At 43.7% G+C, this 72,089-nt stretch overlaps 1 long non-coding RNA gene across 1 annotated transcript; it reads right to left on the bottom strand.

Moving 5' to 3' along the window:
- Positions 1–31,291: 31,291 nt before the first annotated feature.
- Positions 31,292–40,729, bottom strand: LOC309541189. The gene is made up of 3 exons (XR_014223664.1): positions 40,506–40,729; positions 37,573–37,723; positions 31,292–31,703 (listed from the first exon to the last, which is right to left on the bottom strand). It is a non-coding gene; the product is annotated as an uncharacterized lncRNA (long non-coding RNA).
- Between the last annotated feature and the right edge of the window lie 31,360 nt (positions 40,730–72,089).

The raw sequence follows: 72,089 nt of genomic DNA on the forward strand, positions 1-72,089 counted from the left end.
ATGCTCTGGCAGCGCAGCGGCAGTGGGAGGCCCCATTAGCTAAAGTGGTGCTTCAGGTTAAGAACAGTTTCAGGTTAAGAATGGACCTCCGGAACGAATTAAGTACTTAACCCAAGGTACCACTGTGTTGTTGTTGTTTAGTCGTTTAGTCGTGTCCGACTCTTCATGACCCCATGGACCAGAGCACGCCAGGCACTTCTGTCCTCCACTGCCTCCTGCATTTTAGTCAAACTCATGATGGTAGCTTCGAGAACACCATCCAACCATCTCGTCCTCTGTCGTCCCCTTCTCCTTGTGCCCTCCATCTTTCCCAGCATCAGGGTCTTTTCCAGGGAGTCCTCTCTTCTCATGAGGTGGCCAAAGTACTGGAGCCTCAGCTTCATGATCTGTCCATCCAGTGAGCACTCAGGGCTGATTTCCTTAAGAATGGATAGGTTTGATCTTCTTGCAGTCCATGGGACTCTCAAGAGTCTCCTCCAGCACCAGAATTCAAAAGCATCAATTCTTCGGCGGTCAGCCTTCTTTATGGTCCAGCTCTCACTGGTACCACTGTATCTTGTAACAAAGTACCCCATACATGCACAATGGAAATACAGTGAAAGCACAGCTAGAGGGCTTGGCTTTCTGTGACTTTGATAATTGTATGTTTATCTCACTTACAGTACATATCCAAAGATAAGAGGAACTCACTTAATGTGCCTTTCAGGACAGCGAGCAGCAAGAATTCAGATTCCTCTAACTTCTTTAACTTTGCAATAAAGGAGAGCAAAATGGGACCTGCAGTATTTAAACCCTGTTGAAATTGGATTGGAAGCTGGCATGCAGAAGAGCTTAATGGATTACACATTCCTAGCTATTGCCAATTCTTGGGAGACAGAATGGAGCATGACTAAGCAAGAAACCAACACACTGCATAAATATGGTAGAAAAACAAAATTGTTATGGTTACATGACAGGTAGGATATTACCAGGCCTTCAAACTAACTGGAACGGGCAATGCAAGTCATCGTCAATTCGAGCTACAATATTTCAAAGATCTTAGCATTATTGGAAAATACTAAGCCAGAAAAATATGTAGTGCTTGAATATCACATACACATATGGCTTTTAATGTGGGTAATAACATGGTTTTATCTAAGCGGATGGTGTTCAAAATAAGGTGGCAATCATTTTTTTGCACCGTGGAGAAATGGGCACATCCCATGTGCTTCTACCACATGCCTAACATAACGTGTGAAGCAGGCAGACCACCCAGAGGTCTCTATATGTGTTGCAATCTTCAGTATGGTTTTCCTCTCCATTTTAAGGCAGCTTGAGGAAGGGTAAGAATAATGGGAAATGAGTCTCAGCATACTGTACATGGATGTTGCTCCTGTTGTTTCACTGGCTGCATTCCAACAGCACTTTATTTCATTTTCCTGACATTTCCTTACCTGATCATTTTTGTGTTTTATGTGATCTTTCACATGATACAAAAGCAACTCCTGGAAATTTGGCATAATCTAGTGGCAGTTTAGGGCTCATTTTGGTGGTGATAATAGATTCTGGGGAAAAAAATATATGTCTGCAACTCCTTTAGCTGGGAACATCACAGGAGTTTTGCATTGTAATTTTGCCACTGTTTTCATGGACCATGCCATTTGATGACATTTGGGGCAGTATCCCAGCATACTGTTCCTTTGTTTTCATGGGTTAATCATGGGGAAACAGAAGCACACATGTGCATAAAGGGTGGCGACATGTCTGGTGATGTTTGCTGTTGTGTTACACCTTGTGAAATTTAGCCTGGCATGGTGGTATTGTGACCCCAAAGCCACAGACCCAAAATGCAACAAGTACTGCAGTGTAAACAAGACTGAAGCACTAGCCATGCAACCAGGAAAACTAACACAGCAATCCCTATGTCTGAATGATGAATGTGTGCTGTCTTTGGCTGTTTAACAGAAAGACAGCACACTATTTGACTCCTGGAGGCTATTAGCTCACAGGACATTGCAGCAGGGTGCACAGTTCTTGCAAACATTCCTTACCTGGCTTTTGTGATGCCCCTAACTTGAGTAACAAGACATTTTGTTTACAGCCAGCAATGGCCACCGACAGTGGCGTAGCGTGGGTTGTCAGCACCCGGGGCAAGGCAAGTAATTTGTGCCCCCTAACCTGTGGATTTGCGCCCCCTAACCCTAACCCCAGATGTTGCGCCCGGTGTGGCCGGCCCCCCCTGCACCCCCCACGCTACGCCACTGGCCACCGATGCAGTTTGCAAGATAAAACCACCAGCAGCTTTGGCATGGGAAGAAGGGCAGGGAAGGACTTTCCACTCTTACCTTTCTGTGCCAGGAAATATCAGTGGAGGTAGATAAACAAGCACATAGTTGCTGATTGGATGGACATTAGTAGTCTGCACCAGGGTAACCAACAAAAAACTGGATGAAAGTAATTTCCTGGCACCTAAGGGGCCACTTCTAAATTTCTATCCTCCCTGGGCAGAGGAATATTACCCAATTCCCTATAGTCCCCAAATACACTGTGAACCGCCCTGATATCCTGTGAACCACCCTGAGACCTGTGGGTATGGTGCAGTATACAATTATTATTATAATTCTTATTATAATCATCATCATCATTAAAATAATACTCCCCGCAATATGCCACAGTGGAAAACAGATTTTGCATATAGTTAACATGTCTAAACCTAGCTAGTCTTAGCATAAAAACAGGCTGAAAAAACCACATTTGATTCTTCCAGCAAAAAACAAAAAACAAAAAACAAAACTCCCAACATCTGAGCTTTTGAAAGAGATAGTATGATCAGGATGAAAGCTTTACCTTCTAGTCTTTAAACTTTCAGGAGCAATTTCGGAATCTTTTCCTCCCCCCACCCCTTTTGGTAAAGCATTAACAAATATATGCCTGGTCATATTAGAGGTTTGTTGGCAGAGAAGACTCCCACAAGATTGACATTATATTAATTATGAGGCCTGTGGGCACTGGAAATTGAACCATCAACGCTGAAACTGGCAAACTATCTAAGGAAAGCTGCCATCATCTTACTATCTAAGACCTGGAGGCAAGTCGTCACCTGAATTACGTACAAAGTAAAGTAAAACATTACATTAAGCAAGCAGAATGCACATTTCTCTTGACATTCAAACCATCTGGGATAATTATTCTATGTATTACAGATCTAATTACATACGTCTCATTTCAAAACACAACAGCAATGAAAAGGATAGAATTTGCAATGTGGCTTCTGTTATCTGAACGATAATCACAATGTTCTTCTTGGAAAAGAGCTTTGTGAAATTAAAAAGTTGTCACCGAGCTTAACCAAGATCCAAAGAACTACTGAAACAGTGCCATGGGCCTCTGTGCCTTATGGCAAACTGCTTTTGAAAATGAAAGTAATTTCAAAAGCGGTTTGGAAGAATCCTTAAGAGGTCTGCTGTTACAAAAGTAGATGATCTCATGAGGCACATCTGAATTATCAGCCTAAAATAGATCTTTGGATCTTCCTGGCCTTTGAAAGATACAACTTTGCGGATTTTGAGTGTGTCATACTTCAGCATGGATTTGACAACAATAGCAAGTCGCAGAGCCTTCCTGGATCAGACCAAAGAATTCTGTTCTCAGAGTGGCCAACCAGATGCCCAAGGGAAGCCCACCAGCAGGAGAGAAGCAGAAGGGCACTCTCCCACTCATGGTCCTCAACAACTGGCATTGAGAGGCACACTACCGCTGATACTGGACAGAAACATAGCCATCATGACAGGTAGCCAGTGTGGTGTAGTGGTTAGGAGCAGTAGACTCGTAATCTGGTGAACCGGGTTCGCGTCTCCGCTCCTCCACATGCAGCTGCTGGGTGACCTTGGGCCAGTCACACTTCTCTGAAGTCTCTCAGCCTCACTCACCTCACAGAGTGTTTGTTGTGGGGGAGGAAGGGAAAGGAGACTGTTAGCTGCTTTGAGACTCCTTTGGGTAGTGATAAGGCAGGATATCAAATCCAAACTCCTTCTTCTATTGGTCTAAAGCAGAGCTTTCCAAACTTTTCAAGTTGGTGACGCACTTTTCGGACATGCATCATTTTGTGACACAGCAATTCAGTTTTGCATCGTTTCACGACAGAGCAATTCAGTTATACTAGCAAACCGGAGGTTAAACTAACCCTTTCCAGCCCCGGGAGGAGAGTGGAGGGTGTTTGTGTGACACACCTACACACGGCGGCCGACACACTAACATGTCGTGACACACAGTTTGGAAAGCTCTGGTCTTAAGCTTGGTTGCAATATTTTAAGAAGTGAAATACTTTGACAAGTGCCTCCCCACAATGCAAAATGCACTATGAATCAAACCTGGCTTATACACATATGAATTGGCCTACAACGTATGGAGAATCTGGAATCCAAGTTTAGTTTTAAAAGCCCAGCTTCAGTTACTTTGAGCTTCAATCACTTATTTAAAATAAATTAATGTTGAAACTTCCAGCTTTCTAGCCATCTCTTCTGGCAGCTTGCTAGAGGGAGGAAAAATTGGCTTGGCCAGTTTTTTTAAAAATAAAAAGGCCAATGGCTCTCTTAATTGCAGCAATTTTTCTCATTCTAAAGCTAATACTAATGGGTATGTTAACTCTGAAACATTCATGTGAAGGGTTTGTAACGTCAGCAGAATGGTACAATGGAACAGAACAGCATATATTAACAGAAAGATGTAAAGTGGTCTTTATTTATATAGAAAGATGACCTGGGTCCCCCCCCTCTAAATAATGGTAGGTTACATACTAAGTAACATTTACTTTTTGGGTAGAAAATTATGCAGTTCTTAATGGATTTAAATCACACACATCAGTGAGTGCTACAGATGTAATTATAAAGTCAAGGGCTGGATCTAAAGATTTCATGTAATAGCCTTTAAAAAGTTGAAATGTCACCAACCAGCTATTCTCCAGAGAGGGTGGTGTGTACATGTACATACATGGATATGTGTGTGTGTACTCAGTTTCTACCCCTGCCCCAATCAAATTACTGATTGGTGGGATTTGGGTTATGTTGTGTTCTGTTTTAGTTTGAGACCCAAGATAATACACATACTGTATTTTTCGCTCCATAAGACACACTTTTTTCTTTCTAAAAAGAAAGGGAAAATGCCTGTGCGTCTTATGGAGCGAGTGCACTGGACCGGAGCCATGGCTCCCGTAAGTCAAGCAAAGCGAGAGCCGCTCACAGGGCTTCTGTTCCGCTTTGCGTGGCTCTAGCTTTGCTTGCTTTACAGCCAGGAGGAGGGGCGGACGGGAGCCATGGCACCTGTCTGTCGCTCTATGAAAGAAAGCAAAGTGAGAGCTGCTTACACGCTCTACGAGGCTCTCACTTTGCTTGCTTTAAAGCGACCCACGGAGGAGCCGAGAGGAGGGAGGGAAGGAGAGCCATGGCAGCAAAGCGGGCAGTAGCCGCTTACATGGGAGCCATTCATCCGTCACTCACTGTAAAGCAAGCAAAGCGGGAGCTGCTTACAGGTCTTCTGTCCCACTTTGCGCGGCTCTCCCTTTGCTTGCTTTACAGTGAGCTGGGAGGAGGCAGGCGATTCAAAGCCAGCAGGCGCTTTAAAAAGCAGTGTGTAGCCAGCAACAGCTGCAGCAGCCTCAGCTAGCAAAGGTCCGCGCGCTCCCTAAACGGAGCAATGAGGTTGCAGAGGGACGGCAGGGCACAGGAGGGGCTGGATCGCTCCCCATCAAGCAGCTTCCCTTTCAACAGCTGGGAGGGTTCAAGGAGAATAAAATTGTCTTGCTTTGAGAACTGCACCATGCAGGGTTCATGAGTTCTTAAAAAAAGAAAAAAGCTTGCCTGCATTCAGTTCTTAGTTTGCAGGGGACAAAAACAACCCTCTTCAGCTTGTTGTCATCGAGTTAAGGCAGAACCCCCAACTGTAAATTCATGAGTGGATTAGATAGGCATGGTATCTAATCCATTCACTTTATTCCTGGATCACCATGAGTCCCTGAGGAAGAGTTTCCATACAAGCCTTCTTCTTTGCAAGAGATAAACATTTGTGTTTCAAACTCTCTCTCTCTCTTTTTCATTTTCTTGGCTTCATTCTCTGGCTCTGTCCTTCCCTCATGTCACCCAAACCCTGGGCTATGTATATACAAAAGTTACACTTCAGAGTCAGGTAATCTCCCCTTGAAGTTCCTCAGAATGCCAGGCCACTCTTGCTTCAGACTAGACCTGGTGAGCCTGGCTCATCATCTGACCCTGCTACAGGCTTCTTCTACCTTTTTTGTGCTTAGGTTTCTCTCCACAGAATTAATACAGACTGCTGACCAACATATTCAAATAAACAATCTGCTGGTTATTTCATTGGCTATGTTTCTAGTCAAGGCCGTCTTTACCTGGGGCCGCAAGGGGTGCGGTACACCTGGGCGCCGAATTCGATGGGGCGGCAAATGCATTGGCAGCAGTGAAAAGCAAAGGAGCGAAAGTCCCTCCCATCACTCTGTTACTCCGTGGTGTCAAATATTCCCGACGAGTCAGGATACAAAAGCAGCTATTTCCTCCCCATTGTTGCTACAGGTGAGCAACTTCCCTCCTCAAAAAAATGTCAACAACTTTGGCTTTCCCCCTCCCAAGCTCAACAACTTTGGCTTTCCTCCTCCCAAAATAAGCCCAACAACTTTGAGTCCCCCCCCTAAAAAATTGGGGGCAGCTAAACTAAATTTGGGGGCGCTGGGCGGATCTTTGCACCCCGGCGGTGCATATGCTAAAGATGGCCCTGTTTCTAGTCAATCAAAAGCAATAGAAATTCAAAAGGATTTCTACTTTTCTCTATTCTTCTAGTTGACAAGTGCCCTTCTCATTGGGTCCATGAGAAACATGGACAATTTTCATTTGAAGCTGGACTGTGCTTTCAAATTCTAGTTTTATGTGTTTGAATAAATATTTAGCCTAGCACTATATAGACTTTAAATATACTGTCCTTTTTTCTGGCAAGCTGTTCCCATGCCTAAGGAATCCACTGGCCACCTGTTCTTATTACATGGTGCCTCTTACAACATTACATCTGGCTACAGTTAATAAGTCACATTATTAAATCACAAACTTTTGGTCCATTGATAACTTTCACCAGGCTCACATAAGGAAACTGAGATTTCTGAAATCTTTGCCACTGCCCTTTTTCTATAACATTCTGGTAACATCATCCTGTTACTTTTCAGTGAGTTGAGGCTTTTCACCAATCACTAATAAAGGTGCTTAAAGTATAAGCCTCTGCATCATGGACACATCATGGACACATAAATAAGTCAGCTGAAAAAGACTAGCACAAGTAGTAAGAGGAAAATGAGACAAGAACCATGTGGAATGTACAAATGCTTCAGCCTTAGCTTGTTTTTGTTGGAAATGCCACAGGAGGGATCATTCAGTTTGTTACTTAAGGGTTAATTATGTTTGTGTTAAAGTCCATTAGCCAAGAGTGGGATGCATGGGGGTGCTGCTTAGCAACCAAGCAGAGATGCATGATCTCTAGTAAGGTAGCACATGTTCTGACTGTAGTTCTGAGGAAGTTCTTTCTCTGAATCTATATTTACTATGTACCAGGTGTAAAGTAAGAAATTAAAAACCTCTCTGTTCCTTTCTCCTGAAGTTATGCACTATTTTGTTAAGCTTCCTCAATTAAATTTTATCATAATTTCTTTTCCCTCTGGAGTCCATCTGCATTATTTAAGTGACTTTGGTCACAGTTTCTCGTCTAGGTCAGTTCTCAATCTTAATGAACCAGAAACGAACCTTTTCCTCAAGGTTCCCTGAGAAAGTTAGAAACCCTTAATATTCATGTTGACTTTTAAAGTGTACATTTCTAGTCCTCACAGCTGAATTCATAAATCTGGCTATAAGTCCCCATCTCTTTTAACAAACTGACCAAAGAAAATGCAGAACTGAGCCCTACATAAGCTTGACTATGCAAACTTAGTCTGCCTTGAGCAGTATAACAAATGTGCACAGCCAAACCCAGAATCAAAATCTATTTTGAGACATTTCCCAAAGACTAACTCACCCTATAAATCCTTTTGGGAGGGGTGTTATTGGGTTATTGTTTTTATTTTGGTATATATGTGTGTTGTGATTTTTTCTGTGAATTGCCCTGAGACCTCCAGGTATAGGGCTGTATAAAAATTCTAACAACAACAACAACAATTCACATGTACATGGGGTATGCCCTCTCAAATTGTAAAGTTTATCATTTCAGTTCTGCAGTCTGAAGTGGTATAACTCAGATGCACGTTTACCATCTCAGTGAGAAGTTGCATTATATCTCAGAGTCCTACAGAATCCAAAAGGCACGACATAGACATATTGCTTTCAATAGGCTTAAGCCTGATCTACACATGAAGCAGATAATAAAATGTTTAGGCCTGGGATGCCGCTGGATAACAATTCCCATCATACTTTGCCACTAGCCGTGGTGCCTGGGGCTAAGGGGAGCTGGAATCCAAAACAGAATCTGTAGGGCCAGAGGTTCTCCGCTCCTTAGGTGGTAGGAACTGCACCACTTCAGACTGTAGGTGGGAGATTCCATTTTTATGGACTGCTCTTCCATGTAAGAAATCCTTTCAGGAGGAGAACGAAGACATCACGGAGAAAGATTCCAGGCAGCTCTACTTGCTGTGCTACTTTTCTACATACAGCAATCCTCTTTGACGTTGAGGAGCATTTCGAAACATGATTCCCTCCCCACAGACGAAGCTGTCGCAGGTGAATCCCCAGCCCTTTTCACAATTCACATCAGCACTTATGTCGGAGTTGCCTGGTCTTCCTTGGAGATGGCGTTTTTACTTTCAAAAGCTCCAAGGCAATAATAGAGAATGCAGCTGCTCTACCTTCTGCTCAGACACGCATTCTGTGGGTGGAACAGCATAAAGGGACAGGTGGCAAGAGGCACACCTGACTTCATCCGCTAAAGGCCTCAGAGCATTTAAATCAACCACTGCCAGGTGGGGCCTGGACAACCATAGGCGTGTCCACGACTCATTTTTGTAACCTGATATTTTTAGATACAGGTGGGCAGATTTCCAGTAAATGACTAGACAGGCATTTTTTTAATTATTTGCTAAATATTTGTTTGACCTTGGTGAAAGCTGTAGGAAAGGAAATAACGTTCAAGGAAGCAGAAGTTAAAATGAAAAACACATTGAAATAGAATCTCCCCATGGAATGAAAGAATGAGACACCGGTTGTGAACAGCGGGGTTTACTATTCCACAGCTCTCCCAATGCATTTGAGTAATATTTGAACCTTAAATTATCCATATGGGTAAAAGAAAAAGGAACATAAGCAAAGAGGTTGCATGGAAACTTTATGAGACATAAATCTGTTGGAATACAGTCGTATGTGTGAATTGTGTTATGAACATACTAATGAAGTTCACATATGTCTTTCATTTCAGCCAGAACATTAAATTATGTGTGTGTGTGTGTGTGTGTGTGTGAGAGAGAGAGAGAGAGAGAGAGAGAGAGAGAGAGAGAGAGAGAGAGAATGGAGCAGGAGAAAGAGAGAAAACAGAAAGTGTGTCTGCTTAATAAAAACCATGTATTTATTTACAATTCAAAGTAGAAGAGATTTGTTGCAGGTGTTTGAGACTGCCTAGTGGCAAGCATTAATTCACATGTGCTGACTTGCCATGGCCACTTCTAATGGTTTAAGATTACAGGTTTCTTTATTTCTTTGCAAAGTCAAAAAGGGAAAAAAAATTCAACCCTCCTTCCTCTCACTCCCATCGAGCAGAGCACTTTTGCTCCTCAACAGGTTTCCAGTTGGAAGGTCTTCTTCCAACACATTAAACTAATTTTCTAATTGTGAGGCTGGAAAACTCTAGTACGTTCTTCTGGGGAGTGGCTACCTCTGATGGAAACATGACCCAGTTTGGAATGCTAAGGTCAACCTTACACTACGGCTCCGACAACTGCTCTACTTCCCTTTTCTCTTGAGTGCTCACCTGAAAGTGCAGGTTATGACCAAAGAGACTAAACAAAGGGAGCATAACTTAACTCAAATGCTGCTCTGCCAAACTTTCTATTTTGAACCCTAAAATCAACAGAGTAACCTCTTGAGATTTTACTATCTGTGCTCCATGGACCACAGTTGTCTTCACTGAAGTTGTTGTGTTCCATCCCAGAACATGAAAAGAGCAAAGAGTGTCTCTGATAGGGAAGAGTGTCAGTTCATAATGTAACCACAGAAAATCTATACAAGAATGAATCTAGCACTTAGTTTAGTCCATTTTTCCTAAGCTGTTATCTACTGGGACCATAATTTGTTCACTATCTTCTCTTGAAAGGTCTCCCCCCCACCTCGAACACCCTCGTCACTGACTTTGCACCACAAGTGTGAATATGTGTGTACAACTGTGAAAATTCAGCATTAAGAAAACAAACCTCGGACCTCTGCGTCTGGGAGAAGAAAAGTACACAAATAATGGGAAATGCATAAATAACGTATATATTTATACGCTTTAAAATATTTATAAGCTGCCTTTTGATTTCAAGTCTCTAAGGCGGCTACTGGGACAGCATTAGTATGAGCAAAGCTGTAATAAAATAAAATGTGACAAAAGTGCTGATCTGTGTCTGCATTTGCCTTCTTCAGAGATGCAAGCTATAATCTAAGTGTTAGTAATATTTTGCTGATAGGCACATTCTGAGGACTTTTAACAAACTCTTGCTTTATTCATGAAACGTGGAATATGGCAGCTATAAATTCTTGGCTTGGAGAAAAAAGTGTGAACATTTCAATTCCTCCCTCCTCAGACTGTGATTTCCTGTTTTAAAAGTTGCCACTTTGGTTCAGCGCGAATAAATTATCAGTTGGCAGGCCTGTACATTTCCCAACTGACTGTAACTACCTCAGAGGAAGAGTCTGATTGATGACCAGAGAAACTCTGGCTTATAAAAAGGCACACAATTTGTCTTTGCTGCTTGTCCAATCTTTCTGCCTCTTGCTTTTCTTTGCTCTGTAGTCTCTGCTTGAAGTCACATGCCCCTTTATTTAGAGATTTCTACTATCTCCTGTGTCATAAGGGAGACATTGGTGAGGGTCAACTATGCAGTATAAGCTCATTTTGAGAGAAGTCATAAGCCAAGTGGTAACCATTATGCCATGCAGATAATTGCCTGTACATCAGTTGCAGACTTTGACTTGGTGGGGGACATGCAGTGCTTCAACCATTACCACATGTTATCTGATATATACACAGTGTGATGTAATATAATTCACATAGCCAGCGAAAGCATATCGCACATGCCTTCAGATTTGCAGAGAATTGTCTTTCTTAAGGGGGCTTGTCCCTGGAGCCTTGTGCTAACTGGACTGCGTAAGGCTCTAAAATCTATATAAATGGAGTGTAACTTTCAAGGTAAATAAAGCAACTGTGAAGAATCACAAGGGACAAAAAATAAACCCTCTGTAAAATCTTAAATGGAAGAAGAATGACCCTGCTTTTGCTCTTATCAAAATGACGACAACAAAAATCATGATTCCTAAAGACAGGAGTGCCTAAAAGGTTTGCTGAAAACTTCTATATGCCTCCAGGCTTAAGCAGGCATTAAAAAAAAATCTTCTGTAATAGTTAGCTGAAGCTCTTTGATTTTAAATTCTTATGTGCTGTGCTCTGTGTGTGTTGTTGTTGTAAACTGCTTTTTTAAAGAATAAAAAGAGAGAATCTTAATTGAGTATTTCCAATACAAAGAAGAAATACATGGCTGCATGCCATCAGTGGTAAGGATAAATAACTCTTAACTGAAATAAAACCATATATAAAGTAAAAAAAAAGTACATAACATTTGCTTCGATTTTAAATAAAATGGCAGTATGCAAGTATGTTTTTAAAATAAATAAATAAATAAATAAATAGCCACAAGACTCACAGTTCCAAGTGCTGTACTTCCTCTGAAGAATAATGGTGAAAAGTCAAAGCCAAATGGCTAAGGAAAACCAGCTATGTGTTGTTTCCACATGGGTATTATGTCTGAGGACTACTGTTATAAACTTTGAATTCATTGATGCTGAAGAGTTGTTACATCAGCATTTGATAGTTTGGATTGGGAGCTCAGATGCCTTGAAACTGAAAATTGACTAATATTTATTTTGATATTCTGTTCTTCTGTGTCCCTTGGGGGGGGGGGATGTAATGAGTGATTATTGACAAGTATTCTACATCTGCCTCTGTTTCTGAACCCATGCATATTTCCTGCTTAGAAACAGATGGCAAAGGATAAATGGTCCAGAATAAAATCTGGATGACATAACAAGGCATGAGTGAGAAACAGAAATAATTAATGCAAAGTTAATACACCAGAACCACATTTAGTGTTAAATTGAGAATTCTTTTTTTGTCTTTGTGTAGACCACTATAAATGCCTTGGCTTTGAAATGTTATATTCAGCATTTGGTGTCATTTCCACCCAAAGGCTGGAATTTTTATATAAATTTCTGATTGCATAGTCAAGGAGCACACATGTAAACCTTTTCAGATGTGGCTTCAGAATCCACTACTTTTTGCATTGTTGTGTTTCCTACCGCTAACAGTGAGGTGTTAAGAGTAGTGGCTCAGAGGCAATAGAATTCAGCAGCAGCCCCACCACACCAATGGAATTGCAGATATGGCACCACAATAGGGTAGCCATATTTCAAGCAGTGATAGTCAGGACAGAAAAGATGTTTTGCCCAGCCCAAACTTGTTGAGCTTTTTGGGCAAATTCACTGTGGCAATGGGAGCCCCAACAGCCTCCAAACCCCAGGTTAGATATTGGCATTCTGCCGTTGTCATTACCAAGCACGTTCTAGAGCCATTCGGTGCAACAGCATCTTGGGGATGTGATTATGTTTCTGTGTTCCATTCATGCCTCCATAAGCTACCCTGAAGGTGGGTGGTGGCCAAAGCTGCCTCTGGGATGACTTAGGAATGCATCCCTGATGACTTGAACATCACTGAGCAGTAGGTGTCACTGGGTTGCTGTTTTTGCTAAGCTCTCACAGTACGAATTCACCTGGTGATAGTATGGACACAATTCTGGATAGCCCCATCTCCTCCAGCTCTGCTATCATGCCCATCACTAGGGTAGCTGGAGCCCCTGTGCCCCCTTGCTGCCCATGCTACCAGGCACCCTTGCACTCATAAAACTCTACAGAAACCTTTATTGTTTCAGGATATTTTTCTGAGAAAGAAAATCTTGTTGCCCCATAAGGATTACTCTTTGTGAGAATTATAAGACTTGCTTTGCTGAGATCAGACCAAAAGTCCATCAAGTCCAACAAGGGTTTGGCTCCTAAGTATCTCCTCCCTATCCCAAACCATTCTCAACAGCAGCATCCTCTAACACCTTGGATCAGATTTTCAGAGGGTACAGGAGAAACTTGGATACATGGAAGATCCATTCTTTGAACTATGTTTCATTTATGAAAGAAATGTTGGGCTCTAGGCTAGGTACTTATGGGAAGGGCACAATCATTGCATGAATGAAAAGGACACTCTTGTTTGTCTCAAGAGATGGGAATTCAGTTACATACTTCCTTGATTCTCATCCTAATAACCCATGTTTATTTCTGGGTGGGAAACCTATGATAAATGATAATATATTACAGATCACTAAAACATTCTGAAGGCTGCTGAGCCTTTACACGAATAATATATTGATAGTCTTTCAAGCAACATTGAGAAAGTGCTGTTAGATCAATGACAGAACACATTATTTGAGTCCAAATTTCAGTCCTTGGCATCTCCACCAACAGGATCTTGAGTAGCAAGGCTGGCCAAGATTCCTCCCTAAGACCTTGAAAAGCCACTGCTAGCCAGAATACATGATCTAAGGGTAGATGGGCTGCTGGACCCGTGATGTATAACATGTTGTTGTTTAGTCGTGTCCGACTCTTCATGACTCCTTGGACCAGAGCACGCCAGGCACTCCTGTCTTCCACTGCCTCCTGCAGTTTGGTCAAACTCATGCTGGTAGCTTTGAGAACACTGTCCAACCATCTCATCCTTTATCATCCCCTTCTCCTTGTACCCTCAAGGTTGATATAATTATTTGCCTTGAAACAGTGCTTCAGTTGATATATGATTGGCTCCCGATTGGCTGACTTTCAAACCAGTGGGTAGCGGGATAACCTAGCCACCTTTGCAGCTCTCCGGGAAATCCCCCCTGCAGCTGACCTCGTGATAGGTAGGCCTTTATTCTGTGAGGCCAGAGGCCTGACATGACAGGCCACAACCACAGCCCACCTGGATGCTGGGTAAGCAGCCATTTCTGTTATAGTTTTTCACAATCGGGAGTGGGCTGGCAGCAGTGCAGACTTTTGACCCCATGACAGAATTTGTAGTTCTGGCACTGCTTAGTCAATAAATTTATTTAGTATGCAGTCATGGATTTCGGTTTTCTGTTTTTGTCGTTTGTTATGGCATTGTTACATTGCATTAACAAAGCTGAATTCAGGAGATCAACCCACTAAGCAAGTCAGAAGTTATGCTGCTTATTATCCAAATGACAGTCCTGCTTGTTCCAGGAAGCATCCTGCTGAGATTTTTTTTTAACTGTTATTAAAAGTATTTTCATTGACATACCAGGCAATGAAAGCCGTAATTAACTCAGAAAGAATGGCTAAAACAACCACAACACACCACCAAGAGGTAAAAACCTTCCAAAGGCCACTGTACCTTGAAAGAGAGGGGGGGAAAGTCACAGTAGGAATGAAAACATGCAGTTGTTTCCTGCAGGAAGGAATCTGCCCACTAGAACTAGTTTCCTGGCCAGCTGGGGGGGGGGAATTGGCATGGTGATGTGCCCATTGCTATGCACAAGGATCTGTTTAATATTATGTGCATTCCAACTTGCCAACGATTCATGAATCCTTTACTGTGATTCACATTCTGTATGAACTTAGTGTAGAAAAATAAAAAAGTAAAAACATTTGTCCATCCAGAGTTGGCAATTTATTTTCATATTCATTTTAACCTCACATCACAATCTCCAGCTATTATGAAACTAATGTATAAGGTACTTTCCCCCAACATTTTTTATTTTCCTATACAATCATACCTCGGGTTCAGGGGCGCCGACTTATAAAAAATATTGGGGGAGCCCGCGAAAGCTCATGAATAATAAATAAGCTCATGAATATGCAGATAAAGTGGCTCCGCCTCCTCGGGAGCGAATAGGGGAGAGCGTGCTGCGCCTATTAATCAGCTCCGAAGGAAATTGGGTGGAGCTTTTGCTCGGGAGGGAGGGCAGGAGGCATGCAGCCCGACCCTGTGCATTTTGGGCTGGGGGAGCGGCGGCGGTGGCGCTCTGCTGGAGGGGCGCCCGAGATTATTGGGGGGGCAGAGCCCCCCCAAACGAATTTTTGAGGGGGCTCGGGCCCCCTCAGGCCCCATGGAGTCGGCGCCTATGCTCGGGTTACAGACGCTTCAGGTTGCGTGTTTTTGGGTTACAGGTGCGCCGAAACCCATTAGAAGGGGCTACTTTTGGGTTTTGGCGCTCGCGCATGCAGAGAAAGGCTAAATTGTGTTTTGTGCATGTGCAGAAGCACCGAATTGCAACCTGCGCAGACGCAGCACTGCGGGTTGCGGATGCTGCGGGTTGCGAACGTGCCTCCCACACGGATCATGTTCGCAACCCGAGCGTCCACTGTATGTGTGTGTACGTACATGTACACACACACACACACACACACACACACACACACACACACTGTATTCACTCTCTCTCTCTCTCTCCATTAATTTTGAATCCAATGCTGCTGTTCTGCTAACAGAACAGACTTCTGCCTATGCAATGGTACTTTCCCTTCCTCTGCTCCCTCCTGCAGCCCGCAGAGCACACCTGAAAAGGGAGGTCCTATGAGTCAGCATTTTATCATTTATTAAAATAGCTTGCTCACTTTCCACAATCTGACCTTCAAAACACACTGACTAGCTACGGCTTTCCAGGGTTTCAGGCAGAGAATCTACCTGGAGATGCTGGGGACTGAACCTGGAATCTTATGGATGCAAAGCAGCTGCTCTACAACTGAGCTACGGCCCTTCCCTAGTGACCTCACTGTATGCCACAGCTTATGCAAAAAAGAGACAATTAATAGATAGCAGCAGGCTAAGAAAATGAATTTCATCACAACCTCCTACGGACTCTGTAAGCAGTAATCTCCCAGCCTTCGGGTTAAAAGTTACCTTCGAAATTTCCAGAGGTGTTTTGTTGTTGTTGCAGCTGCTAGGACACATCTAAAGGTAAAGGTAAAGGGACCCCTGACCATTAGGTCCAGTCGTGGCCGACTCTGGGGTTGTGGTGCTCATCTCGCTTTATTGGCCGAGGGAGCCGGCGTACATCTTCCGGGTCATGTGGCCAGCATGACTAAGCCACTTCTGGTGAACCAGAGCAGCACACAGAAACGCCGTTTACCTTCCCGCTGGAGCGGTACCTATTTATCTACTTGCACTTTGACGTGCTTTTGAACTGCTAGGTTGGCAGGAGCAGGGACCGAGCAACGGGAGCTCACTCCGTCACAGGGATTCGAAGCGCCAACCTTCTGATCGCCAAGTCTTAGGCTTTGTGGTTTAACCCACAGAGCCTTCATCACAACCTCCTAGGGACTCTGTAAGCAGTAATCTCCCAGCCTTCAGGTTAAAAGTTACCTTCAAAATTTCCAGAGGTGTTTTGTTGTTGTTGCAGCTGCTAGGACACATCTAGAGCAGTCTTAAAAACTGAATTTGCATCTGGTTGGTGTAAGACAAGTATCCAACATTCTACCTTCCAAAAGTTGATGGAATACAATTCCTGTCATCCCTGTCCATTGACTGTGCTGACTGGGGCTAATGGGAGCTGGAGACCAAAAGCCATCTGGAGGCCCCTGCCTTGGCTATCCATTATAACCTATTTTGAGTCTAAAACATCCACTTTTTTGCACCATGTGGGCTCCAGAGTGCTCAAAATGACTGGAAAAGATCCACGATGTATTGAAATAATGCATGGGAACTTCCTGAAAAAGATGGAGAAACAATGTGTGGGAACTTCCTGAAAAAGATGGAGAATAGATTGGGCAATAGATGCGCGCAGCAATCTGTTTTTCAGATTTCGGTTAGGCATTTTTTCTCTCCATATTTGGCAGCACCGAAGAAAATTTGCCTGGCATTTAGAAGACAAAATGCTTTGTGTGTACAAATTTTATCCAACGCTGCCAAATAAGGAAAACATGATGATTTTCGCATGAAAGGGTGGGCAGTTGTCATTAAAGAAATTATTCTGAAGTCTGCATGCATTGGCTGTTCAACTTCTTCACGTGGAATGAAAATGGAGCACACATACAGATGGAAGATAGTATGAGACTTGCTGCTCATAGATCAGGTGAGAGGCAGGTGATTTTTGACTTAGCAATTACATCCCAACAGTGCACTGATTGCTGCAGAGGACGACATCAAATGATGCCATGCTGCTCACAAACCAAATGTCCACTGGTGCAAATAGGACTTGCCCATGCTGTACCCTCCAGAGCAGGTGGGGGGCGTGGGTGTTACAGGGTGAAGGAGAGGAAAGGGGAGTTCCATTGCATCACAGTGGTTCTCAATCTGTGGGTCCCCAGATGTTGTTGGACTACAACTCCCATCATCTCTGAGCTCTGGCCTTGCTAGCTAGGGGTGATGGGAGTTGTAGTTCAACAACATATGGGGACCCACAGGTTGAGAAAGGCTGCTCCAGCACAATGTAGGATATCACTTGCAGATTCTGATACCAGGCTAAATGACATCTGTATTAGACTGTTTACTTCTAATAATGTACACACAACTTGCAACTTATGTGTGTTTAACTTGTGCATATTCAGTATTACGTGCTTGGCTAATGTTATAAAAAATTGAGGGGGTGGGCATCTGGGAGAAAAAACTTTGGAAATTCCATCTGCGATTGAACCAGATATGTTTTGTCTATACATGATGTTGGCTTTTAGCAATATCCTCATAACATAACCCCAGAATTAATTGTAAGGTTATCCTGGGTTATTCCTATTATCACCCACTAATGGTGAGTCAAGCAGTCCATAAGTGCTATATTCCACACATTATTATTATGCTTTATTAAATTTGTATACCACCCTTCATCCGCAGATCACAGGACAGTTGGCAACATAAAAGTACAAAATGAGAGCACAAAATATTGGGCCCAAGTTTCTGCAGTGGAAGGAGGTTTTTTTCCCCAGTTGGAAGCAACTACATATATCTCTGAAATCTGAAAACCAACTTTATGCTTCATGTTTGGATTTATGTCATTTTCCATTGACAACAGAGCTAACATAGGATCAGCGACAATATATTGCTCTGTAATGGCAGATGAAGGTGAAAAATTCAGGTACAGAATTCTTTAAACAATGGACAGTCCCACCACATATGGAGGTACATCCATTTAAGCCTACGACTTTCCAGCATAAGGGTGAGTGTGTATGGTCAACTCTTGAAAGGTGTAAGGGTGTCCAGTGTCATCTATTGATGACCTTTAAAGAGGCTTCCTGCAGTTTAGCTGAAATATTATGCAGTGGAAGTTTAGACCATATAGAGCTCCATTTGTGTTCATTGATTTGTTGGCCTAAGCAGTCTTGAAGTCTCTTTTCATAACTGTTTTTTAATGATCACTTTATACTAATTTGTAAACTACTTAGAGATTGATTGATAAAGCAGTATATAAAACTTGCTAAAAGAAAAAGAAAAGCTGGGTTATGGTATCCAGGTCTCCTCAATGTAAACTTACAGTGTTTTATACCACTGCTAATTCAGTAGTTTGAATCTCTCCACAGGAAACTTCCATTGACGGCATTGCATGTTTTGCCTGAAATTTATGCACAGTTCTGCCTTTGCAGCTAGGATCTGGACCATGGCAGAATAACAGTTCATTAACTCCATTTCTGCAATGCATTTTCTAGTCATCTTGTACTTGACTGCTATCTTGTTTATTCAGCTCCTTCTTCTTTAGAGCACCCATGCAAGAGATTACCAGCCCTTCTTTAAAAACAACAACTTGCTTTATTGCTCACGCCTTCCTGTTAGAAGGCTTAATGTAATATTTAACCTAAATTTAGTATCCCGCAATTAAACCCCATTGTTTCTTATCTTGGCTTCACTGGTCACCAGTAGCTATTGTTTTCATCAACTTTATGGCAGTCTTATGCACACTTGAAGAATTATCATGACCTCTCCTTGAATCTGTTTTCTGAACAATGCTCTGACACCTTTGGCAGAAGCCTTGACCCACATTTGCCGGATGACATGTTTAGTTTTAGGACAGACGCTTGCCTAACCTTCTTCCAGAGCATCAGAATATTGTTCTGAACTTCTGTGTTTTATTAAAAAGGCCCCACCACTAATCTATGTCCTGCATCCCATCCCTTTATCAAATTTCTCATTCTGCACAAAATTGAAAAAACATGGCATGCAATTATATCCACATTATGACTGCATTCTATTCTATTTTGATATAGGTTATATAAGACAAACCAGTGTGGTGCAGTGGTTAGAGTATTGGACTAAGGCCTGGGAGACCAGGGTTCAAATCCACACTTAGCTATGCAACTCATAGCTGACCTTGAAGCCAGTCACACACTCTCAGCCTAACCCACCTCATAGAGTTGTTTTGCAGATAACATTGGGAGGCAGGGAACTATGTGGGCCACCTTGAACTCCCTGGAGAAAAGAGTGGGATATAAATGTAAAAATAAATAAATAAAATAACACAGAACTAAAGCAGGACAAAACACACCCAAGTAAGAGTTGCTTCAGAAATTACCAATTGTTTATAAGAGGAGCATCACTGCTTCTACTAGAGCTTCCTGCCAGATACCATTTATGTATCACCAGGAAATGAAAAAAATATATAACAAAGAACAACGACATACTGATTTGCATAAAAGTTATGCTAATATAAATTATAAAAAATTATAAAAAATGTGTGCTAATTTAAATTCGTGAGTCACTTCATGAATTGGTTGGCCACAGAAAGATTTGGAGAGAGAAAGGAAGGGGGACAAAAAGAAGAGAGAAGAGGCTGCCCTGTCTACTTTGGGTTCTGGTGCTGCCCACCATTGGCTGCCAGCACAGATCCCCCAACAGATTATCTCCGAGAAAATGTGTTCCTCAACAGAAAAAAGGTTGCCCACCACTGTAGACAAAAACTTAGGGATTCTTTGCCTCTCAAGAGCCCAGTTTTGAGTCTGCGCAACCTATTAAAGCTGTAGTGTCCTGAACACCCTCATGTAGCAGTAGTTGGGGATAGAGTCAGTACTATTTTTCTAGAAAAAGAGGTACCAAAACTCAGCATGAACACCTCTCTTGTTCTCTTATCATGGCAATGGCACCTACCTGAGAGGTGCTGGAACAGATCTAGGGAGTTCTGGCTGAAAAAAAGCCCTGCATAGAGTTGTAAAGATGGCAGCCACATTTGCAGAGATAAGTTTGTATCCAAACTTATCCATCAAACCAATGGAACAAAGCACCGCTAGTATGAAGAACCTACAAATTCAAAATACCAAGGGGATGACTCCCTATGTGGTGGGTAGATGATCTAAAGCTAACAACAAGTCTTATTATGTGGATACAAGAAGCAAACAACAGAAAATGATGGAGAGAACCTGAAGAAGCCTGTACTATTTCCAAACATGGATGTGAGCTGCTGCAAAAGAAAAAGTTAGTTGTGGCTATTAATTTCAACGGGTCCATTCTGAGTATGGAGAGCACTGGATACAACCCATAATTGTCTAGTTAGTAACTTCAGAAGTAGTGACAATGAACAGTGGTGGTATATCTTCTTTAAGCCAGCTTAGCGTTTAACCAGCCAATTCCTAATGAATGCAGCTTTCATGGATCACACTTGGTGTTGGTTGTGGGGCAAACATAAGAATATAAGAAGAGTCCCTGCTGGATTAGGTCAGTGGCCATTTTACCAGTTTCTGTTCTCATAGTGGCCAACCGGATGGCCATGTGAAGCCTGCAAACAGAACCTGAACCCAAGAGCTCTCTCCCCTCCCATGGTTTCCAGCCACTGGTATTCAGAAACATGCTGCCTTCAACAATGGTGTCAGAACATAGCCATCAGGCTTAGTAGCTGTCACGGTCCGGTTTATGGGCGGGCGGTCAAAGTTCTGATGGAGGACATTGGGACCAGGGGCAAGTTGGCGGGGTGGGAGCAGGAACGAGAGTCCGGAAGACAGGAGTCAGGAAGTCAAGAGTCAGAGAGCTGGGAGTCAAGAAACCAAGGGTCCGAGGATCAGGAAGCAAGGAGTCAAGAAACCAAATGCAGCAAGGCAGGAAGCGTGTTGCTGTGGCAAAGAGCCAAAGGGAAATGCTGACCTTCTATCCCTTCCTGGCTCTTGCCACCAGGTGTTGTGAGTTACCAATCGGCCTCACCTGTGCGGTCGCGCCTTGGCTCTTGAGAACAAATTTAGGAAAGCCCCAGTCCTGTGAAGCCCTACCAGTCGCAGGGCCTGGCTCCTGCACACACTCCTGACAGTAGCCATGAGGAAAGACTCACTGCAGCTTGCTTTTCCAATCTTTCCATCACTGGCTGTCTTCAAACGTGTGAAATATTTCAAGCCCGTCGTCCCTGCACATTACCTTGTACTTTCGCTTGCTTTCAAACTGAATGCGGAGAGCAGATGACATTTGCATGGGTGTTTCATAGCTGTTCTTTCTCTTGACATAAAGAATGAAAGATCCCTTCCTGGCCTCCATCAGGGGCCATATCATTGAGCTAAAGGCTGTTAGAATATTTTCTATGTTTTTAGAGCTGTACAGGATCTCAGCGTGCCATACGTGCTATGCTTGGTGTTAAATTAAAGTGGAAACGTTTTCAAGGACGTTGTAGCTCTTAGCAGCCACTCAACTGCTAAATCTGCTTGAGGGCTTTTATTCCCAAGGCCCAGAGAAATTCCGAGAAGCGAGCCCGTCGCATGCGGCTTTTCTCCTTCTGTCATCTCACTTAATACATTGTTGAAAAATCATCCTCAACCTTTGTGGAAGTCACTGTAATATTTAATCCACTTTAGGCCAGAAAATAAATAATGTACTGTTTTTAATTATAAGTACAGTGAATATAAGCTGACTTCACAGAGTGGCTCAAATCCATCTGTCTTCATTGGAGAATGGCATGCTGATTGATATACATTAAAGCGCTCTTGTTATAAGTCTTTTAGTTGAGATGGTGGAACTAGCTACTGCCAAGAACGCAAAATTCTGGTTTGAGTTCAAGCATCCCAGCACGCAGCACTGCTAGAGGCACATCCAGGTGATGGTAAGTGTGCCCCAAACACATTTTAGCCCTATAAGGAGCTACAGCAGGGGTGGAGAACAGCCTCTCTAGATCTCAGGACTCTCCTCAGGCCACAGACCTTATCTCTCCTGCTCCCAGTGGCGTAGCGTGGGGGTGCAGGGGGGGCCGGCCGCACCGGGCGCAACATTTGGGGTGGGTGCGCTCGCACTCGCAGCTCTCTGCCCCTACCTGGCTCACTCAGGGTTAGGGAGCGCAAATTACTTGCCTTGCCCCGGGTGCTGACAACCCACGCTACGCCACTGCCTGCTCCACACCTTTCTAGAGTGTTGTTTGTCTGGTAATGCCTCTTGCTTGCTTGGATGTAGGTATGTGTATTAGATAGACAGAAAGACCTCTGACTTTGTGTGGCTCAAATGTAGACAATTGTACAAAAGAAAGAGTCACATCCAGGGATTTTATTTTTCCCCAGCCTGAACTGCTCAGGTGGGCACCATTGCCATTATTAGAGAACAAGAGTTCTGGCACCTCTTGTTCTATAGAAAATAGCTCTGGTCACATTGATTGCCCACTTTTGTCTGGGGTGATCTTCTGAAAGTTGGCCATGGGGTAATGCAGGCCTCAGGCTGAGAAAGGTTCTCTGCCTCTGTTAGGTCGTGGGTTGACATAGCAGCCGGCACAGCGATTTCTTCAAGTAGCTCTTTTATTCTGGTAAGCTGGAATAGAACTGACTGCGAACAGCTCAGCCGGCCTGTATTTATAGGCAGCCGGCTGACAACATTGTAACCACAACAGCCCAGAGTTCCCGCCAAAAATAACTGCCGCGGACCTGAGTGAAAACTATCTACAGACCTGAGTGAAAACTATATACAGTATCCCCCTGTTGGCCCAGGGTGAAACTACACTACATAACACCCCTCCCCACCGAGATAAGGTGTTAGTTACAATCATAATGGTTTCCTTATATACAGCACTACGCGTAATGGTTCAATTAGGCACAAAAGCATATCGGTTACATTTCCCATACTTAGACCAACAGTGATACCTGTCCAACAACATAGTCCTTTAAATAAGTTGGGCGCTTGGAAACTCTGCCAGACCGCCGGGGGCTGGTAGCCAAGTCCGGAGGGCCACACAGTTCTCGCTGAGGCTGTGGTGCGACCCTAGGTGGCGTTGGAACCAACTCCCCTGGATCCTCTGCTGTGGGTGGAGCCTCCGCAAGTGGAGTGGTCTGAGTCTGTTCTGAAACGGCTTGGTTCGGCTCCACGCTGGCAGTTTGCGAGGGAGGTGTAAGTGGGGCCTCGCCATCTGTACGTGTCTCTTCTGGAGCCGCAAGCGCAGTTGGGGGCACCTCGGTAGTGTCCAAGTCCCCAACCCTGCACCTAAGCTGGTCTATGTGCCATCGCCACAAGCGTCCGTCTTCGAGTGCCACCTGGTACGAGCGAGGTCCAGTGACTCCCACTACTGTGGCTGGCACCCAAGGGATGTCCCCCACATAGTTCCGGGCGAAGACCTGGTTTCCTGGGACAAATGACCGTGGTGCATTGGCACAGCCTGGGGGTTCAGCCACGGCAAAGTCTGGGTGTAGCCGGTCGAGCGGTGACCTGAGGCGGCGGCCCATAAGCAGTTCAGCAGGACTCCTCCCTGTGGCCGCATGAGGGGTGATGTGTTGCACGAACAAGTATTCGGCGACCCGCTCATGCCAGTCTCCCCGGTCCAGGCGCGCCAGTGCCTCTTTTGTCGAGCGCACCATTCTTTCCGCTTGCCCGTTGCTGGATGGATGAAAGGGTGCCGTTAGGGCATGGCGGATGCCCAGTCCCAAAAGATACCGCTCAAACGTGCCTGACATGAACTGCGGTCCGTTGTCAGAGACAAGGACATCAGGACACCCATGCGTTGCAAACAGGCCTCGCAGCACCCGGATGACAGCTTCGGTGGTGGTGGAGGGCATCAGGGCGACCTCCAGCCATTTGGAATAGGCGTCCACCACTACCATAAAGGTCCGGCCGTGAAAGGGGCCAGCCAGATCGATGTGCACCCTCGACCAGGGTGTCTTTGGCGTCTCCCAGGTGTGTCCCTTAGCTGCCAGTGGTGCAGGCCTCGACTCTTGGCACGCTTGACAGGCGGACACCCAGGCAGTGATGGCATCGTCCATATTAGGCCACCAGACGTAACACCGAGCCAACGCCTTCATTTTGACAATTCCCGGGTGGCCAACGTGCAGAGCCTCCAGGACGCGCTGACGGAGTCCCTGGGGAATCACGACGCAGTCTCCCCACAGCAGACAGCCACAATGAGCTGAGAGTTCATGTTGTCTGGTTGCGAAGGGCTGGAACTCTGATGCAAAAGGCCCTTGTGGCCACCCCCTCCACACCCAGTTGAGCACCCGGCTGATGGTGCGATCCCGGGCAGACGCGGAGGCCACAGTGGCAGCCGATACAGGCGCTGCCGGAAGATCCTCAATCAGAAGGAGCGATGAAGCTGGAGCTGGGTCTTCCACAAATGCTGGAAGAGGGCAACGGCTGAGGGCGTCGGCATGGCCCATTGATTTTCCCGGGCGATGGATGATCCGGTAGTGGTAGGCAGCCAGGAAAACAGTCCATCGCAGCATACGTGGTGAGAGGACCGGTGGAGTTGGACGATCACCGGCGAGGAGGCCCAGGAGTGGCTTGTGGTCAGTGATGAGGTCAAAAGTCCTGCCATAGAGGTATTCATGGAACCTCTTCACTCCAGCCACAAGTGCCAATGCCTCCTTGTCGAGCTGGCTGTAGTTCTGTTCCGTCGGAGATAGTGTCCTGGAAAAGTAAGCGAGCGGTGCTTCTCTTCCATCTGGAAAACGGTGACTAAGGACAGCACCTATGCCAAAAGGTGAGGCGTCGCAGGCACGGACCAGCGGCCTGGATTCACTGTACTGTACCAGCACACTGTTTGAAGAAAGGAGAGCCTTGACCGCGTTGAAGGCCGCCGTCTCCCGATGACCCCAGGCCCAAGGCGTCTTAGTGCTAAGGAGTCGGTGAAGAGGCTCAGCCACTGTGGCTTTGTGGGGCAGGAACATGTTATAAAAGTTCAGCAGCCCCAGGAATGCCTGCAACTCCGTTTTGTTCTTTGGGGTGGGGGCCTGCTGGATAGCGCGGATCTTGGATGTGGTTGGATGAAGGCCGGAGGCATCGATAAGATAGCCCAGGAACTCCACCTGTGGAACGGCAATCTGGCACTTCTCCCTCTTTACCTTGAGCCCGGCCTCCTGGAACCTGGTCAGCACGGCACGGAGGTGCTCGAACAGCTGCTGGTGTGAATCTGCAGACACCAAGACATCATCAAAATATGGTACCACGCCCGGAAGCCCTTGCAGGAGACGCTCCATAAGGCTTTGGAAGATGCCAGGAGCCACACTCACCCCGAACTGCAACCGGTGGCAACGGAATGCCCCCCGGTGGGTGACGATCGTCTGGGCTTCAGCAGTGGCATCATCGACTGGCAGTTGTTGATAGGCTTGGGCAAGGTCCAGCTTAGCGAAGACCTTACCCTCACCCAGGGAATGCAGCAGGTGTTGGACAACAGGAACCGGATAAGCGTGCTGCTGAAGTGCCTTGTTGATCGTGCACTTGTAGTCAGCGCAGATTCTCACCGATCCATCTGGCTTGACAGGCGTGACGATGGGGGTTTCCCACTTTGCGTGGTCAACCGGCTCCAAAACTCCTTGAGCGATCAGTTTGTCCAGTTGTTCGTCCACCTTAGCCTTGAGAGCAAAGGGAACCTGGCGTGGCTTTAGCTTGATGGGGGCGACTTGTGGATCAAGGCTAAAGGAGATGGGCGTACCTGTATATTGCCCCAAGGTGCCGTCAAAAACCTCGGCAAAGTCTTTGACCAGACCCTCAGTCTCTGCGTTCGAGATGCAGTTGATGCCGGTGACTTCCAGGCCGAGGGCATCAAACCAGTCTAGCCCTAGGAGGCTTGGCCGCTGACCTTCGACCACCACCAACCGGAGCAGGCCTGAAAAATCCTTGAAGTCGATCCGGAACCGGCCAACGCCTACCACGGGAATGTCGTTTCCCTGGTAGTCTCTCAGGTGTACGCGGTGAGAGTCGAGTTGCCTTTTGGACACTCTGGGTACCAGTCTTTTGATGGTGCTCCATGACACGATGGACAGGGCAGACCCGGTGTCGATCTCCATGTCACATGGAGCTCCTTCAACGAGCACCGTGACGTTCAGCTTGCGTCGCGTAGGCGAGTCGGTTTGGCCAATCGTGGTTCCAGACGGGCAGCGGCAGTTGGTGAGAGCGAAACAACTTTCCTTGGCAGACTGGAGTGAAGACTTGGACTTGCGAGTCGATGAAGGGGGGGTGTCAGACGGAGCCGATCGGCAGACCTTAGCGATGTGGCCCCTTCTGGAACACTTCCTACAGATGGCGTCTCTGAATCGACACTTGGCACGGGAATGGTTGCCTCCGCAGCCAGCACATTCCGGTTGGCCCTTGGACTTCTGTTGGAACTTCCTGCGCTCCCGCTTTGTCTGGTGCACGTCATCGTCTTCACTGGAGGATGCCTCATCACTGCTGGCCTCTTCATGATGCACCGGAACTGGCTCCCTAGCAAGACGCGGGCTGCTGGACTTGCGGATCTCCTGGGCAGAGCGTTCAACAGCTTCTGAGGCCACAGCCTCCTCAATGGCTTTCTGTAGCGTGAGGTCTGGCTTGGCTAGGAGACGCCGTTGCAGATGGATGTCCCGGACTCCGCAGACGATTCGATCCATCAGGGCATCGTCTAAGTCTCGGAACTCACAGTGCATTGCAGCCTGTCGCAGGGCGGTGGTGTAGTTGCTGATTGACTCCCCTTCTGCCTGGTTCCGGTGGTAGAACGCATGGCGGGCAGCAATCTTGGACGGCTTCGGTGCATAGTGGTTGCGGAGCTTCTCTTGGATCATGTCCCATGGTGTTGCCTGGACTGCTTCAGGCGCAACCAATGCTCGGGCCGTCTCAAACACCTCAGGCCCACAGAGGCTGAGGAATAGGCCCCGCTTCCGATCCGTTGATACTGCTGTCAGCTCGTTGGCTTGGAGGTAGCAGTCGAACCGAGCGAGGTAGGAGTCCCATGATTCAGAGGCTGGCGCAAACGGCGGTAGAGGCACAAGTGAAGCCATGATTCTGATGCCGGCGTGAAGGGCGATGGATGGAACACAGTGCTCCAGCCAGAACAGTCAGCTCTGAATTGGTTCTGCCCAGTGATTTCGCTCAGTGATTTCGCTCTGTGATTCAGCTCAGTTCAGAGGCTGGCCGCATCTGGCTGTGCTCTGATGTCCATCCATCCCACCTTCGTCGCCAGTGTTAGGTCGTGGGTTGACATAGCAGCCGGCACAGCGATTTCTTCAAGTAGCTCTTTTATTCTGGTAAGCTGGAATAGAACTGACTGCGAACAGCTCAGCCGGCCTGTATTTATAGGCAGCCGGCTGACAACATTGTAACCACAACAGCCCAGAGTTCCCGCCAAAAATAACTGCCACGGACCTGAGTGAAAACTATCTACAGACCTGAGTGAAAACTATATACAGTATCCCCCTGTTGGCCCAGGGTGAAACTACACTACATAACAGCCTCTGTAATATGTAATGTGAGATCATGATGATATTCAATGGAGGAGAGAGGTTTGTGTAAGAGGAGGCCAGGTTTACTTCTTTTTCAAAATAATAAATAAATGACTAATTAAAGGAGATGTGACTTTTGCCTGTTCTTTTGGAAATGTCTGTACAGGGGGAGAGAAAGAATTAATAGGCAGACCAATAGAAAAGCCAGAGGCTGAGACTACCTGTGTATAAAAAGGGCTTAGCCTGAGGTTTAGTTAGTTGTTTGTTGTTGTTGTTGTTGTTGTTGGTTGGTTGGGAAAAGGCAGTTGGGAAAGCAGTTGGCAGACAGATGGAAATAGACAGTTAGTGCAGTTGGTTCTTGTATGAGGGAAGGTAGAAGAGATAGAGACAAGATAAAATAAGACTAAGAGGGTAAAGGGTAACAGTGTTTCGAATGCATTTAAAGTTTACAGTGGTACCTCGGGTTACATACGCTTCAGGTCACATACGCTTCAGGTTACAGACTCCGCTAACCCAGAAATAGTACCTCGGGTTAACAACTTTGCTTCAGATGAGTACAGAAATTGTGCTCCGGCGGCATGGCAGCAGCAGGAGGCCCCATTAGCTAAAGTGGTCCTTCAGGTTAAGAACAGTTTCAAGTTAAGAACGGACCTCCGGAACGAATTAAGTACTTAACCCGAGGTACCACTGTATTTGTGTTTGCAATAAACTACACTCTTCATTCTTAACTTGAGATCCTGACTGAGACTGGGGTGATTTTACCAGGGAGGACCTGGTTGGTGGCAGTGGATTAGTGGTGTACGGGTCAATAGTCTGTGAGACAACCGGGGGCTCCGTACGAACGCCACAAAAGATTACAAAGAAGAAGAGCAAGGAGAACATCTTCAAATGACTGGACATTACTGTGAGGGGAGGGAGCAGAGGGTAATCGGCACTGTGCATTTAAAGCTCTGCCCCCAAAGAATCCTGGGAACTGTGATTTGTTAAGGGTACTGAAAGTTGCTGAGAGACCTCTATCCCTCCCCCCCCCCGAGCTGCAGTCCACCCCCCCCTGTGATGCAGGAATCTCAGTATAGACTCACAGCACTCTCAGCAAACTACAATTCTCAGGATTCTTGGGGTGAATGTATAGTACGGATGGGGGCTTGGTTTGTTAGTGTTAGAATTCCAATATTCGACTGTCCCCAGCCCAGAAATGTAGTGTGTTTGCTACATGGATGAATTAGGATGGTGTTTCTGCACAAACCTCCAAGAGAGAAAGGTAACTGCATTTCCCATGCACTTCAAGGCAAACAGCGGCTTCTTAAAAATATGGTTATTGGAATATGGCACTCCCTCTGTCTTTGTTCATCTAGGCTAGGGGTTATTCTACTCCTAGTCCACATTGGTTTCACATCTGTTCATTCGTAAGCTGGGTCTGTCGTGTTTAGGCAATATTTTAAATTCCACTTGAAATTTCATATTTAAATATGTTTTTAAATGGTATTCTAGCTCAATGCAAGAATTTCTAAATGCATTTTACTCTGAAATAGGCACTTTTAAAGGTTTGGGTAAGTTTCCTGAGTCGAGAACAGCACTGCCTAATCCAGAGAAGTGCAAAATCTGAAATATAATTACCTTTTTATTTGCACATTAGTTTAGGAGGTGTGGAACATGTCAGCTGACAGAAATCCAATTCCTCGCGCATCTCTAGACTAGACATTTTTTGGCCATAAAGCTAACACACGCTGAATTATTCTGGGAACTGAGTACATTTGGACAGAGAACAGACATCTTTGAAGACCCGACTCCATTTCTACTCTCATATCTCTTTTTGCTAAAAGCCTACTATATATCTGCATCACATTAGTGCTCTATAGGAGCGCTGCTATAGCAATGCTACAGAAACATGATATAAAAGAAAACTGGCAAGGCCTCTAAGACCTCATATGGCTCTGGTCTAGGAAAGCCATTAGTGTCAACTTGAGCATAAGATACTAGTGCAAAGGACTGGCAGATAGACAATGTGCTTGGTTCTTTGGAGTACTATGAACTGCTACTTTATCAGCTGTGGCCCCACTTTCCAAAGATAAAGCAAACAGACAACGAGAAATCAGGAAACAATGCAATCCAGAAACCCTCCATGCTCAAGACTTCATTAATTTTTGTTTAGTTCTAGTGGGGTGTTATGGATATATCACTGGTATTCCTTCCGATGAGACAGAAATGTCTTTGGCCAGTGACTTTCCATGTAGAATTTTTTTGGGGGGGCGGTGGCCCTTAAACCTAAAAAAAAAGAATAAATGGTAAGATTTTGATTATTTGGGATGTGAAGGGAGAAATACAAGCTGTGGAGGAATTCCTAGGCTAGCCTATACAAAACAACCTAGCCAAGCTCGGACCATTAAAAGCAATACTGGGGGCCATTGGCAAGGCGAGAGAACTATCTTTCCCACCACTGGAGGTGTGAACAGAGATGGGGGATTTGGGGAGGTTCCCAGGGTGACTGGTTTTGAGATGACAGGAAAGGGGAGTCTTGAGCAAGAGCTGCTGGGAAGAAAAAGGGGAAGAAGAAACAGGTTCCATCTTGGGCAGGCTGGCTGAAGGCTGGCTAGGAGAGATGCCTTGGACTCCATGGGTTGCCCTGCTTGTGGGGGACAAGCTTCTATTGAAATGACTGTGCTCTAAGATCTGGACTCTCTCCATGCAGACTAAATGTGCAAATAGGTGATTAAACCATATTTATTAAAGTTACAACAGTCTCAGTCATGCCTCAATTCTCCAAAGGAACACAGACCCTGGGTGACTGCCTGGAACCCCATGGGCTTTTGCCACCGCTTGGCAGAGAGGGGGGGGGGGAGGCACACAACTTTTGTAACAATAGAAACATAGGAAGCTGCCTTATACTGAGTCAGACCAATGGGTCATTTAGCTCAGTACTGCCTACATTGACTTGCAGAGGCTCTCTGAAGGTAGGACCAGAGCTACCAGTTCTGTGCCACAAGAGCCAGAGCCACAAGTTGCAGCACACACACAGCTCTGGACTCTAGTTAGGAATCCAAGGCAGAAGCTGGAGACCATCATGTAGCAGAGATTCTTGTCAAATAATATCCACTTTGCAGCAGAATGGTATCGGTTTTGCTCAAATATTTTCCTTGCATGGTGTAAGCAAATCAGGATGAACACTAAATAAAGAGGTTTTCCGGAGGAGCCCAGTAAGAGTTTTGGGCTATTTCATTGTCCTGAGGAAAAATGCTGTATTTTTTGCACCATAACACTCACTTTTTTCCTCTTAGAAAGTAAGGGGAAATGTCTGTGCGTGTTATGGTGGAAATGCCTACGGGTGGCATGCCTACGGATTTACCTCCTCTAAAAACTACGTGTGTGTTATGGTCAGGTGCGTGTTATAGAGCGAAAAATACGGTATATGAATGAAAGCAACACCACCAACTTCTCTCTGGTGACCAAAGGCACACTGGCAGTCTATGCTTCAGTTTAATGCGAAAGACAGCTGCATGATGGATTCACAAAAGCATTCTCATTTTACAATAATAAGGCATTGTCATTATTTGTCTGATCAGAGTCCATAGAAGTTGTCCTTCTAATTTCTGGCATGAAAAGGGAGAGCCTCAAAGAAGTTATGTGGGGATGGATTACACTGAGTTATGAATGTTTAAACACACTTGTGAGGATCCAATGGGTTTTGAATCAATAAATACAAATTATTTTTGAGAATTTCTTTTCACAATGTATCTTCAATAAACAGTCAAGAGATTAGGGACAAAAGAAAGTTTTTCTGCACTTACAATTCTTCTCGTAACACTTTGTCTTGTCATTCTGCTGACCGGAACTCTCTCAAGCTCCTGTAGGTAGCTGTATATAAAAAAGTAATATTAATTAAAGGCATTTTGGTATAGTCTGTGATTAACAATATCTACGATCTCATCAAATTCACAGGGTGATCCTATGCGTATTTACTTGCAACAAGTTGGAGGTGAGACAAAATGAATTGAACTTATTGCCAGGTGAATGCATCTAGGTCACATGCATTGTACAGGAACTAGTGGTTTTGATGAGAAAGATAATCAGGTGTTTAATGTCAGCTGGAGACAGAAGTAATATTAAAAGAGGACCCACAAAGCAAGCTCTTTTAACTGTGAACCTGGCTTCAGCATGTCTTAGCATTCCAGCCCTTCCATATTTACACATTAGTCTACATCAGATATAGGGAACCTGATCAGGCTAGTGGGCCAAATCCTTATCTTCCCTACTCCTCACAGGCCAAATTTAGCAAGCAGTTGGACTCACCTGTCAATCACATGACGTCACAACGTCATCGGGTGATCAAAGCATCACATGAGGCTGGCAAGGAGGGCTGTACAGTGCTCTGAAGCACCACAGATTGGCCTCCTTGAAGCCCACTATCTGCAGGGATTGACTAATGGATCAGACTCCCCATGGGAACTCATTGCACAGCTGATGTAGCTGCATCTCTAACTGCTCCACACCTGATGTCACATAACACACCTGGTGAGGGCCAGGTGGGCATTGTGTTGGGCCTTGCGGGAGAACTTAGGAAGCAGGCTGGTCCAAATTTTGCCTGCAGGCTAGAGGTTCTCCACCACTGCTCTACACACTGTCTCACAGTTGCTCTGGTTGCCAACTATTTCCTCCTTCACCCCCAAAAGTGAGTTAATAAAATCAGGATTCAATCTTAAAGTCTGCTGGCGTTTTAAAAGAAGTCTTCAGTAACTGTGGGAACTTCACTGCAGAGGGAGCTGATTAATTGCTGAAAGAAGGTTGAAATGAAAATGGTGTGTGTGTGTGTGTGATAAATGGAGCATCATGGAAAACAGCATGGCTGGCTGGCCGGCCAGCTGGAACCCTGAATTGGAGCAGTCTATATTGCAAGTCTATATTGCAACATTCTGTTGCAGATACCTGACTCGCATTACAATTTCACAAGGCAGACCGGTGTGACACGGCCCTTCCCTTCAGCACCTCCTCCAGACTGTCACAACATCACAACACAACTCATTCCTCAAGATTCCTAAGTAGCCTAGACCTGAACTCTATCGCATGAGAAAGCAAGCCTGTTTTTGTCTTCTTTTCAGCACTGAGCATGCCGCACATTCTTTCCCTGAGATATAAGGTTTGCAGTGTGTTATAATCACCAAGGAGAACTCATGTCTAAACCACAAAGGTTACCGGGTAGAACAAAATGTAAGGTAAACGATGCACTTAGATCTTCTATATTTGCTGAGAAAACTATGTGCTGGATGGATCCGAAGGCTCCCTAAAGGAGCTTCCTCCAACATAAATCCTTCTGTTCCATAGAAAGAGATGAAGTTCCATTAGAAAGGGGTTCCATAGTATCAGTGCTACAAAGGAGGGGACGGGACAGAAATGTACAATATGAGTTTGCTTGTCCTCAAAACTTAATTGAGAGCTTATTATTCTCCCCATGTTTTGGATAAGGAACTAATACTGCAAGAACGTGACTTGGCCAAGGTGAGTTAGCAATTTACTCAGCTGCCTATCATGTTCAGATCCAATTCTCCAAGGTTGCATTCAGATGAGCAGTTCATTGCATTAGTTTCACTACTTAAAATGTCCTGATTTTTAGCACTCCTCTTACATTGGAATAACTGTTGCATTATAGAACTATGGCTTTTTCAATTGACATACTACTATGCCATGCTAAATTTTAAATGGTGGTCACATGATTGTGAAAACCATGGGGAAATGACAATGTAAAACTCGCTATTTTCTGAGTTAACGAGGTTGCACTTTTCCTGGGGAAAAATTATCCTGGGAAATGAATGCTAAGCTTCCACCAGATTCCATTAGATTTCCAGAATTGGCCCTTACATTGTATGAAAGATTACATAAAGCATGAAAGTGAACTGTTAGTGAAATGCTAGGAACTTTGCCATGTAAAAATCTTGTCACAAGCCCATTTGTTCAGAGCACATATCTTTTCCCAGGGCTTTCTTCTAATATATTGAACTAGTAATTGCCAACTTTCTAGATATAACGTAACCTCCTGTGTCTTGTTGTGATCTTCCTACAGTTTCTACAATTGTTGATCACTTCCATCCTATACATCAGAACTAAGTCCCGCTCAGATTAATTGAGTTTGCTCCCGAGTGTGCATGATCGCAGACCTCATTGTATTTCCTCCCCTATATATTCTGCACATTTATTGAAAAAAGAGAGAGATGCCAACAAAAAATGTTAACACTTCATTCAGAATGTGTTATGTTAGTATGATTACCACGAGTTTATAAGACAAGAGGCCAGATTTTGAATTCTCCCACAATGAACAATGAAGTGTACTTAGCACTTCATATAACTCTTTGTAGTTCCAAGCACTTACAAATGTGAATGGCTTATGGCTTACAACACCTATGTACTTGGAAGGGTGCTCATCTTGCAGTTCTTATTTTGGAATGGGAAAAGGTCATGCATGCTTGTTTATTAGACATTTGTCCTAAATGCATGCAGTTTTTGTTGTTGTTTAGTCATTTAGTCGTGTCCGACTCTTCATGACCCCATGGACCAGAGCACGCCAGGCCCTCCTGTCTTCCACTGCCTCCCGCAGTTTGGTCAAACTCATGCTGGTAGCTTCAAGAACACTGTCCAACCATCTCGTGCTCTGTTGTCCCCTTCTCCTTGTGCCCTCCATCTTTCCCAACATCAGGGTCTTTTCCAGGGAGTCTTCTCTTCTCATGAGGTGGCCAAAGTATTGGAGCCTCAGCTTGACGATCTGTCCTTCCAGTGAGCACTCCGGGCTGATTTCCTTCAGAATGGATAGGTTTGATCTTCTTGCAGTCCATGGGACTCTCAAGAGTCTCCTCCAGCACCATAATTCAAAAGTATCAATTCTTCGGCGATCAGCCTTCTTTATGGTCCAGCTCTCACTTCCATACATCACTACTGGGAAAATGCAGTTTTTAGTGTGTACCAACACACGGTGTATTAGCTGGAGTACTTGGCATGACTCAGCTAATGTAGCAGGGTTATACTGGAGGCAGTCTGTATCCAGGAACCACAGACAGTGCCAAAGTGGGGGCATCACCATAAACACCCACACCCAACAAATAATGCACCCTCCCTCGTTGCTGGACTCATGTGATTGCTTGAAGAAAAGGCCCTTTTCACATAACAGCAACAACAAAACCATAAGCTAAAAATTAAAATGACGCCGCAATCCTAAGCATGCTTACTTGAAGTTTAACTCAAAACCAATAGACCTTATTTCAGAGAAGATATGTTTGGTATCAGAGCATTAAAGTGAAATATGTCAATACACAAATCTAATGTGATACAAAACTCCTCATGGCAGCTGGTGCCCAATGGGATTGGTAGGGTGGAGGGCAGGGAGACCAAGGTGACACCTACATCATACACCACAGAGCAACAGTCCCCAGCACCCTTAACAAACTACACTTTGGGGGAAGCCATGGGCTTAGATGAATGGGGTGGGTGTGGCCTAGCAGTAGGTGGAGGCAGAGCCAATGACAGGCAGAGCAAACTAATTGCAGTTTTGTTGCCATTCTCTTCTCTTCTGTCCCCCCCCCAAAGGCAACAATGAAATGAAGCTGACCATCAATCTCCTAATTGTTCATACCAGAAATAAAGCCTGACTTGAAGTCTGTATAGGGGTCAGAGAAGTGCCACCTGATGGATTCTGGTCTACTGGTTTCATTTCTGGTTTCCTCTGAGCTTCTTGTATTGGCCAGAGCTAAGCAATGGTGCCTGTGTGAGATGTTCCAGTTTGGGGGTCTTCTGAAGGTTTGAATTTGATTTGATGCTGTGTTGGCACAGATCACTTTGTTCAGAAGATAGATTGATAGATAGAAACTATTTGCCTTAGCCACCAGCCATAGCAATAAGATAAAATATACTGGGGTTAGAGCTAAATAGTTAGCTGTACAAAATACATTCTGGAGGTTTACATCAGTAAAAATGAGACAGTTGGTACATGGCTCTTTAGCTACAGATAAAACATGTGAGCCAATAATCTTTCTTTTGTTTTAAAAGAAAAAAGCAGAGGAATGTTCGAAAGTTAATCAAATAATAGATCTTATTCTACTTGCCCCTGCTAAATCTTTTACAGTTTTTGCTGTCACCTGGTTATCTTGATCTGCCAGAAGAAAAGACACCGTAGCAATGCTTGAGTGACCTGGTATGGATAGTAGTAGAGGGGTAATAGCCGCACACCTCAAATCTTTATAAAGAGTACAATCTAGCAGTACATGAGCTACTGATTCAGTACTGCCATCACCACACGGAAATAAGTGATTTTCCATGCTCATGATTATTCAGAAGCCCCACCCCCACCCCAATTGAATCAAATAAGTAAAATCAGATAAGAATGTTAAAGTCATGTGTGCCGCACAGGATTTTACACAACAATCAGTCCACCTATCAAAATAATATATCCTCTGTACCTGATGGACATTGGGATGGGGTGATACAAGATCTCTTAAGGAAGGGAGCCCACTTCCAACAAAACATATGGATGGAATGTTGAAGGCTGTGCAAACACGAACACGTGAGGTCATTTTCATTCCTCCTGTCCTTTTGGCTTTAAAAAGCTATGATTGTATCACTGTAAGTTCAGTCCTACAAGGGGTTAAGTGTTCCCTAGGCCATCCAGTCAACTGCATAAGCATGTGTTAAGCATCTGGGTTCAATACTGAGTGAAACACCTGAAGTCAATTTGGGAAGCTCTTCCAAAGGCAAATGTTTCATGTAGACCATGATCCTGGAACCAGATTGAAATGGAAATGAACAGCGAGATTGGGGAGTAAGTGGGCTTTCGGACTGTAGTAGTTGGCATCCAGCTTGGCTTTAGGCATCTGCATATCAATTATACCTTTCGGCATTTAGCCCACTATACACAATTAGCCTTAAACTGAAGCACATGCTTATGTGCCTCATTTGCCGGACAGGTTGAGAGCTCTTATTATTTTCCATTTGGAAGTCCCCTGTGACTGATGAGATTGTGGGCTTCTGGCCAAGTGACCACATCAACCTCCCCTCTCCAGAAACTCATGCCAATGGACTGTATGTCATACTTAATCAGGCTGGCTGGGTCTCATTTTAGCTACATTAACTGTCATCCTGTTATAGGATTATTGATCCGGATGACTATTTCCCCATTATTTCGATGAATGAAATAAAGGGAAAGGTGTTAGGCAGCATGATTAATTGCAGGTTAGGGGGTTTATCCTTTGTGTGTGCAATCAGGATTAAACAAATCCTGCCCTTTGAAACAAAAAGCAGTATTGTGATTTCACTCCAGGCTTTCCCCACCCAGCCCCCATGCAATTATTTCCATCTGTCCCTTCAGCACAATTAATCTCATATTTAGTGTATTCAGTAACAGGATCTTTGATTTTAGTTTAAAGCTGGCCACCCCATGGTAATTACTCTGCAAAGCACATTTTCACCTGATTACGAATGATTGATGACTTACTGTACCTTCAAACAGAAGATTATGACACGTTTGCAAGAAATAAGTACCAATTGTGCTCGTGGTTGGCTTATCCTATGCATGGAAGAGAACAAATCCCATTTTTCTTGAGGCTGTGCAGCAGTTCACCGAAAGTGCAGTTCACCAAACTGTGCTGCTGTATAGCTTTGACTCATTTCAGTGGGGATTGAGCTGGAATACCTTATAAGCAGTTCATTTGGAAGGGAACAGAGTCGTGTGCTGGTTGGTGACTGTTACCTGGAAGCATACCAGATGGATTCATGCCATGTGGAGGATGTGATCGTAAGTGCAGCATGTGTTGCACGATCCACTGGGAATTTCTCATGACCATAGGCCAGGCTGGGGGTTCGAGTCCAGCAATATCCGGAGGGCACCTGGTTGACTATCCCTGCCATAGAAATGGGGAAAAAATATTGATTGGTGTGTATTTGATTTAGTGAGGATATAAGATGCTTAGGAAATGAAACTGACAAGTACCTAGACAGTTCATGTTCTGAGTTTTGTATCCATCCTTTCTTTTTAATCTAGTATGCTTTTCAAATTATCTTCCAAAGAAACACTGAAATTCCTCAGCTGCTTATTAGGGGATATGTGTCACAAATAATGTTGGAGACATTTCCATGAAAGACAGTTGGTCCACAACAATGGTCATTTACCTTTTTACAGTCAATGAACAGGGGAGCATTGGGTGGTATATTTTAGAGTGGGGATCAATAGTCCTATCTAGCTTCAAAACATGTCGTGGGGAGTCCACCATAACAATGTGGGAGGTCCTCAGTAAACAAATGAGATGGAAAAGGTTCCTTCAAGGTGCAAAGTCTAAAAACAATACAGTTTTGTGATGTTTGCCTTCCATACCTGACGGTTTGCCATTTCCATCAGCAACTCGGTATCCAATAAAAGCACATAGCTCATTCTCTGAGACAGTGTGCCTCTGAGAACTGTATGTTACAATCTGGTCCTGTTTGTAGGTTTCCCACAGGTCTGCTCACCTTCAAAGGTGGCTGGTGTTGTGACAAGACTGCCTGCTTGGCCACTGTAAAGACAGGATGCTCTCTGATTAGATGGGCCTCTGGCCTGATCCAGCAGGCTCTTTTTAATGTTCCTATTTCTTCTGCTTATTTGCTCTGCATCTTCTGAATTTAAGATTCAAAAACCTGTTTAATTAAAGACAAACTTTAAACAGCAAACTTTAAAGTTCCATTAATAAATGACCACAAGCCTCCAACACCAACTCTCACGGAACTTTTCCAATACGCTCTCCAGTAATTATTATTCCTGCTGCTGTTAGGGTGTAAAATAAAGTCTATATGCAAAATTGCAAGCACCATATGTTTGGCGTATTTTGTGATTAGGCGTATAAGACAACCCCCCCAACTTTTGGTGTTAAATTATAGAGTTTGGCCGCCCACCAAGCGCCACCAGGGGCAGAGCGCGCACCCCTCCCACTGCCTCTGCTGTCGCAGCAGCAGCACCCCGAGGCAAGGCGTTTGGTGGGTGGAACGAAACCAGAACCCGCCACCCGGAGGGAGGGAGGCCCACCTCCCTCTCTCCCTCTGGAAAAAGGCCAAGAGTGGCCGCCTCGGCCTCTGCTGCCCTCACCAGTGGGGATGCCCAGCTCCTTGGAGCCCCAGCCAAAGCCGCACACCACCTTGCCGAGGCAGGCTCTTCATGGCTGAGCGAAGCCCCGTGCGGCCACGACGGAGGCCGGATCCGGCTCCCACAAGGGCAGCAGCAGGCAGGCGGGCGGGTGGGTGAGCACTGTGCTTGGAAGGACTTTCTGCAGTGAAGAGAGAGCGGCGGCCAACGAACACGCGCTATCCCTGTATGGAAGAGGCAGGCCTCACGCTGCGTCACAGGAGGCTGTGTCCCCTTCTGTGGGGAGGGAGGAGGAGTGATGACAGAAGGAGCGCCTCTGCTCACCAGCTCCCTGTCCTTCTTCCCAACAGGTGGCTCCATGTATAACCAGCATATAAGATGACCCCGACTTTTGGGGTGATTTTCCTGGGTTAAAAAGTTGTCTTATACGCTGGAACATACGGTACTGGAACATGAGCAATAGTTTGTTGGGTCGTACTGTTAGTTTCTGTGAAGACCTTTCCCCAAAATGTCTCTACCAGAGTATGTGACCACCCCAGGTGGTCACACTCTCGTGCTATTGTGCTGGAAAAAGCTGTACAAAAAATGACAATCAATAAGCAGCTAATTCCATAAATGTTGTGGCCAACACAAACCGAGCTATGCCAAACCAAGTAGAGAATATGTTTTATATTCTCCTCTTGCTCCCTGTTTCAGCAGAAGGCAATGAAGTAATGCATGACCAACCCATCACCTTTCTGTGACCCAATTGCTTCTATAAAGAGCATGACTTGCTAAAGACAGATGACACCACGTCACCCAGCCTTGTCTCATTAGCATGCATATGAAATTTGACAGCTTTTCTTTCCCAGGCAAAACTGAATTTGGGGTTGAGAGTACGCAGGCAAGAGTTTGTACGGTTTAGTCATCAAATCTGAGTCATATAATACATTCATTTGTTAGAGTATTCCTTACAGTTAAATATGTGAAAGCCAAAAAGGATCGCATTAGAGAATTCTGTTGATTTCCTGGACAATACGAGTGATTACATTTTTTTTTTTTGTACTTAACGAAACCACAATATTCAAGCATATCTTTTTCCTTCAGGGTTGCCAGACATCTGAACTGCAGTTCTTACTGATGGGAGTTGGCATCTTGCAACATCTGGAGGACCACAGATTCCCTACCCCATTTTAGAATACGATTGTATCAGTGGTTGGAATATAAAGTAAAATTAACTTTTGTCTTGATACAACAGGCGCCCGGTGTCTGCACTTTCCGGAAACAATTGAAGATTTCTTTTTTTTCCAGCTGGATAAATGGGCCTTAGACACTCATGGCAATTTTGTGCGGCTTTAGTTTTGTTTTAAATGTATTTGCTGTTTCGTGTTTCTAACATAGCTGTCAACGTTTCCCTTTTTAAAAGGGAAATTCCCTTATTCCGAATAGGATTCCTCGCAAGAAAAGGGAAAAGTTGACAGCTATGGTTTTTAACGTTTTAAAATTGTCTTTATTGTACCTTGCCAGGAAATGGTTGTCTACAAGGTGATTAATATACCGGTAGTTATAATGATGAGGATAATCACCATCACATTTAGGAAAGCAGAACTTCCTGAAGAGGATATTCAGGTGAGAAAGATGTATCAATGAGGGCCCCAAACCAATCTGAGTTTGGCCCTGATCTGGCACTTTGGAGAAACCCTGATGGGACACAGAGTGATCCAGGGGTGACTCAATCTAGGTCCCAAATGGACTCAAGGTTTTTGCATAGCTCCTCACAGGGTAGTCTCCAGAAAGCAGTCTCCTTCTTCAAGTTCTGGCCAGATGATGTAAGGAACTGCAGAAAGGGAAAGTATACACACCCACCCACCAGGTAAAGACATACAAATTCACAGTGCTTTTTTTCTAGAAAAATAACTCACCATGAATGCCTTCCTCATTCTTTTAGAATGGCAATAGTGCCCACCTGAGAGGTGCCAGAACTGAGTTCTGGTGAGCTTCAACTGAAAAAAAAAAAGCCCTGCAAGTACAGCATTGAGCAGTCCTTTGCACAACAAGCTTTTGATGGCCATCTTTTGACTGTGCCATTTTTCTATTCTAATCCCCCCTCATCGCATCCACCCACCTGTTTTTCCATCCAGTGGGGTAAAGATTCCATATTCCATGATTCTGTGAGTGGAAAAAACAATTGGAAGGAGTGTTTTTGAGTGGGGAAATGGTTGGCAAAGGAAGGATAATGCAACTGTTTCCATTCCTCCACTGAAGCTCATAGCACCTGTTTTTGTTTCCTTCTTTTTTTGATGGGAGATTGTTGAATACACCTGCTCTGTGACATCTAATTTGGCCATCGTACAAGCATGTATTTTATGACTGAGTTTCCAGTGAAAATATTTCCATAGTTGCATGTATTGTTTCATAGCATTTGGGACAGAGGGGGAAGGGTGGTAATAAAGCTAGCAAGGGAGGAAAAAGGTGAATGAATTTCTTTTCATACTGATATTTCCCTGTTTAAAAACCATGCCAATCTTGTATTTGATATCGATTCATTTGGAAGCAGAAATCCTCCTCACTTGGTCTTCAGACAGGATGGGCTGAATATGAAAACAGATAAATAAGTAATATTTATTTAGGAATGGTCATCATGAGTTGGGTCGCTGGAGTTAAACTATGCAGAATGTAGCAGGGATGTGGCCACTGAAATGGATGAGATTAACATTTGTGTAAACATGTTTGGGATTAGGATCCTTCCCATTGAATTCATGGGGAATTAATGAATCCACCAGTCTTTTGCCCCAGTTTCACCAGTTGTATTGGTTCTATGGTGACTCACAAGGTGTTCTTGTATGTATGGTTGCATCATACACGTTGTATCATTTAACTATTTTGACAATGAGCTTCAGATAAACTCGGGTTAACTACAAAGGGCAGATCAGCTTGTGCTTCCATGTTGTTGAAGCCTTTCATCTCTTTGCTTGCCTGCAGCTGGAGAGCCTTTTGTAAATGACTGATAAAAAGCAGAGATAAAATAGAGGACTCTGGACAGACAGGGAATTCTCAGAACACTCATCTGTGTTCCAGGAATGCTCATTTGTTGGCAACAAAGAAGTCACAGAAACCACAAGAGGTGATCTCTTGAGTCATATTGTTACTGGGCACTTACAATCAGAGAGTTTGTTATTTATAAGCCGTCGTGGTTGTTTTTAATAGACCTTTCCCCTCCCATTACACTCTACTTTTTTATTCATAAAGGGACTCTGTTGTGTATCGACTGCCTTGTCCCTTTCTCATACACACTGCAGCATTGGAAATGTTTCAGCATGGCACCTTCCCATGTTGCAAAGATAATGTGAGATGCCCCGAGGTCATGTGTGAGAGGACCCATGAGACAGCTTCTCCTCATGCCAACATCTCCACAACTTCTGAGGAAAGCATCACTGGTGATCAAAAGAACTGTAGCAGGGGTCTTCTAAGATGGCACCAGGAAATGTCTGTGCCATAGTGGTTCTTCATAAATATGAAGAGATTTAAACTCTCTTTTATGTTTAAATATATGTTGTAAGCTGCCCAGAGTGGCTAGGGAAACCCAGCCAGATGGGCGGAGTATACATATTGTATATTATTATTATTATTATTATTATTATTATTGGAGCATTTGTGTAACTCACATTTTTTATGCACACAGGTTGCTTCAGTTGGGCTAAATGGTCTGTCTCAGGGCTCCTTCGCACGACCTCTTAATTGAGCATTCATCCATATTTGCTTGCACAAAGCTTATATCCAGACTTTGACGAGAATTGTTCTGACTTGTTTACAGGTCAGTTATATGACAGTGCCTTGTGCTGCTGCAAAGACTTCCAAGGTCTGTAAAAAGTCATTGAAAAACTAAGAGCTGGGCATAAATATGTTGGAGGTGTTGTATAGCCATTTCTCCATGTTCACAAGCTTATGCACACTGATTCTATCAGATACGTTAACCCCCAATCTTCAGAATGCTCTTAGGATCATAACATAAGTACAGGAGAGCATTTTTATTTTATTTTACTTAAAAATCTCTTTTTGCTCAGAGAAAAGCAGCTTTCTGAATCCACCTAAAGAAATGAAGCTATGTGGGTTGATGAACACCAACTGCAAATTCAGTTTGGACTGATTGTGCTGCGGAAAACATGATCTATGAGTCATTATGACTGAAAAAGACAGATGCTCTTTCCTCTTTCAGGAAACTTAATTTTCCATTTTGGCTGTATTTTGACAGAATAGCTGCCCCTTTATTATATTGATGGGTCTGGGGCCCCATCTTTCCATATTTAAACATTTGTCAAATTCCACCGTATATACAGCATTAGCTTTTTTTACTCTATTAGCAATGCCAAAACAGGGTCACATTTTATCCTTGTGTAGTGGATCCCACCACTCTAGCTATCAATTGTGGTGGATCCCACCCATGTTTATACTCTATATAACCACCATGGGTTATCATATTGGTTTTTGTGTGTGGAGGGGTAAACTTAGATCCTTGGAGACTCAGGTAGAAGTTGAACAAATAAGAGAAGATTTATTTTACAGAACAAAGTTGGTAAAACAAATTGGGTCCTCCCTTAAAGAGGGCACGTATTGCAGTGAGACCTGGACAACCGACACCCTGTGTTGTGGGTGGGTACTATTGGTCAGCCACAACACCCGGTTGGTAGGTCCCTCGAAGCTGGGTGCAATCTGGCCAATGGGGTGCAGTCCAAATGGTTTGAGGGACCTATTTATGCCCATGCCTGTGACCCAGAGCTTCCTCTTTCAGCACATGCATTCAGAACACCCACCCACCTCTCTCTACTTTTAGGGCTTGTGCTTGACCTTGCTATGCCATCTTGTGTCATTTGTCGTTGGGACAGGAGCATGGCAGGAATTTCCCCCGCTTGGCCGATTGGCTGTTGCCATTTGGGTTTCACCTGCAACGTAGCAAATCGTCACAACTTGTAAGGTTGCAGATAGGCTCTGGTTCAGGTGATAGGAATGGGAGAATGCTCTGACCATCCCTATGTGAAAGGTATTCCATTAAAGGAATCCAGGGACTCGATGGTTTGGTGAACCCCTGAGTGGGGGTTGTGCCCGTTCCTGAGTCCAGGGGGACATTTGGGTGGTGGAGTTAGCCCGTTCCCGGCTTTCTGCTTATCCAGGTGTTTACCTTTGGCTGACCTATGCTGGTGCCCTGGGTCAGTACTACCTGCAACGGTGCGGGGAGCTAGTCGAACCAGAGCCTATGCAACCACTCACTTTCTGTAATCAGTTAAGTTGTGGCTTAAATTCTGCCAAAAACCAAAACCAAAATTTGAGTCATGTGTGAATTTATTTAGGGGGGAGGTTTCTGGGTCTGAACACGCAAATCAGCCACAAGCCATAGCAAAGGAATCAAATACAATGAAGTACAGATATAACTAAGCGGTTGGCTATACAAAATACATTCTAAGAATTTTACAACTGTACAAATGAAAGAGATAATGACTGTCCTTGACCACAGATAAAACATATGAGGGAGTGAGCTTTCTTTGCTGGGCATTAATAAAGGATGATGTATCAGGAGATGAAGTTCTTTCTGGAAACAGCTAACTAATTTATAATTATACTAAATTTAGAAGATATTACAGGCTTCTAAACAAGGCAGTAAATGCACAGCTTCTTTTAAACATCAGTTGTTTATTTTAACTTATTATGGGAAGAAGAAGAAGAAGAAGAAGAAGAAGAAGAAGAAGAAGAAGAAGAAGCAGCAGCAGCAGCAGCAGCAGCAGCAGCAGAAGAAGAAGCTGCTGCTCAGAGGGAGGCCTCAGAAACAACCTAGTGAGGACTGAACATGCTCAATGGGCACAAAATGCTGACTGAGTGTTAGGGAGAAATGGAAAATTGGTCTCTCTCTCTCTCTCTCTCTCTCTCTCTCTCTCTCTGTGTGTGTGTGTGTGTAGGAACAGAATGTCTGGGAAATGGAGAACTTTCCATGCTGCAACATTTTATTGCAAGCAGGGGTGTCAAGGGGCTTTGGCCCCCTCAATATTTGTGGGCAGGTGGCTGAGATCCCCCCCAATATTGAGGGGGCCACCATCCCCCACCGCCACTGAGTGAGTGCCGTTGTGCTGGGCAGGAGCAGGGCGTGTGGAGGGTGAAGATCACCCTTTGCACTCCCCATCCCCTGCCACTGCCAGGCAAGCACTCATGTGCCAGGCGGGGGCAGAACGCATGGATGGCAAAGTTCACCCTCCATGCTGTCCATCTCCCGCCTCCGATGTGAGAGGGCAAGTCAGTGCCCCTAATTGCAGAAGCACACTTCTGTCTTGCCTCATGGAACTCTAAGAGGACAGAGTTAGCTAAAGACATGATTAGATGCTTATTCTTTAATCATTGGACTTATGTCTCCCTCACCCACAATTGTCATTTCCCCCCACCCCTTGTTGAGTTCAGGTTCTTTTTAAATATATATATATGTTGCTTAAAAAACTATTCCTTTATTCTCTTACCTCCTAATCCCTTCTAGTGGGGATATTTGTTCTAATTTTTGAACTATAACGTTTTACATAAAATTTTATTTTGTGCACATTGTTGGACACTTGGAGGGGGGTGCTCCACTCTCAAGGCAGAATACAAATTTATGAATAACGTCTTATTATTATATGGTAAAGCAGCAAAAGCCAGAGACATGTATTTAGTGGGCAACTTATAGTCCTCCAGATGTTGTACAGCTCCATCTCCCCTCAGCCTCAGCTAGCATAGTCACTGGGCAAGGATGATACAGTCCAAAAACATCTGGCGGCTCACAGGTTCCTCCCTACCACTAATTCAAAGATTATATTTTGTGGGAGTCAATTTTTATTATATCAGCTGTTTTCCATAGAAGACATGTCCAGACATGTGTGCACACTTGACTTTTGCTGCAGCTACAAAAATATCTCAGTCCAACATTGGCTTGACTGCTTTTCCTTATTGGCTATGCGGCATGAATGCCAGCATCTTTGCTATATTGCCATTGATATTTCTGAAATGGCAGCAATGGCCAGGCTGGCACCATATGGAATGCAGAAGGAAGGTTTGCATTACTCCATCAGGTGAAAGGTGAAAGGGCCAAGACAGAATAATTGAATGACTAAGTAAAAAGAATGGCTTAGGGATGGAGTTAACTGATAGTAAAGGGCACAGTAGAGTGGAGGCTGTGGTCATCTGGGAAGGCTTCCGTTGTCTGTTGTTCTGCTGATCTCTGTTTGGACACCTCCTGTTGAGTCATTCCTTCTAGTGAGTTAGCTTCACCTTTCCAGAATATGTAACTCACTGAATAATCAATTGCCCTTGTGTGTTTTTTTAAGGCAGCCACATATACAGCACCAAGTGATTATCTCAAGAAAAAGGAGATTCCAAATAAACATCAGCAAGAACTTTCTGACAGTAAGAGCAGTTCAGCCATGGAACAGAGGTGGTGGACTCTCCTTCCTTGGAGGTTTCTAAACAGAGTTTGGATGGCCATCTGTCATGGATGCTTTAGTTGAGATTCCTGTATTGCAGGGGGTTGGATTAGATCCTTCCAACTCTATGATTCTATGATTCTATGATCATGTATGTGATGGGCCGCACACGTTTCTTTCACACAATGGCAGAGATTGGAAAGCTGCTGGCCCTGATTTTGTTTCCTTTTTAAGACAGCATCCGGTTTCTGAAACACCTATTTTATAGGATACATAATTGCTCAGACTGTCAAGCAGATTATATTAAAAAATGATAATGCTTAAAAAAAAAAAATTTGAAGCACCACCAATGGTTAATTTTCTTACTTTTCTCTCTCTCATTCATTCTTGTGTCCTTCCTATTGTATTGGTGCAATTGGTAGAGCGTGAGACTTAATCTCAGGGTTGTGGGTTTGAGCCCCATGTTGGGCCAAAGAATTGCAGGAAGTTGGACTAGAGTACCCTCATGGCCCTTTCCAACTTTACAATTCTATGGTCGTCTTTGTCTTTTAGATCATCTTTTTAAAAAATGTACAGCACTTAGTAATTTTATAGCAGTATCCTAATATATTGAGTTCAGTGAGGCTTGTTCCCAGGGAAGTGGGTACAGGACTACAACTCTAAGTACTTAAAACACACACACACACACACACACACACACACACACACACACACACACACTATGGTAGTGGTAATGCTTCTCTTCAACTTGCCAACAATCTCTGCATCCATAACCTAGCTAATTCCACTGCCTAAATGGGAAGGCAGATGATTTCAAAATAACCTGATGGCATATGGGGAAGGATGGAAACAAATACTGACAAGAATTTAAGCAGGAGGAACATCTGAAATGAGTCACTGCACTGAAAAGCTGAACATATGTAGGTGGAACTGGCCAACAGAGACATTGGGGGGGGGGTGTTTAAAAGCCAAAACTCTAGGGAAACAGTAGAAAGAGATAAATGTTAGATCAGAAAAGGTGCATTTTTAATACAGGTGAATACTAACAAAGGAAAAAATAGAACTGGAAAAAAGCAAAGCCCTAAGCACAAATCTCGAAATAAAATGTCTGGTGCATGTAGGAAGATTGTGTGTCTCTCTCTCTCTCTCTGTGTGTGTGTGTGTGTGTGTGTGTGTGTGTCAAATAACAAGTGATAGAACAATTGACATTATCTTTAAAAGCATCTTTAAAACATCTTAAAATCCACCTTGAATATAATGATAAAACCAATGCATACTGGGAAAGCTTTCAGCTTAAAAGAATTTAAGGTCTTCAGTAGGCACTGGAATGACAGCAGAGACTGCACCTGTCTGATACTCAAGGGGAGGGAAATGCAAAGGCGAGGTGACACAACACTAAAAGCCAGGAAGGCCTCATCTGCAATGGGCAGTGACTGAATGGGCATTCAGGTGGTGATATGATCTTTCAGGTCATGCTTAGACCTGAGTTCCATTCACAAAACAGAGCTCAGCCTCTGAATGCAGGGGTGATAGACTGCACACTGCCCTGCCTTTCCAGGTGTCTCAAAAATGTGGAGTCATGTGGAGGCATATGCATGTAAGGACATTGAAAATTTGGCCCATTGTATATGAAAACATGGGTGGGTGGGTGGGAAGCCTTCTCCCTTATGCCAATACTCAAATGTCTCATATGGGCAGAGGTGGAGACTGAGACCTGTTGGCTTAAAACCACTATGATATCCCTAGAATGTCTTCTTTCTTCTTCTTTGGCAATCACTCGTAGCTGAGTAAGATTGTCTTCCATAAACACGGTTTTAACAATAAGTCTGTAAGTGACTGTGGAGGCCAATTCTGGATCCACGTGTCCTTCCACAGTGAGGACATTGGTTTCTGGGTGGGAGTTGATCACGGTGTGGATTTGCCAAGCGTGCCTTCCTCCAGCATGTTTCTCCCTTGCGACCTGAGTTTGAGTGTCTTCAAAGCCCATGACACTTTTGGTAAAGGCTGTTCTCCAACTGGAGCACTCGCAGGCTAGTGTATCCCAGTTGTCGGTGTTTACACTACAATTTTTTTTTTTAGATTTGCCTTTAAACCTCTTTTGTTGACCACCAGCATTACGCTTTCCATTTTTAAGTTCGGTATAGAGTAGTTGCTTTGGAAGACGATAATCAGGCATCCGCACAACATGACCAGTCCAACGAAGTTGATGTTGAAGAATCATTGCTTGAACACTGGTGATCTTTGCTTCTTCCAGTACACTGATATTAGTTCGCCTGTCTTCCCAAGTGACTCTAGAATGTACTGAAAAAGCCTGTGCTGAGACATGTGTCCCAGACAAGGATGCAGAATCTGGAGGTGAAATGGGACTAGATGTTTGATCTAGTAAAGAAGAGCAGAGAAGGCAAGTAGATAGAGAGATCAGAGAAAGAGGCAATACAACTGAGCAATGTGAGAGCTTGGATAGCACCAGGAGAAACTTATGGTCAATGTCAGAATCTAGCTGTTAACCAGACATAGACTGTAGGACCTAGTGGGTTTTCTCAGTAGGTGGAGCTATATTAGAAACAGAGAGGGTAGTACTAAGGGTTGAGCTACTCATGTTAATGGCACAATTAGCAATCTTGCCATTTTAAAATAAAATAAAATTACACACACACACACACACACACACACACACACACGATGTGATCAGCATGGCAGTGTGCAGGGAGGATATGTTTAGTCTTCATTTATTTAAATATTTATAGATTCAATGATGATCAAAAGTGAATGTTACCCCAAAATTCTAAAAATATATATATTATGGGCGAGCATGTTTTCTTTTGATGAAAACTGGCTAGAGCCAATTAACTGTATTTACACTAGAAAGAAATCACTGCAGAGAATTAAAAAGAGCATTTATTCCATTTTGTTCCTTCCCCTACCCCTCTGTGTTTTCATTTCTCTGAAGTCTCTTGTATCAGAAGCGTTATCTGTGACCCAGTTTCCTTTTTTGTCTCACATTTCTTGAGCAATGTCAGATGTAGTAGGAAGGCTTTAGTGAGTCACTGGAAAGACGGTAAAAGGAGGTGGTTATTAGCACTTGGATTTGTTACCTCAATTGCACAAGCCAAGTTGAATGAGTTCGAGTTCTGAAAGGTAAGAGAGAGAAGTATGTAATTAGCATTAGACTAAGCCCCCTATCATACCATGAGCCGTAGATGGCATTGAAATAGCCTTGGGGAGTAACAACACAACTCTCTATATTCCACCATCAGATCATATCTCCGTGTGTGGAGGAGTCCAGCTCACATGACTAGCTGAGCACTTAGTTTTTCTCCATCATCAAAAATTTCATAATGGATGTTATTAGCATGGTAGAAGGAGATCCATGACATTTTCCAGCCCTGCTCCAATGGAATGTGTGAAATGGAGCTAAAACTTTGAAATCTATTTGGTACCAGAGAAGAATGGCAAATCAAGTTAATGGACTATGCCAAAATGGCAAAACTCACTGGGAAGCTAAGGAATCAAAGAAGACAAGATATTTTTAAAAAAGAATGGGAAATGTTTATAATGTATACACAAAATTATTGTGAACAGGTTAAAACATTAGCAGGATTTTAAATACACTTGTAGTGCAACAGATTGCAGAGATAACCTAGGAAGATGAAAAATTGGAGAAGTATTGATATGCAGTTGAAAATAGGATCAATAGGATGGGGGGGGGAAGTCAGGAGATTCAGAGTAAACTCGATAATTAGATTTGGAATTGGTTTTGTTGTATGTTTATATCTGGGAAAATCAAATAAAAATTTATTTCACACACAAAATGAAATCTATTTGGTAATGAGATCATATTGCAACAGTCATGATCTGGGAGGGAATAGTTTCCCCCATGTTTGATGGGGTCTGTGTGATGCCGTCAGATTTTGGGGGTCCTTCTGACTTTGCTTCAAAGCTATCAATACAGGCACTGGGACTAACTAGAGAGAGCACTTTGATAGAGGGCCTGCTTATGCATTAAGTAATATCACAAGATGGCTAGCTGTTTTTAAAATGTGTCTCCATGTGTGTATTCCATCTTCTATATTAGCTTGTACAGTGGTACCTCAGGTTAAGTACTTAATTCGTTCCGGAGGTCTGTACTTAACCTGAAACTGTTCTTAACTTGAAGCACCACTTTAGCTAATAGGGCCTCCTGCTGCTGCCGCCGCGCCACCAGAGCACGATTTCTGTTCTCATCCTGAAGCAAGGTGCTTAATCTGAAGCACTATTTCTGGGTTAGCGGAGTCTGTAACCTGAAGCGTCTGTAACCTGAAGCATATGTAACCCGAGGTACCACTGTAGTTGTGTTTCAGAGATGGGGCTCCACATAGGCCCAATGAAGGCAAAAACACTGCTAAAACACGACAATCTCTAACCATGATTTGTTTACTTAATTCTGGTTGCTCAGTCAAGCGCTGCTCCAAGAGGCATGGGTGGGAGACATCAACACACCTTGCTTGTGACCTTGCAAGCAGAAAGGAAGGACTTCTGGGAAAACATTCCCAGCCACAGAGATAATGGCTAGCCATGGCTAACATAAACTATTGTTTGCAAACCTGCATTAGTGATGTTTCTACAAGCTGGTCACTGACAGTCGCTCACCATGGTTAAGACTGAGAGACATGACACTTAGCCATAGCTAATTGTTTCGTCTCTACAGGGCTGATCATGATATTGGCTTACCAGAGTTTCAAAAATATATTCAAATATTATATCAGATATTATATTCAGATATTTCAAAAATTAAAGAAAACAGACCTAATTGCTAATTTCCTCCTAAGGAGCATTCTGAAATAGCTGAAATAGGTGAAATGCCCTAATGTGTTTGCAAAAAAAAATGTGGTTGGAGCAAGCCTTCTCTGGGAAACTTTTAATTCTGCATGAACTTTGAAACCCCATTTTTATCAATTAGTCCATAGACTGCAGAAAATATTTCCCAGCATCATTGCTTTCTTATCATGACAATAATCTAACATTTGAGTTCACTATTACTCATTTATGGCTTTCAAGCATTCCTGATACTTAAAATGTGCAGACATTTCCCATTATGATTGCTGGGTTTTTCAGGAAGATGATATATATTTTTAACTTGTCTCTGCAAATAAATCCCCATTGCTGGCATATACCTGTAAAATAACTACTTTATTAATTTCACCTTTAAGAAATAGTAGTCTGATTAATAGTGTGTAGGCATGAGATTGACCCACAACTGAGACTAAGCTTTAACAAAAATTATACCAAAATAGTACGTTTAGTAAATGGATCAGTATATTTACAAATGGGATTATAAAAATCATAGGATAATATACTGTTGTGAGGTAAAATGTTATAACATCAAATGTCCCGCCATGTTTATCTAAGATTTATTCCAGCTATGAGTCTTTCTCTCAGGCTCGGCCACCTACCAGCTCTGACAGCCTCATTCTCTTTTGCTCTTTCTCTTAATTATTCTCTTCTCTTCCTCTATCTGGATTTTCTCTGCCTGACTCCATCTGCAATTAATAGCACTGCCTGACCACAGCCTCTGGCCAATAATCTGCAGCCACCTCACAATTTCCTTAAATTTGTTTTTAATATCTTCTGCATGTCCAAATTAACTTAATTCACTCATTTATTCATCTTCTTTAAATATATACTCTTATAAAACTACAGATGATTACAATAATCCTGCCAAGGTTTTTACCTGTTTATAATTTATCTGTAAATATTCAATAAACCATTTCCATTCTTTTATTTAAAAAATTGTTATCTTGATTTCCTATTCTTCCAGTAAGTTTCGCCATTTCTGCATATTCCATTAAGTTTTTGTAGCCATTCTTCCTTTGCTGGGACTTCTGCTTCTTTCCGTTTTGGGGCAAGTAACATTCTTGCCGCTGTAGTGGCATACATTAATAAGTTTCTCTACATTTTACCTAAGAGGGGATAAAAGTTATATCCATTTATTATTATTGTTATTTCCCAGTGGTGCACTGGGAGGAGTTGGGATGGAGGAGGAGTTGGGATGGAGGAGTTGGGATGGAGCAGACTCATCTGGATCACAAGCTGAATTGGGCAGCCTACAAAGTGCATCTTTTAGTTGGTTTACATGTCTAATAAATACACACCCAGGACATTCACTTTCAGTAATGCTAGCTGCTAAAGGTGTTTCCTTCTTAGCAACTGTAACCAAGCTTTCTGTTTGCAGTGGCGCTCGCCATACACTATTACCTTTACAGAGGTCTGAGGCCTAATCAGATACTGTATTGCTTTTCCTCATGTTTCAAGCTGAGGTATTTAATAACAGTACCAAATGCATAACCATTCATAACCCTTAACACTTACTTAACGTTAAATAATAGAATGTCATAATTGGTTTCTTCACAGAATCAAATGACATGAATTTATTGGTGCAATAAATTGGCCGAGAACTTAAACTGGGTTGCTAGCAGCCACAGTGGAATGGGAAGGCCTTAATCTAATGGCAAGATCATGTCTTTACAGAAAATGGAGAAAGCTGTCTACATATGAAGATTATCTGTAGTCTATATTTTAAAAACCAAATGAAAACAGCATCCACGAAGTCGTTTTCCTGTGAAACACTAGTTTTTGTGTGTTTGTGTGATCCCTCACAACTAAGTGATAGCACTGAATCAACTCACGTTATTTTTATCCACTTGGAAATATGATTTTTACCATTTCCTAAGACAGGAGAAACCAAATCCTCAGGATGCCTTGATGCAACATTTTTTGATGGCAAAAATGTATGATTTGGAAACCAGTAGTTAGGGGTGGCCCAAGTTTTTTTCCATCCCTAGGCAAAAAATAAAACAAAATTTTAGAAAATGGCACCATCACATCCAATTGTGTTTTATTGTAAGCTGAGAGCAAAACCCAATGGGACGTTTGACCCATTTAATCTTTTGTATATTTCTTCTTCTTTTTCTTTAACTAGTAACTGACGCAGGAGGAGATTTGAATCAGGAACCCTTTTTCCTCACTGCATTCAGACCTTCCACATTTGCTCTCCCCTGGACTGGCTATTAGTTAAAGAAAAACCAGCTACAAAAGACCAAACTATGTGACAAACATCAAATCTAATCTGATCCTCAGAAGCATAGCAACAATACTTTAAACAATTGAGAATTGACTAGGATATATGTACCGGTACTTCCTAATTGTTACAAATACTACCTTCAGAGGAAGGAGTTTCTTCAGGACTGCAGCAGTGGAGGGAAGGATTAAATTCATTCTCCATACCTGCTTTGATCCCATTAATTACCTGCCCTCTCACAACTACTGCAATTTGCATTTAAAAAAAGTCCTGCATATCAAACACAAAAAGAATCTGTGTATCTGAAGAAGTGTGCATGCACACGAAAGCTTATACCAAGAACTAACTTAGTTGGTCTTTAAGGTGCTACTGGAAGGAATTTTTTATTTTGAGTATGGCAGACCAACATGGCTACCTATCTGTAACAAAAAGAATATTCACTTGCAGTTTGGCCAATAGGAGCAACAATTTGAATACAAAGCGACTATTATTTCTATTGCATGGTACTTTAATTGCTCAAGAAAGAAAGAAAGAAGGAAAGAAAGAAAGAAAGAAAGAAAGAAAGAAAGAAAGAAAGAAAGAAAGAAAGATGTTTTGTAGTGCTGTTTTTAAATTCCTCAGCACAAGTTTTCTAAGTCCCCCGAGGTGTATGCAACATGCACTTTGTGTTACACACTGCATCATGGGATGTATAGTGTCCTTGATGTGAGTCAAAGGGGAATGGCACCTGCTTTTAATAGTCTTTATGCTGGCAAAAGTTTAGGGGCAGTCACACTGCTTCACTTCCTATCAATGCACATCCGGTAACTTCCTGCTGAAATACTGTAACTTTTCAGACCACAAATGTCTATATTGTTGCAATATAGCCCCTCTAGACAACAATAATGTGGTAGCATTGGAGAGGCATCACAAACCTGCATTCTTTGAATCTGTGAGAACAGGGTGCATTTCAACGTGGCCAACAGAATATTTGGAGCAAGGATCTGAGTTACTGCCATTTCACTCCAAACACTATTATGTGTGAAAGTTCTGGTGCTTCATGTAAGTTATACATAAGACTTCCTTCTCGTTAAAGAAAGCTGAGTAATTGTATTATGTTTTATTACCTAATAAATTGTGGATTTTTGTATGAATAGCAGAATATTTCTGAAGCTGTGTAGTCCTTATACACCTACAGAAACACAAGCAAGCACCCAGGGTCAGTCAAGGAAGCTGGATGTCAGCAGATTCAGGAAAGGCAAAAAGGAACTTCTTCTTTACACAGTTCATGATAAAAAATATGGGGCTCACTACCACAAAGTGTGGAACGCGCGTGGTGCTGTGGTCTAAATCACAGAAACTAGGGTTTGCGATCAGTAGGTCGGCGGTTTGAATCCCCGTGACGGGGTGAGCTCCCGTTGCTGGGTCCTAGCTCCTGCCAACCTAGCAGTTTGAAAGCAGCTCAAAGTGCAAGTAGATAAATAGGTACCGCTCCAGCGGGAAGGCAAATGATGTTTCCATGCGCTGCTCTGGTTCGCCAGAAGCGGCTTAGTCATGCTGGCCACATGACCCAGAAGCTGTATGCCGGCTCCCTTGGCCACTAAAACAAGATGAGAGCCGCAACCCCAGAGTCGTCTGTGACTGGACCCTTTACCTTTACCACAAAGTGTAGTAGTGACCACCAACTTGGACAGCTTTCAAATTTGACAAATTCATGGACAATAAGGCTATCTTGGGCTACTAATGATGTATATTTATGCCTCTGAACAACAGTTGCTGGAGATTAGAAACTGCAGAGTATTATTCTCCTCATAGTCTGATTATGGGTTTCTCATAGGCAGCTGGTTAAACACTATAAGAAGAGACTGCTGGAATACAGGGGTCTTTGTTCCACTCCAGCTTGGGTTTTCTTATGCAGACTTCATAATATGATAATATTTGTATCATTTTGAAAGTAATTTTATGTGTTTCAATACAATCCTCCAGCGAGCTTCACATTCTTCGAAGTGAACTACAGTTTTGAATTCTGAATCTCAGCATTGTACGTTTCACTTGGCTTTCAAAGATTGACACATTTTCCCAATGGAAAAGCTGAATAAAATGTATTGTCCTCTGGATAATTTCATCTCACCAAGCTCCAAAGGACTTCAAAACAAAACACATAATCAAAAACAACCAATTCAAGACTTTTCATTGTGCTTCAAAAGAAACCCAGTAAACTAACACAAATGCAAATGAACTGATACAAATGCCAAGACGATGCACTCAAGAGAATTCTGAAAACAAATCTATTCTAAAGCTCCATATTTAATATCCTTTCATCCCCCATTTAATTCACCAGGACTTATCTTTATTTGTGATCAAATAAGGATAATTGTATTACCTCCACAGACGCTCGCTCATGTCTGTGCAGAACTTGTTTCCAGACACTAGAACTTTGTCAGAATTCAGCTTTAGCTTTTCAGCTCTCATCCAGTCCATTACAAATCCTAGCACTGGTTCTACAGCTTCACTGGGGCTTCCAAGGTTGTATTAGTGACAAAATAAGGACTGTTTGAAATATTTCTGTGGAATACCTTCCCGTCAGATGTCAAGGAAGTTTCTTAAGGAGTCAAGGTGGTCAAGGAGTACCCACACACCTGGCTTCTTTGAGGTGGCTGGGACCACTTCATGTCTTAAGGAGACCTTAATAAACACCTGGAGCCACCTGGTCAGTCTATGGCTAGATGTACTGTGAATGGCCAAGCTAGGCAAGCAAGGGATGCTTAGGTTTTCAGCAAGGAATAAGTGGCTGGCCAAATCCCTCAAGTACTTTGTCAGCATTCTCATATTGAAACCACTGAAACATATCTCAGACAGAACACTAAATATAGGATGAAGCCCAGAAAAATATTGTTGCAGGTTTTCTAAAGATGAGGACACTTTCACAATGCTTCCAACTACTTCAGTCAAATGCCATATAGAGGGACTATTGCTATTTTGTTGATGAAATCTTGTGTTTCAGACACATGACTCTTCAACTGGATTGCTTTAGTAATAGTTATATTAGTTGTAATTTTAGTTGTTTTAACCTGCTGGTCAGTGACTCTTGCCCTCCTGCTCTTATTCTGGCTTGTTTTTGTTTATTTCATTTCATTGTATCTTGCTTTTATAATTTTGTATTTTAGCTATTTTTAAAATGCTGATCTATGGTTGTAATAAACTGAAACTGAAACTTCCAATTGTATGTCAAGGCCCCGAGCCCTCCCCCATTCGTTGAATAATAAAACAAATGGACACCAGTATTTTAGTTTAATGGGCTAATTAAGGCCACAACTTTATTGGTTACAGAATGTGAGTGGCATTGGCTTAGGCACTGGAATTGAACCGACTATATCTGACTCCTGCCCAGTATGCAGGTAGTCCAGTAAGGGTCAGCCACCAGTAGGGGAAGCCCTGTTGCTGTACATCAACTGAGAGCTCCCCCAGGGTCCCCGATGGGGTTGTGGCATGACAAGATCCACACACCCCGGATCCCTTTAACGGAATACCCATAAAGAGGAGGGGCAGGTGATGGCCACAAACTCCCTTCCCATGAACTGGGTTTTACCAATGCCTAACCACCGCTTGAGCCACACGGCTCAAAGCCAATACCCTCACACCTGCAACCAACACCTAATGACATCAGCCAACCAAACATCACGCCCCCCGACCAACCAGATTGGTCGGCCGGGGGCGTGACGCAGCCAGGATTCGCCTATGACATGGGGGCACTGCCACACCCCCACTGTGCACGGGGAGAGCAGGTGGCCTGCCAGCAACATGGCCCCACAGGGAAGTGGACCGGCCCTACTGAGTATTTTCCCATCAGCACCAGTTTTCTGAGTCCCTAATGGACTCTTGGGCTGAGGTATTTTTTATGGGGTTTTGTTGAGGTATGTGTGTGTGTGTTGCTGCTGTTATTTTGTATTTTTTGTATTTATTTTATATCTGATTATCAATTATGTGGAAATTGTTCAGTTTGTAGACTTGTTGATGTTTTATTTACATCAACGTAGGACTCATTTACATCAGCTTAGTCATGCTGGCCACATGACCCAGAAGCTGTCTGTGGACAAACGCCGTCTCCCTCGGCCAATAAAGCGAGATGAGCGCCACAACCCCAGAGTCGTCTGCAACTGGACTTAATGGTCAGGGGGTACCTTTACCTTTACCTATGTGACAGAGAACTGAACTGGAACCGAACCTCCTCCAAATGCAGCGTAACAAGAGCCAAGTGAAAGCCATTCAAAGGGCAGCCGGTCACTTGCCTGACCACAAGGCTTACTATCAGTTAAGTGAGATGAGAATAATGGCCCTCATTCACAAAATGGTAGGCCTCAGGACAATAAATGAACTGCAGTCAATAACTAGATTACAGGTGCTGAGCTCTCAAGTTTGTAAGTGATTGCTTTCTGTGCCAAGCATTGCATCTTTTGCTGTTAGGACTTCTTAACTCTTTTTAAGATCTCTGGATCCTGCACAACATGCGGCTGATCACAATCCTAGGAATCTGCTTAGTCTGGGCCCACCCCCCACTGGATCATTCCTGCCCTCAGCCATTTGTCCAACTGAATGATGGTGCATTTCGATGTTTGAACTATGATTTATGAAGGCTTCTAAGGAAGAGTGGTTATTCAAGCACTTCCCAGCTATCCTGCCACAAGGACGGCAGAAATTATCCAGTTACGATGGAAAATGACTCAGTGAACAACAATCTTGAGTCAGCCTTTGAAGTTTCTGGCTCTAATAAGCATACCCGGTTGACTGGACATCAGCCCCATTGGTTTCAATCAGCAATGTGTAACAGGGTGAAAGTTTGCAGATTTTTCTTTTCCTTCTTTTGGCCAACAACATAGGCTACATCAAAGAAAAATACGCTTCTGTTTCTTAATAGATGGGAAGTTTTTAATCATGCCCCTCTAATTTGCCCTAGACACATCCAGGAGCTAAAATGAGATGCTGAGCAAGATTCCCCTAGCATCTTCTCCTTTGCATTCTTCTTTGGGTAAAAAGGTTCTGTTTGGGTCTATTTATCTCCAGGGCTTTTCTTAGAAAAAAGGGAGTGGGGAGGCCAGTGTGTTTGTGATAGGAAAGCAGTGTTAAGCAGGAGGACATTATGGGCCGTAATAAGGAGGCTCAGGGTCTGGATATTGTTACTGTCAGTGACAAGAAGATGAAACTGCCCCATTCCATATGTGCCAGAGCTTTGTTCAATGCATTCGTCTTCAACCCCAGATATGGTGAGCTGCAAACATAGCAGGAAAAAAGTACGCTTAGTGAATAATCCAGAGTGGAAGTGAAGGACACATGAATTCTCTCCAGGGGAGAAGAGCTGTCTGGTAACTGAAAGCTGTAAAATGTCCTCAGTGTATTCAGCAAGGCCAGTGTCATCATAATAAAAAAGCCTAGGTTGTTTAAATCGTCCTGGGAGGATGAGGTAGGAGGGCAACATCCCTTTTTATGTCCTTACTGCGTTCACTAGGGCCCTGCTGAACACATGATAACATCTTAATAGGGTATTTCCTGCTAAACTTTGTCATAAAGGCAAAGCTAAGCAGCACATGCCAGACGTTAGCAAAAGCCAGTCAGCTCCCAGCTTGGGAAATTCACCTTAGCAACAGGCCATAAACTAAGCGCAGAAGCAGAAACCCTAGAGAGACAAAGGGAGTGTGCATGTTGGGGAGACATTTCGCATGCACACTCACAGAGTCAATCCTCCAAAATAGCAGAGACACTCTGCCTGGGCTACGTGTGTGCTTAGCTCCAAAACACACACACACACACCAGTGGAACGGGATGTAATTAAACACCGCAGCTGGAGTAGCTGAAAAGCGAAGGCCGCCTTTGCTGGGAGAAGAAAATGGCAGGGAGTGTTTGAGCAGACTCAAACTCCTATAAAAACACGGCCAGGGGAAATGAGGGGAGACAGGAAGCACGAATTTACCCAAGCAATGTGAACAGATTTTGTGTTCCAGTTCATGATGTGCAGGTATGACCTTGGACGCGCCATGGAGGTATTGATTCAGCAAAGCAATCAAATGAGTGTTTGCCTCTAATAGATGAAGCCACTTAACTTTCAAAGCGCAACGAGTGACCGTTGGCTGTGCCCGTTCGCTTGGGCTCTCGTTTCCCCCTCTGCATAGTGTGTTCTCTGTCACATGGAGAGGCGCCAATGAATAGCAGCTATGGGACACAGGAAGTTGATTTATACTGAATAAGACCATTGATCCATCTAGCTGAGTATTCCCTGCACTGACTGGCAGTGACTTGCCAGACTTTCTGGCAGGAGTCCTTCCTGACCCTACTGGGAGATGTCAGGAATTGAGCTTGCGACCTTTGGCATGTGAGGGGACCTTGGGCTTCCCGCGTGCATCTCTCTGTGTGGTGTGGAGGAACAAACATAGAAGAAGAAGCCCCCAAGGGAACATGGAAAGCTAGCTACTCATAAGCATCCCTGGTTCTGTAATTATATCTTGGGTTAGAACTAGCAGCTGCATAGCACATGTTGCAAAATTGTGTGTCAGCGCTTTGATTTTCTCTTTTGAAATAAGCCAGTGTTTGCTCTTTGTGGCATGTCATTTTGATTTCTCTGAAAGGAAAAAGGAGTCAATGTCATAGGTGAGGGGTTCCCCTAGATATATATTGGCTTTCTATTTCAGTTAAATTAAAAGTGCCATCTTTGTAAATTGGACTTGCAGTGAGTTAAGGGCCAGTTTGCATCATCATGGGGGAGAGAGAGAGAGAGAGAGAGAGAGAGAGAGAGAGATGGCTTACAAGGAGAACAGTGATGCATCATGAAAATCAACAGTTGCAAGAACAATTCCACAATACTGTGGTACCTTGGGTTAAGAACTTAATTCATTCCGGAGGTCCGTTCTTAACCTAAAACTGTTCTTAACCTGAGGTACCACTTTAGCTAATGGGGCCTCCTGCTGCCGCCACACTGCCGCCACCATGTGATTTCTGTTCTAATCCTGCAGCAAAGTTCTTAACCCAAGGTACTATTTCTGGGTTAGCGGAGTCTGTAACCTGAAGCGTATGTAACCCGAGGTACCACTGTATTGGGTTTACAATTTTGTGAGAGGGGAGACTGCAGCACTGGGGAGCGGGCAGGCTGGCAAGGCCCCCTAGACTTAGAGGCCCAAGTTATCCTGCCCTCACATGAAGTATTGGGTTTGCAAGTTTGCAAGAGGGGAGACTGCCCACTGGGGAGCGGGAGGGCTGACAAGGCCCCCTAGATTTAGAGGCCCTAGGCTTCAGCCTACATAGCCTATACATAAATCCAGCACTGGACTCATTCCAGTCAGGAGGGGAGAGATTCTTCTACCAAAAGAGAAGACTCCCAAGCCAGTTAAGAGGGGTGTGGAGATCCCTTGGGTCTGTTACTTGGAGTACTTCAGGAGTAGGGTTGTCAAAGGGGTGTGTAACTGACAGGAAGTACCACCTTGTTTAAGAACCAAAGTATTAAGCTGCAGCAGCTGTGCAACAACTGAGAAAGAACTGAAGTGAAATAGCATTATAATCTGAAGCATCCTATGTTTTGCCCACTTTTTGTCATAAACTTCCTTTGTTTAATAAAATCTTTATTGTTTATTTGATCAAATCCTGCCTGAGACTCCAAATTATTATGCCCCCCCCAAGTCCCCCACAAGATAATCTGGGGTAGTTTGTAGGAATTTGTGGGATTGGTGTTCTGTGAGGTGAGTGCACTATATTTAAGTGAGGGTGGGCCCAACAGCACTAGGGAGGAAAGTGCCATTGTGCCGTCACACCATGCGCGCACCCTTCCAATCAGTCCAATTGGGCTGATTGGAAGGGCACATGCTCCTCACATCACTCTCCACCCCCTCGGCACACCCAGGCGCACCTGCCCCAGGCGCTAGGAAGACATGCTCCGCTGCTGCATCCTACCTATGTCAAAGTTAAGTACCTTTTAGCTCAGTGGCTTAGACCACAGTGCCACCCACATGCCATTACAGTAGCCACTACAGTGGTGATGTGCTACTTCAGGCATATTGCCAGAACCAGGAACTTTGAATGCACAGTGAAGATGCCCAGGCTAACTTTGATCCTAGATATTAGTGTCATACTTATGTCTCTCTTCCAAAACCTGTGAAGAAACCTCACCCATTTTTTCCCTCTGAAAGCATTGCTGTTACTTCTGCCAACTCATCCTTAATTCTGCTATTTGATATTTTTTTTAAAAGCCCCCTAACTTTCAGGTCCAGTTTCTTTTTACACAGACTTTCCATCTTAAAGCGACCCGCCAATTGGTCTCCTTTAGATTTTCAAAGAGATGTTGTTTTATTTATTTATCTTTCCTGGGTAAGGAAGATATCAGATGCATGCATGGAGAAAATGGGTTGCAAGCTGTGAAATCCCCATTTCACACGCTTGATAGGCAAATGTGACAAAGTTTCCTGAGAGTCAGTAAAACAGTTACAGATAAGCTAATTTCCTCCTCCTCTTCTTCTCCTCATCTGGAGAGCTGTTAAAGTCATCATACTGAAACAGTGCACTCTGAGGTCTTTTTCAATAAATAGTTTTATATTAATGCTCCAGACAGAATTTAGCATGCCATTTTAAAACCGTCTGTCCAAAACTCTCTTTCTTGTGTTAAGGGCTTTTATTTGGCAGTTTGTCTGCAGCAGACCCAGTGGAGCTGTATAAATCAAAGACGAATAATAATAGACAGCCGATGCAAACTCTCATAGCCTGATTGTCCACCTTCTTCCTGTGCTAGTCTTGTAAAGGGAGTATGGAGATTCTCTGACTCTGCTGGGCTCTCTTGCTACTTTGGCCTTGAAGCAACTGCAAACAGTTTAAGGGAAACAATTGAAACTCAGGCTATGAACACATTGGTGGCTTAAAACACAGCATTTCACATCCACCCTGCTGCACTTCAAGTCACATTTTCACCTGTTTGGTCTCCCTACCCACAAAATAACACAGCTTTGTTGTTGTTGTTGTTTAGTCGTTTAGTCGTGTCCGACTCTTCATGACCCCATGGACCAGAGCATGCCAGGCACTCCTGTCTTCCACTGCCTCCCGCAGTTTGGTCAGACTCATGCTGGTAGCTTCGAGAACACCATCCAACCATCTCATTCTCTGTCGTCCCCTTCTCCTTGTGCCCTCCATCTTTCCCAACATCAGGGTCTTTTCCAGGGAGTCTTCTCTTCTCGTGAGGTAGCCAAAGTATTGAAGCCTCAGCTTCAGGATTTGTCCTTCCAATGAGCGCTCAGGGCTGATATCCTTAAGAATGGATAGGTTTGATCTTCTTGCAGTCCATGGGACTCTCAAGAGTCTCCTCCAGCACCATAATTCAAAAGCATTAATTCTTTGGCGATCAGCCTTCTTTATGGTCCAGCTCTCACTTCCATATATCACTACTGGGAAAACTATAGCTTTAACTATACAAACTTTTGTTGGCAAGGTGACCTCTCTGCTTTTTAAGATGCTTAGCTTGCCTCAGTTTGAATGTGGCTTAAGTTTTCCTTTTGGATTGAAGCAGGTTTGAGGGAAGATGCATCAAACAGCAGCATTTCTCAAGAAATTACAGAATCGCTCTGCATTGTGGGTAATGTCATGTGTACATGGATTCTAAAGCCAGCATTGGGAGCACACTAGAGCCAGAATAATGTGTTTACAAGCTTAGAAAGCTTGGTGTTCATAGCATGCAGATTTCTTGGCACAATGTCACCTCTTCCTTTTCCCCAACCCTTTGAACCTGCCCCCACCGCCATACACACCCTGACAAACACACACTTTATGTACAAATCAGCTCTTTTCAAACACATTGTGGTGATCGGTTGTTAGAAGCATTCCTTCTTTGAACTTTTGGGAATACGTCAGCATGTCAGCAACCTGTTTTACATAACAAAACCAGTCAGGACTTGTAGGTCTCTCAAGGTGTATTTAGATGGAGATTTTCTCAAAAGGAAACAATAGGTTGGCTAAATCAAAGCAGCGTGTGTTCCACATTTGTAATCCCCTGACCCCATACATTGTGTGGGTAGTTTTTGCTCAAGTAATGGTTTAATGTCATCATATTTTTGTGTGGTCTCCCTATTTCAGAAGTGTTACCTTGCAGATTTCGGGCAGTCAGTGCATATTGGTGTCACTGGTCTGTTTCTAGCACTGCTAAGAGCTCACTGGGTGCTTGGCACTTGATCTGAAGTATGGGTGATCAAAGGCAACTGAAGAAAGCATGTCCTCTGCCACTGAATTATGGTCTTGCCAAAGCTGAAGGCAAGTAACACATGAGAAATCCCAAGGGCATAGCAAGAGTTGCTCCCGTGAAATCCAGTGCAGGGCCTCTTTTTAAGGATTTGTACTATATTTGTATTATGTTTCCATAATTTCCTTGCATTGTGCCTTTTGCTTTCTCCAGTGAGAATCTTGAGAGTTGCTCTTTGGGTTGTTGGTAAGTTAACGATTAAGCCAGGGATAGCCACTGTGGTGCTCTTCAAAAGTCGTTAGGACTACAACTCCCATCAGCCTCAGCCAGCATGGCAAGTGGACAGGGGTGTTGGGAATTGTAGTCCAACATCTGGAGGCTACCACTTTGGCTCTTCCTGATTTAGATCATCCTCGGCGATATTTACAGGGTATGAGTGTGGCATGCGCTTCAGATTATTTTGACAGCAGATTTAGAAGAAATGACTAGTCTGGCTTTAGTCCAGAGGAGTCACCACAAACAGATGTGTCTGGGTGGGTAACAACACTGCCTTATGTATGCACAGAACTCTGGACTTAAAGGGCTGAAAGATTCAAACCATTTATGAAGGAATATTTGCCTCATGGGGCTGAATTGCTTTTTAAAAAGTTATTAATTTCACTATGTGCAAAGTGGCTTAGCTGGTGTGATCCCAATGTTAAAAAGTATTTCTGCTGTTTCAGTAAATTAATGTTTAAAATACTTGACCATGATTTGATAATTGTCTAGATGAAACTAGATAATTGTCTAGATGAAACTTTTAGAACCAGTGGTTCTAAAAGGGTGTGGGACGCCACATTGGTGTGGCAGGAAAGGATAAGTGTGATGGGAAGTTCCAAGAACAATCAAAGAAACAGTTAAATATTTCTGTGTAGCATAATATATAACAGCACCAAAATATTTTTTGTTATTTGCAGAATATGGATATATATCCTGTCAGAATGAGAGCAAGAGAACCAAGTGATATGGAGCACAATTCTAATTGTGATCTAGAATTGTTGTTCAAACAGAGTGCTGGAGAAGGTTCATTTATAATTATATTTTGGGAATGATCTGTGTTTTTATGTAGCTGCATTGTTTTATACTGTCCTGTGATCATATTATCAAGTTGTTGGTGTTCTGTGTTATAAATCAAGCCCTCCTAGCAGTTGTTTCTTTTTCCAATGTATCTCTTATCAATAAAAAAAAGTATGTCACGAGTAATTTTTTATTCTGTGTAGCCCAGAGAAAAAAGTTTGAGAACCATTGATCTATTCTACACAATTGGCAGAGAGTTTTGGTTGGTTTTTTTAGGCCAACTCTATCTCAAATCAAGTGTAGGTCAACAAATGACATACATCTCTGTGCTGCAGCTTTTTGAAGACACCTGAAGGCAACCGTATATCAGGAAGTTTTTAATGTTTGATGTCTCACTGAGTTTTTAAAATTATGTTGGAAGCTGCCCAGATTGGCCCAGTCAGATGGGCGAGGTATTATTATTTTTATCCCTCAAATATATCTTTCATTCTAGTTATCAGTCATAATGTCAAGCATTTTAATGCCGTCCCTCACGTATTAAGTAACCGGAAGGCCTCTTTCCTTAAGAAGTAGAAAGTAAATATGGCAGGTCATTTTGTTTCCAGCTTGAATCCAAAAGAAGAGAGATAATTGACCATAATATTTAAGTGGCTATTTAGACATATTATCATTTTGTGCCTTTTGACTGAATTTACAAGGGGATGGTCAGTCAATAGATTTTCAGTCATATTAACAACGCTTCAACTAGAAATTTATTATCATTACCCACAAGGGTCTTTCGCAAAGGACTGGGAGCTCATGTCTATGAAAGATGCAGCTGCATTAAATAACATTTTTCTTCTCCATTAACTTAACAACCATAATGTGGTTTCCTGCCATATGAAATTATCTGGCTAAGCATAAACAGCAGCAAAAGGAGTGTTGGGGGATTTACTCTTCGTCTTGTTACAGCGCTGGCCATTTTTATAATTCATCTGATAAAAAGTAATGAGTTTGTCAAGGTGCTGACATGGATAATCCAGATCACCATTGCTCCCTAAAATGGAGACGCTGGTTTTCGTGCTTGCGATGGAATAGGTACCATGCACTTATACTTTAATTTTGAATCATTGATCAAAGCTCTTCTGGATAATTACTCAGAGCGCGACTGCAAAACAAAACATCATGTGCTTCTGCATAATTCTGAGGGTGATTTATCCCCAATTTTTGAATCTTCTTGCAGACTTTTATCCAATAGTATTGAATAGGTAAAGGTAAAGGTACCCCTGCCCTAACGGGCCAGTCTTGACAGACTCTGGGGTTTGTGCGCCCATCTCACATCTATTGGCCGGGGGCCAGCGCTGTCCGCAGACACTTCCGGGTCACGTGGCCAGCGTGACAACGCTGCTCTGGCGAGCCAGAGCCGCACACGGAACGCCGTTTACCTTCCCGCTGGTAAGCGGTACCTATTTATCTACTTGCCCCCGGGGGTGCTTTCGAACTGCTAGGTGGGCAGGCGCTGGGACCGAGCAGCGGGAGCGCACCCCGCCGCGGGGATTCGAACCGCCGACCTTTCGATCGGCAAGCCCTAGGCGCTGAGGCTTTAGCCCACAGCGCCACCCGAATGGTTTGTAAATTCTCTCTGTCTCTGTCTGGTCTCTCTCTCTCTCTCTCTCTCTCTCTCTCTCTCTCTCTCTCTCTCTCACACACACACACACACACACACACACACACTTAGGAAAAGTCAGAAGAGCAGCCAAAGTTTGATGAGGCTCAAATTGCTTCCTGGTTCCCATTTTCTTATTCAACCCAGAGGTACAGATGCATTCTCTGCTCCCAAAAAATACCCCTTTTCACCTTGCAAAGGTTTGGGCCAGTTGCAATGCCAAAGGAGAAATATCCCAGAAACAGGGATGTATGACCTGGGCTAACACAAAGTTAAATTAGTAGCGAAGCCTCAGAGTCCTTATTTGTGGATACAGTGGCAAGAGTGAGGATGTTGTCCTTTTAAGCATCTGGCTCATAAGTAATGCTTTGGACCTGATATTATGTTAGGACATCACAAAAGTGACTATTTCCCAGTGGCAGGAGTTTATCATTTTGGGGTGGCTGAATCCTGAGTTTCCTATTGGTAGGTATATGCTTGCCATCGGGGCATTATGCTTCCTGCTTCCTGTATGAAAATGACATTTTGGACCAGACACAGTGCTAGATCATCTCACAGGAGAGAGTTTCCCTATAGCAGTGTTGTGACTATGGTGTCACTTAAAGGTTATTTTGGGAAACAAAGGGATGTATCAGAATGTTCTTTATTCAAATTGCTGGTGTGTAGAATAAAGGAACTGGAAATGAGGAACAACCTTTGCCTTTGAAGTCTTTGAATGTTTAACCCTCCCTTCAAATTATTACCTGTAGAATGAATGAACACAGGGGGCAGACTTTCTAGCTTGTACAGAAATTATTAGAATTAGTTATATCAGCATATTCTCCTTCTCTGTATAGCATATCATTTTATTTTCACTTTCCAGTCCATGGCGGAATTATTTTTCATGCAACTCATGTGCTTATTTTCTTCAAGTTTGGGTCAATTTAGGAAACAGTTTGACATAGCATTTTTTTTAGTAATTTACTTGGAGTGGCTGGATGGGAAGCCTACTGTCTGTGTTGCTGTCATAGTGCCTCCATCATCATAATGTTAAGTATCATACAGTGGAGTGGAGCAAACAATTAGCGCACACTCCACAAAGTGCCGGCTCATCACGAGCTGTTTTGAAACGGGAGTTGCACGCAGCTAGCGCTCAGTGGATTATACTCTGAAGCGAGAGCCTACACAAATGAAAACCCGATAAGATAACTGTTGTGATGAAAAGTGCACACAGAACAAAGGCACATAAAGGATGAGAGCATCGGTCTTCCCGCTAGGGCAAGAATGACTCAGCTAAGATGATAGGCCTTGCGTGACTTTCTCAAGATAAAGCAGAAGAAGATTTGGGTTCATATTTGCATGTTATCAGTGCTATCAAGATAATGGCCGAGTGATGCTGATCTCGGGTGCAATGGAAAGTTAAGCCATTTTAGCAAGATCAGCAACACTGGGCAATCTAGTCTTACAGGCTGGTTTTGCTTATGGTAGAACAACCAACCATTTGTCTTAAAAGGTAAAGCAGGTCTCCTTTATTTGCAATAATTTCTGCTTTCTTTCTTTTTTTTACTTTTTAAAAAATAAATAATAATAATAATTAAGTATTTACCTGGAAGGTCCAGGCCCTTAGCTAATCAAACCCTTATAAAATATACCATAATTCCCTTCCCTGATATAATTGGGTTGCTCAGAGTTAGAAGAGGATTTATCAGCACAGCAGTATCTGCGGCAATGAAGTTGTCAGCTGCTGTAGAACTTAAATGTCCAGGGTGGAATCTACATATATATTTTAAAAACCCCTGTGAAAATGCTTTTAAAATAAATGCTTTTTAAAATATATTGAATTTGCCATTAGCTCACCATTGCCATCTAGTGTCACATTTGTATAATGCACTTAAAACATTACATCCGCAGCTGTATAGCTGAGTCCCAGGGCTGGCCCAATACATTTTGCTGCCTGAGGCAAAGGACAAGACTGTGCCCAATGGTGTGGCAACACACCTGATGGTAGTAGGCTCACACAGGGAGTAGGGGTGTGCTGTGTGTGCCCCACATTGTGAGGCAAAGCTGGGTAATTTAAGCAAGGTTGTCATATTTCCAAGTATGAAATGTGACATTCTGCTTATTCCAGAAAAAGGCAACTATACAAAACCAACCATGAGGAGCCATAAAGCACAACCCAAGCAGTTTCTGGTCAACTGAAGTCAATGGCATTTACTGCCAAGTAAGTGTGGCTAGGATTTCAGGCTGAAATATTGTAGCAGCTTCCACATTGATTTTGATGGGTCCTAAGTGTAACTTCGGGACGCGGGTGGCGCTGTGGGTTAAACCACTGAGCCTAGGGCTTGCCTATCAGAAGGTCGGCAGTTCAAATCCCTGCGATGGGGTGAGCTCCCATTGCTCGGTCCCTGCTCCTGCCAACCTAGCAGTTTGAAAGCACGTCAAAGTGCAAGTAGATAAACAGGTACCGCTCCAGCGGGAAGGTAAACGGCGTTTTCGTGTGCTGCTCTGGTTCGCCAGAAGTTGCTTAGTCATGCTGGCCACATGACCCGGAAGCTGTACGCCGGCTCCCTCGGCCAGTAAAGCGAGATGAGCGCCGCAACCCCAGAGTCGGCCACGACTGGACCTAATGGTCAGGGGTCCCTTTACCTTTACCTTCAGTGTTAACGTCATGGGTGACAGGGACCCAACTCTCACCAGTGTTTCACGGCATGGATTTCTGAAGGATTCATGAGATAGAGAAAATGAAGAAGTTAAGAGTAGGGAATGATGGTGAGATAAAGTACTTCAAAAAGAACTCCAGTACTAAAAAAATACTTCCAAAGGCCATCCAAGAGTGGGAAGTACTTCAAACAGGGATAGAAAGAGGGGAGGGGGAACCACCCTCCCTCAAGAGATTGTTGAAAATTACCCTGTAGCACAACTTCTCTCAGTTCGTTATAATTAGTATTACTTTTATAGTTCTGCTTTTAGAACACCCGGCAGTGTAATAGGGTGCAGAAGTCCTCATGTCATACTGAGAAAATACATACTCCAGAAGCAGAGCTGTGTTGGCTGCAGCAGCAGCAGCAACAGAGTCTTGTTGAGTAAGGGTAGATGTTTTGTGAACTCTAATGCATCTATACCAGGGGTAGGCAACCTAAGGCCTGTGGGCCGGATGCGGCCCAATCGCCTTCGAAATCCGGCCCGCGGAAGGTCCGGGAATCAGAGTGTTTTTACATGAGTAGAATGTGTGCTTTTATTTAAAATGCATCTCTGGGTTATTTGTAGGGCATAGGAATTCGTTCATTTCCCCCCAAAAAATATAGTCCGGCCCACCACATGGTCTGAGGGATGGTGGACTGGCCCACAGCTGAAAAAGGTTGCTGACCCCTGATCTATACTGTAGAGCAAGTCTCACCAAGTTCAATGGGGCTTATTCCTAGGCAACCATGTGATCCCTACTTATCCTTCTTGGGCCAAAAAATAGCATTCTCAGAAGCTTCTCTGTGTTCTCTCTTGCTACAGATACTCGACTTTGCGGCATGTTAAGACATTCAGTGACATGGCTCAGGTGGGGCAAACTACAAATTATGCTTAAGGCATGATGCTTAATTATTATTTCTTAATTGCAGGTACAGAGGTAATTGCTATCATTGTCACAATGTGTAGGGAGGAGATGTGTAAAGGTAACAATAAAGGACCCCTGGATGGTTAAGTCCAGTCAAATTTGACTATGGGGTTGTGGCGCTCATCTTGCTTCAGGCCAAATGAGCTAGTGTTTGTTCGCAGACAACTTTCCTGGTCATGTGGCCAGTATGAATAAACCACTTCTGGCGCATGGAGCACCATGATAAATGCCAGAGAGCATGGAAATGCTGTTTACCTTCCTGCTGCAGCGTTACCTATTTATCTACTCACACTGGTATGCTTTCGGACTGCTAGTAGCTGGGCAGGAGCAACGGGAGCTCGCTCTGTTGTGGGGATTCAAACCGCCAATCTTCTGATTGGCAAGCCCAAGAGGCTCAGTGGTTTAGACCACAGTGCCACTCACTCCCTAGGCGATGTGACCCCCCCCCCATTCCTCATAGTTAAATGGGTTATGCCAATGGGAGTCTTTTTCTAATCCTCATATCCACAATTTTCACCCAGATGGCAACTGAGAAGGGAAGGGATATATTCCTCTTCCAGTCCCAGTCCTAATAATATTTCTAATAAAAATTGCCTATTATTAATTAAAGGAGGGGAACCAGAAAAGTACCCGTGTAGTACCCGTTAAACGTGACATGCAATTTGATCCTCTCATTTCTTGACTGTGGAAAGATGCAGAATGGGAGCGAATCTAGGTGACTTTGGGCAGATCCACACTATACATTTGAAGCATGTCCAATGCACTTTTAAAGCACATGACTTCTCCCAAAGAGACCTGGGAACTGTAATTTGCTAAGGGCACTGGGAATTGTAGTTCTGTGTGTGGGGGGGTCACAATTCCCATTATTCTTTGGGAGAAGCCATGTGTTTTAAAAGTGCGTTGAATATGCTTCAAATGTATGATGTGGATGCATAGTGCGTCTGCTTCAAAAACATGCTCAGACACTTCTGTTTCGCTTCTAAGCAATGGTCCTCTGAGTCTGCTGTCCAGATCACACCTTGTCTCCTCCTACCTGCTATTTCCCAATGGAAGAAGACACTTCTGGAGAAGCTTTGTGCCAGGGAGTGTCAGGCTTTAGCAATTAAGCATTTCCACATTTCTCCACTATCTTAGAGTTGAATATGCCTTTTCTCTCGGTCTAAGGAAGCAGCCACACCCACCCACAACACAACCATCCATTTCCATTCAGCATAAATTCTTTGAACACTTCTGTCCAGACCCAAAGCCAGATATCGCACCTTAATCCAGCCAAAGCCTTTTGAGAAGCACCACTTCACTCTTCTACCAGTGAACTATGTCACTTGCAAAGATCAAACAGAGCATCAAGAAAGCTATGCACATGTCTAGACTTGTCTCACCAAACTTCAGTGTGCTTTAATGCCATCTTTTCCTCCTGAAGCTTTCTGTCGCATGCAGTTCTTGGTAATCTAACAGCATAAGATACTTGACAAGTAAATAATGTCTACAAGGGTTTGTAATATGATGGGGGGGGGAGAGAGATAGCATTTTAATTGTCAATCATTGCACATGGATTGCTAGTGGCTCATGGGCACCTGGCATCATGTGTGGAGGAAGTGCTGTATGACCCAGAAATGCTCAGACAAAGGTGCACCTACTCCTGCAATAGCAAGGAGCTCCCAAAAAGTCTGTTATGAGTTGTGGGGGTGGAGGGGAGAGAAGCAGGCTGTATGTGAGACCCTTCTAACCCCTGGATTCAGGAAATGTTAAAATAGTAGCTTCCTGACGAGGTGATCGTCTGGCCATTAGGGGAACAAAGGAAATGGGTTCTGTGTGAGATGACAAATGGTTACCCCCCACAGTTTCTGGTTGGTAAGAAGGATGAATCCAGAGTTTAGCGCTGTTGCTATGGGCTGTGTGAATAAACATTTTATTTGTCTGTCCTTTAGGGACACGGGTGGAGCTGTAGGTTAAACCACAGAGCCTAGGACTTGCCGATCAGAAGGTTGGCGGTTCGAATCCCTGCGACAGGGTGAGCTCCCGTTGCTCGGTCCCTGCTCCTGCCAACCTAGCAGTTTGAAAGCACATCAAAGTGCAAGTAGATAAATAGGTACCACTCCAGCAGGAAGGTAAACGGCGTTTCTGTGCGCTGCTCTGGTTCGCCAGAAGCGGCTTAGTCATGCTGGCCACATGACCCGGAAGCTGTATGCCGGCTCCCTCTGCCAGTAAAGCGAGATGAGCAC

Source organism: Podarcis vaucheri (genome assembly GCF_965113315.1).
Source record: "Podarcis vaucheri genome assembly, chromosome: 10".
NCBI lineage: Eukaryota > Metazoa > Chordata > Lepidosauria > Squamata > Lacertidae > Podarcis > Podarcis vaucheri.